The 72089-nt window shown below is 47.0% G+C and overlaps 1 long non-coding RNA gene and 1 pseudogene across 2 annotated transcripts; one reads left to right on the top strand and one right to left on the bottom strand.

Annotated features, from left to right (window-relative positions):
* Nucleotides 1-27947: 27947 nt before the first annotated feature.
* LOC147993266 (uncharacterized) lies at nt 27948-63624 on the bottom strand (annotated as a pseudogene).
* Nucleotides 63625-64048: 424 nt separating this feature from the next.
* LOC125540594 (uncharacterized) lies at nt 64049-67306 on the top strand. 2 transcript variants are annotated; one of them, XR_015615468.1, is made up of 5 exons: nt 64049-64364; nt 64571-64690; nt 65751-65816; nt 66161-66233; nt 67040-67306. It is a non-coding gene; the product is annotated as an uncharacterized LOC125540594 (long non-coding RNA). The 2 variants fall into 2 exon arrangements; XR_015615469.1 differs by lacking the exons at nt 64049-64364; nt 64571-64690 and adding an exon at nt 64872-65270.
* Nucleotides 67307-72089: the final 4783 nt, after the last annotated feature.

Here is a 72089-nt window from a genome sequence, read left to right as displayed (position 1 = left end):
GCATCTAGCTCCAGGGATCCATCGTCTGGTTGCATCGACCGGAAAGAAGAAGGAAGGGGGAAAAGGGGTAGCAAAGCAACCGTGAGTACTCATCCAAAATACTCGCAAGCATCAGGTCTACACTAAGTATGCATTGGTATCAAATGGAATGGTTGTATCTGTCGACTGAACTGCAGAATGCCAGAATAGAGAGGAAGGCCTAACCTATCGAAGACTAGCATCTTCAAGCAGCTCCAAGCATCTTGCAGCATGTAGAAGAGTAAAGAATAGCATTTTATCATTAACAAACATGTCGTAACATTAATGCCCAAAGATCCCTCCTCGACTACCTGCGAGAAAGCAATCCCGGAGCCACATATCCATCACATATCTCAAGTATCCATTTCTAGTTATATAAGATCGGGATACAAGTCTGAATGTCCATTACCGTGGACACCGTATTCGAATATATATCTTCCCTACAGGGGTGCACCACGTTACCCAACACGCTCGATCACTCTGGCCGGACACACCTTTCTGGGGTCAATGCCCGGCCTCGGAAGATCAACACGTCGCAGCCCTACCTAGGCTCAACAGAGAGTTCCCCGTTGGTCTACATCCTAAGCACTCCGGGGTCTGGGCCCATCGCCCGTTGCACTCCAGGTCGTTGTGTGCAGGGTGGATACCAGCACCACCCGTGTAGTGGATGGCACGATCCGACCGTGCCACAATGCTGAACTGGACATCTGACAAAGCTTCGGCTGATAGCACGACGTCGAGGCCCATAACTATTCTCGCGTGGTGGTTAGTGCGTAAAGGCCAAAGGCCAACTCAGAACAAATACCCAAACCTGTTAGTGCATTGGGGGGCTCGCGGAGACGAGCAGAGACTCACGATAATGTGACCCCGTCGCCCGTCTCATGGACTTATGGCAAGGGCCCAGACTGCCCGGTCGTGCCACGTAGAAAACTCACGGGTGCTCCACAGGCCCGCCCGACTTTCACATCAACTCGCGGGTACCCCTCAGGGCCGACCCGACTTCAACAATGGTCTCAAGTAAAGTCAAGGTAATCGTGTGTCCAAAACATCAAGGAAGAAAACCCGAGGAATCACCCCCGGTGGATTCCACTCAATGTAATTATCAAGGTGAACGTAAGAGGGACCACCCTCGAGGTTCACACTTGAGGTGTTGCACGACAGAGCCGTATCGGGAATGGTGAAAGAGGAAATCACCATCGATGACCACAACCGAATAGCTACACTACAAAATAATCATCAGGAGTGCGTTATGAGGGATCACCCTCGGCACTCGATAGTAGCTCTGTAGAGTCGAGCAACTAAAGGGCGTGATGTGATGTGAGGTGTCATGCTCTGGTCCTCGATCATGTTGATCGAGTCGTCGAAGATGAAGCAGGGGCAATAAGGACAAGGTGGGGGTCACTGATGGATCACTAACCAACCTATACTAAGCAGTTTAGGATAGGCAGGTAAGGTATAAAGAGCAGGTTACAAAAGCAGGGTATGCATCAGAATAGGAGCAAACAATAATAGTAGCAAAATCTAATGCAAGCATGAGAGAATGGAATGGGCGATATCGGGATGATCAAAGGGGGGGCTTGTTGGAAATATGCCCTAGAGGCAATAATAAATTGGTTATTATTATATTTCCTTGTTCATGATAATTGTTTATTATCCATGCTAGAATTGTATTGATAGGAAACTCAGATACATGTGTGGATACATAGACAACACCATGTCCCTAGTAAGCCTCTAGTTGACTAGCTCATTGATCAATAGATGGTTACGGTTTCCTGACCATGGAAATTGGATGTCATTGATAACGGGATCACATCATTAGGAGAATGATGTGATGGACAAGACCCAATCCTAAGCCTAGCACAAGATCATGTAGTTCGTATGCTAAAGCTTTTCTAATGTCAAGTATCATTTCCTTAGACCATGAGATTGTGCAACTCCCGGATACCGTAGGAGTGCTTTGGGTGTGCCAAACATCACAACGTAACTGGGTGGCTATAAAGGTACACTACAGGTATCTCCGAAAGTGTCTGTTGGGTTGGCACGAATCGAGACTGGGATTTGTCACTCCGTGTAAACGGAGAGGTATCTCTGGGCCCACTCGGTAGGACATCATCATAATGTGCACAATGTGATCAAGGAGTTGATCACGGGATGATGTGTTACGGAACGAGTAAAGAGACTTGCCGGTAACGAGATTGAACAAGGTATCGGGATACCGACGATCGAATCTCGGGCAAGTATCGTACCGATAGACAAAGGGAATTGTATACGGGATTGATTAAGTCCTTGACATCGTGGTTCATCCGATGAGATCATCGTGGAACATGTGGGAGCCAACATGGGTATCCAGATCCCGCTGTTGGTTATTGACCAGAGAGTTATCTCGGTCATGTCTGCATGTTTCCCGAACCCGTAGGGTCTACACACTTAAGGTTCGATGACGCTAGGGTTATAGGGAATAGATATACGTGGTTACCGAATATTGTTCGGAGTCCCAGATGAGATCCCGAACGTCACGAGGAGTTCCAGAATTGTCCGGAGGTAAAGATTTATATAAGGGAAGTCCTGTTTTGGTCGCCGGAAAAGTTTCGGGGTTTATCGGTAACGTACCGGACCACCGGGAGGGTCCCGGGGGTCCACCAAGTGGGGCCACAAGTCCCGGAGGGCTACATGGGCCAAGTGTGGGAGGGGACCAGCCCCAGGTGGCATGGTGCGCCCCCCCACAAGGGCCCAAGGCGCCTCCAAGAGGGAAAGGGGGGCAAACCCTAGGGCAGATGGGCCCTAAGGCCCACCCCAGGTGCGCCTCCCCCTCTCCCCCTTGTGGCCACCACCCAGATGGGATCTGGGGGCTGCTGCCACCCCTAGGGAGGGAACCCTAGGTGGGGGCACAACCCCTCCCCTTCCCCTATATATACTTGAGGTTTGGGCTGCCCAACACACATGAGTTCTTGACCTCTCCCTGGTGCAGCCCTACCTCTCTTTCTCCTCATATCTCGCGGTGCTTGGCGAAGCCCTGCTGGAGTACCACGCTCCTCCACCACCACCACACCGTCGTGCTGCTGCTGGATGGAGTCTTCCACAACCTCTCCTTCTCCCCTTGCTGGATCAAGGCGTAGGAGACGTCACCGGGCTGTACGTGTGTTGAACACGGAGGTGCCTCTGTTCGGCACTAGGATCATCGGTGATTTGAATCACGACGAGTACGACTCCATCAACCCCGTTCACTTGAACGCTTCCGCGTAGCGATCTACAAGGGTATGTAGATGCACTCTCCTTCCCCTCGTTGCTGGTTTCTCCATAGATAGATCTTGGTGACACGTAGGAAAATTTTGAATTTCTGCTACGTTCCCCGACAGTGGCATCATGAGCTAGGTCTATGCGTAGTTTCTATGCACGAGTAGAACACAAAGTAGTTGTGGGCTTTGATTTTGTTCAATATGCTTACCGTTACTAGTCCAATCTTGATTCGGCGGCATTCTGGGATGAAGCGGCCTGGACCGACCTTACACGTACTCTTACGTGAGACTGGTTCCACCGACTGACATGCACTAGTTGCATAAGGTGGTTAGCGGGTGTCTGTCTCTCCCACTTTAGTCGGATCGGATTCGATGAAAAGGGTCCTTATGAAGGGTAAATAGCAATTGGCATATCATGTTGTGGTTTTTGCATAGGTAAGAAACGTTCTTGCTAGAAACCCATAGCAGCCACGTAAAACATGCAAACAACAATTAGAGGACGTCTAACTTGTTTTTGTAGGGTATGCTATGTGATGTGATATGGCCAAGAAGAATGTGATGAATGATATGTGATGTATGAGATTGATCATGTTCTTGTAATAGGAATCACGACTTGCATGTCGATGAGTATGACAACCGGCAGGAGCCATAGGAGTTGTCTTTATTTATTATATGACCTGCATGTCATTGAACAACGCCATGTAATTACTTTACTTTATTGCTAACCGTTAGCTGTAGTAGTAGAAGTAATAGTTGGCGAGACAACTTCATGAAGACACGATGATGGAGATCATGGTGTCATGCCGGTGACGATGATGATCATGGAGCCCCGACGATGGAGATCAAAAGGAGCAAAGTGATGATGGCCATATCATGTCACCTTTTGATTGCATGTGATGTTTATCATGTTTTTGCATCTTATTTGCTTAGAACGACGGTAGTAAATAAGATGATCCCTCATTAAAATTTCAAGAAAGTGTTCCCCCTAACTGTGCACCGTTGCGAAAGTTCGTCGTTTCGAAGCACCACGTGATGATCGGGTGTGATAGATTCTTACGTTCACATACAACGGGTGTAAGCCAGATTTACACACGCGAAACACTTAGGTTGACTTGACGAGCCTAGCATGTACAGACATGGCCTCGGAACACAAGAGACCGAAAGGTCGAGCATGAGTCGTATAGAAGATACGATCAACATGAAGATGTTCACCGATGTTGACTAGTCCATCTCACGTGATGATCGGACACGGCCTAGTTGACTCGGATCATGTAATCACTTAGATGACTAGAGGGATGTCTGTCTGAGTGGGAGTTCATAAGATGAACTTGTTTATCCTGAACATAGTCAAAAGGATTTTGCAAATTATGTCGTAGCTCGCGCTTTAGTTCTACTGTTTAGATATGTTCCTAGAGAAAAATTAGTTGAAAGTTGATAGTAGCAATTATGCAGACAGTAAAAGGCTTATGTCCTTGATGCACCGCTCAGTTTGCTGAACCTCGAACGTCGTCTGTGGATGTTGCGAACATCTGACATACACATTTTGATAACTACGTGATAGTTCAGTTAAACGGTTTAGAGTTGAGGCACCGAAGACGTTTTAAAATGTCGCGAAACATATGAGATGTTTCGAGGGCTGAAATTGGGATTTCAGGCTAGTGCCCACATCAATAGGTATAAGACCTCCGATGATTTTCTTAGCCTGCAAACTAAGGGAGAAAAGCTCAAATTATTGAGCTTGTGCTCAGATTGTCTGAGTACAACAATCGCTTGAATCAAGTGGGAGTTGATCTTCAAGATAAAATAGTGATAGTTCTCCGAAGTCATTACCACCAAGCTGCTAGAGCTTCGTGATGAACTATAATATATCAGGGCCATATATGATGATCCTTGAGATATTCACGATGTTTGACACCACAAAATTAGAAATCAAGAAGGAGCATCAATTGTTGATGGTTGGTGAAACCACTAGTTTCAAGAAGGGCAAGGGCAAGAAGGGATACTTCATGAAACGGCAAATCAGCTGCTGTTCTAGTGAAGAAACCCAAAGTTGAACCCAAGCCCGAGACTAAATGCTTCTGTAATAAGGGGAACAGTCACTGAAGCAGAACCACCCTAGATACTTGGTAGATGAGAAGGCTGGCAAGGTCGACAGAAGTATATTGGATATGCATTACAATGTGTACTTTTACTAGTACTCCTGGTAGCACCAGGGTATTAGATACCGGTTCGGTTGCTAAGTGTTAGTAACTCAAAACAAAAGGCTACGGAATAAATGGAGACTAGCTAAAAGGTGAGATGACGATATGTGTTGGAAGTATTTCCAAGGTTGATCAAATATCGTACGCTCCCTCTACCATCGAGATTGGTATTAAAACCTAAATAATTGTTATTTGGTGTTTGCGTTGAGCATAGACATGATTGGATTACGTCTATCGCAATACGGTTATTCATTTAAGGAGAATAATGGTTACTCTGTTTATTTGAATAATACCTTCAATGGTCTTACACCTAAAATGAATGGTTTATTGAATCTCGATCGTAGTGATACACATGTTCATGCCAAAAGATATAAGATAGTAATGATAGTACCACCTACTTGTGGCACTGCCACTTAATTCATATCGGTATAAAACGCATGAAGAAGCTCCATGTTGATGGATCTTTGGACTCACTCATTTTTGAAAGGATTGAGACATGCGAACCATGTTTGTTGGTAGATATGCATGAAGAAACTCTATATAGATGGATCGTTTGGACTCACTTGATTTTGAATCACTTGAGACATGCAAATCATACCACATGGGCAAGATGACTGAAAGCCTCGTTTTCAGTAAAATGGAACAAGAAAGCAACTTGTTGGAAGTAATACATCTTGATGTGCGCAGTCCAATGAGTGCTGAGGCATGTAGTGGATATCGTTATGTTCTTACTTCACAGATGATTTGAGTAGATACTGAGTATATTTACTTGATGAAACATAAGTCTGAATTATTGAAAGGTTCAAGTAATTTCAGAGTGAAGTTGAACATCGTGTGACAAGAGGATAAAATGTCTATGATATGATCGTAGAGATGAATATCTGAATTACGAGTTTGGCACAGAATTAAGACATTGTGGAAATTGTTTCACAACCAATACAGCCAGGAACACCATGGTGTGATGGTGTGTCTGTACATCATAACTGCACCCTATTGGATATGATGCATACCATGATGTCTCTTATCGAATTACCACGATAGTTTATGGGTTAGGCATTAGAGAGAACCACATTCACTTTAAAAAGGGCACCACGTAATTCCGATGAGATGACACCGTATGAACTATGGTTTAGAGAAACCTAAGCTGTCATTTCTTAAAAGTTTGGGGCTGCGACGCTTATGTGAAAAAGTTTCAGGCTGATAAGCTCGAACCCAAAGCGGATAAATGCATCTTCATAGGACACCCAAAACAGTTGGGTACACCTCCTGTCTCAGATTCGAAAGCAATAAGGGATTGTTTCTAGAATCGGGTCCTTTCTCGAGGAAAAGTTTCTCTCGAAAGAATTGAGTGGGAGGATGGTGGAGACTTGATGAGGTTATTGAACCGTCTCTTCAACTAGTGTGTGGCAGGGCACAGGAAGTTGTTCCTGTGGCACCTACACCAATTGAAGTGGAAGCTTAGGATAGTGATCATGAAACTTCAGATCAGGTCACTACCAAACCTCGTAGGATGACAAGGATGTGTACTACTTCAGAGTGGTACGTAATCCTGTCTTGGAAGTCATGTTGCTGGATAACAATGAACCTACGAGCTATGGAGAAGCGATGGTGGGCCTGGATTCCAAAATGGCTCGAGGCCATATAATCCGAGAGAGGATCCATATATGAAAACAAAGTGTAGACTTTGGCGGAACGGCTCGATGGTCGTAAGGCTGTTGAGTACAGATGGATTTTTAAAAGTAAGACGGACAATGATGGCAAGTATCACCATTAAGAAATCTCGACTTGTCGTTAAGATGTTTTCCGACAAGTTCAAGGAGTTGACTACGATGAGACTTTCTCACTCGTAGCGATGCTAAGAGTCTGTTGGAATTATATTAGCAATTACTGCATTATTTATGAAATCTTGCAGATAGGATGTCAAAACATTGTTTCCTCGACGATTTTTGAGGAAAGGTTGTATGTGATACAACCGGAAGGTTTTGTCAATCCTGAAAGATGCTAACAAGTATGCAAAGCTCCAGCAATCCTTCTAAGGACTGGAGTAAGCATCTCAGAGTTGGAATGTGTGCTTTGATGAGATGATCAAAGTTTTGGGTGTATACAAAGTTTATGAGAAACTTGTATTTCCAAAGAAGTGAGTGGGAGCACTATAGAATTTCTGATGAGTATACGTTGTTAACATATTGTTGATCGGAAATGATGTAGAATTTCTAGAAAGCATGTAGAGTTATTTGAAAAGTGGTTTTTAATGGAAAGCCTGGATTAAGCTACTTGAACATTGAGCATCAAGATCTATAAGGATAGATCAAAATGCTTAATGGTACTTTCAAATGAGCACATACCTTGACATGATCTTGAAGGTGTTCAAGATGGATCAGTCAAAGAAGGAGTTCTTGCCTGAGTTGTAAGGTATGAAGTTAAGACTTAAAGCTCGACCACGGCAGAAGAAAGAGGAAGGACGAAGGTCGTCCCCTATGCTTTTGTCATAGGCTCTCTATAGTATGCTATGCTGTGTGCCGCACCTGAAGTGTGCCTTGCCATGAGTCAGTCAAGGGGTACAAGAGTGATCCAAGAATGGATCACAGGACAGTGCAAAGTTATCCTTAGTAACTAGTGGACTAAGGAATTTACTCGATTATGGAGGTGGTAAAAGAGTTCGTCGTAAAGGGTTACGCCGATGCAAACTTTGACACTAATCCAGATTATTCTGAGTAGTAAACTGGATTCGTATAGTAGAACAGTTATTTGGAATAGCTCCAAATAGCACGTGGTAGCTGCATCTAGAAGATGACATAGAAATTTGCGAAGTACATACGGATCTGAATGCTGCAGACCCATTGACTGAAACCTCTCTCACAAGCATAACATGATCAAACCCAGAACTCTTTGGGTGTTAGTCACATGGGGATGTGACCTTGAGTGTTAATCACATATCGATGTGAACTGGATTATTGACTCTAGTGCAAGTGGGAGACTGTTGGAAATATGCCCTAGAGGCAATAATAAATTGGTTATTATTATATTTCCTTATTCATGATAATCGTTTATTATCCATGCTAGAATTGTATTGATAGGAAACTCAGATACATGTGTGGATACATAGACAACACCATGTCCCTAGTAAGCCTCTAGTTGACTAGATCGTTGATCAATAGATGGTTACGGTTTCCTGACCATGGACATTGGATGTCATTGATAACGGGATCACATCATTAGGAGAATGATGTGATGGACAAGACCCAATCCTAAGCCTAGCACAAGATCATGTAGTTCGTATGCTAAAGCTTTTCTAATGTCAAGTATCATTGTCTTAGACCATGAGATTGTGCAACTCCCGGATACCGTAGGAGTGCTTTGGGTGTGCCAAACGTCACAACGTAACTGGGTGGCTATAAAGGTACACTACAGGTATCTCCGAAAGTGTCTGTTGGGTTGGCACGAATCGAGACTGGGATTTGTCACTCCGTGTAAACGGAGAGGTATCTCTGGGCCCACTCGGTAGGACATCATCATAATGTGCACAATGTGATCAAGGAGTTGATCACGGGATGATGTGTTACGGAACGAGTAAAGAGACTTGCCGGTAACGAGATTGAACAAGGTATCGGGATACCGACGATCGAATCTCGGGCAAGTATCGTACCGATAGACAAAGGGAATTGTATACGGGATTGATTAAGTCCTTGACATCGTGGTTCATCCGATGAGATCATCGTGTAACATGTGGGAGCCAACATGGGTATCCAGATCCCGCTGTTGGTTATTGACCAGAGAGTTATCTCGGTCATGTCTGCATGTTTCCCGAACCCGTAGGGTCTACACACTTAAGGTTCGATGACGCTAGGGTTATAGGGAATAGATATATGTGGTTACCGAATATTGTTCGGAGTCCCGGATGAGATCCCGGACGTCACGAGGAGTTCCGGGATGGTCCGGAGGTAAAGATTTATATATGGGAAGTCCTGTTTTGGTCGCCGGAAAAGTTTCGGGGTTTATCGGTAACGTACCGGGACCACCGGGAGGGTCCCGAGGGTCCACCGGGAGGGTCCCGGGGGTCCACCAAGTGGGGCCACAAGCCCCGGAGGGCTACATGGGCCAAGTGTGGTAGGGGACCAGCCCCAGGTGGGCTGGTGCGCCCCCCACAAGGGCCCAAGGCGCCTCCAAGAGGGAAAGGGGGGCAAACCCTAGGGCAGATGGGCCCTAAGGCCCACCCCAGGTGCGCCTCCCCCTCTCCCCCTTGTGGCCGCCACCCAGATGGGATCTGGGGGCTTCCTCCACCCCTAGGGAGGGAACCCTAGGTGGGGGCGCAGCCCCTCCCCTTCCCCTATATATACTTGAGGTTTGGGCTGCCCAATACACATGAGTTCTTGACCTCTCCCTGGCGCAGCCCTACCTCTCTTTCTCCTCATATCTCGCGGTGCTTGGTGAAGCCCTGCTGGAGTACCACGCTCCTCCACCACCACCACGCCGTCGTGCTGCTGCTGGATGGAGTCTTCCACAACCTCCCCTTCTCCCCTTGCTGGATCAAGGCGTAGGAGACGTCACTGGGCTGTACGTGTGTTGAACACGGAGGTGCCGTCCGTTCGGCACTAGGATCATCGGTGATTTGAATCACGACGAGTACGACTCCATCAACCCCGTTCACTTGAACGCTTCCGCGTAGCGATCTACAAGGGTATGTAGATGCACTCTCCTTCCCCTCGTTGCTGGTTTCTCCATAGATAGATCTTGGTGACACGTAGGAAAATTTTGAATTTCTGCTACGTTCCCCGACAGGGCTTGCCTGGAAGCTCTGCTGAAAGGGAACAAGGGGTCGTCAGTGACGTAGTCGATCACAGGGACATCAACATCGGTCTCGGGGTCTACTGGAGAGAAGAGGGGGAAGAAACAGTAAATACACACAAACATATGCATGACAAGACAATAAGTGGGGCTAGAAGTGTTCTAACGCAGCGCTAGGCGATACTTGCGAAGGGGGAAACATCTGGGAAAGTTTTCCCGGTTTTGGACGTCTGTCAGACAGATGAACCAGAGGGGAAAGTTCAACGTTTGCTATGCTAGTGACGTGTGGTGGGCGAACGGACCGCGTGTTCAGATTCGTCTCGTCGTTCTGAGCAACTTTCATGTAGAAAACTTTTCCATCTGAGCTATGGTTTATTTGCTATTATTTTTCAAAGTTTAAACAATATTCTGAAAAATATTATTAAATAAAAAGAAAATACTGCATTAGCATTACGTCAGCGGAAACAGGATGTTGACTGGTCAAAATTGACATGAGGGACCCACTGTCATAGACACAATTTTTATTAAAGAGACCTTAAATAACTAACCATGTGATTAGGGTAATTAAACAGAGTTAATTAAGTTAAATAATTAATTAATGATTAATTAATTAGTTAATTAATTAATTATTTTTACTAATAAATTTTTAAACCTTTTTTTACAGGGGCATGGGGCCCCAATGTCAGTGGCCCAGGGGGGTTAAGCGGGCGACGGGCGAGCGGGTTAACGGGCGAGCGCCGTGCGAGGGCACGGGGCATCAGGGGCACCAGCGAGGCCACGGCGCCGTCCGGGGAGGGGCGTGCCCGGGCCGAGGCAGCGACGGCCGAAGTGGGGAGCTACGGGATGAGGCCGCAGCGGGGGTAGGGCGATAGGGGCGCGCGTGGGGCAGCAAGGCGAGTGGCGGGAGCGAAGCAGCATGAGGCGTCCGAGAGCGCGGCCACGGGCGCAGGGAGTTAGCGCAGGGGAAGGAGGCGCGTTAGCACGGGCGGTCTCCGATGGGTGCGAGAGGACGATGCAAGGCAGTTGCGGGGATTGGCCGGCGCATCAGCGCGGCGTACGGCGAGGCGAGGCGGGACCGTGCGATCGTTGGCGGCGGAGGTTCGCGCGCGGCCGGTGGGTGACGAGCGCGAAGTCGGCCGCGGCGGCTACGGCATCTACGGCGATGGATTCGGTGGTGAGGGGATGGGGAAAACGAGCGGGGCCTCACATCGGTGTTGTAGGGGTCGGCAGCGGGCTCGGGGAGGGTCGAGGTGGCCGGAGACGACGACGAGGGCAGCGGCGTTCGAGAAGGGAGACGAGTTGGGGAGGCTTCGATCCGCTTGATGCGCCGACTCCGAGCTCCATCCGGGGCTTGTAGCCAACATGGAGGAGGCCAGTGGAGCCGTTGGACGCGTCGGCGTGGTGAGGGAGGGGTCGAGGCCGCGGCAACAGCGCCGACGGTGCTCCGGAAGAGAGAACCGAGAGGGAGGGAGCCGAGCGAGGGGGGGGGGGAATATCTGGGGTTGACGAGGACGAGGCCGAGGGGGAGACTTATCCCCTCGGCAGCGTGGGTGGTTCGAGTGGGCCGGCCTGGCCTACTAGCTGGATGGCCAGCTGGGCCACGAGGCCCACTAGGGGGTGGCCTTTTCTTTTCTTTTATTTTTTATTTTTTTGATTTGCCTCTATTTCCTATTTAAAAGAGCTACTGAATTATTTTTGTTAAATGTGGCACTTTGCACAAAAATAGATAGGAACAAAGTGAAGTTGCATAAAAAGTTTGGGGTCAGAAGGAGTTGGCTAACCATTTTTAGAAATTGGAAAGACCAATTTAATTATTGTTGGACCAGAAGATAAAATCCTAGGGGCATTTTTGGAACTCAAATGAGGTTGGTTCCAACATGACAAATATCCAGGGATTATTTGCCACACATTGAACATTTTAGTTTTCATGTTTGGCAATTTGAATTTTCGACTTTGATTTGAATTTGAAATTTGAACCGGTTTCGAACCAACGTGAGTTTAACAACAGTAATCATGATGATGTGCCATCATTAGGAGGGAATTACTGTAGCTTAATTATCCAGGTGTCACAATTCTCCTCCACTACAAAAATCTCGTCCCGAGATTTAAGGGGCAGTATGGAGGGAAAGACTCAGGAAGGACGGAGCTCAACACAAGGTAGGTACCAGGGGGCTATCTTAGTGAACGTGGCATAGAGGCATCTCTCGAGTTTGAAATTTAAGAAAGTCATCGAGAGCAAGGTAAGGAGGTGCAATAAGAAGTTTCAATCGGGTAGGCAATTGTTTGATGTCTGCAACAGAGTGTGAAAGAGGCTCAGAGCATCGAGAATAAGTATTGCATTTGATACCAGAACAGATCACAAGGAAGATGGCTCGCAAATTACATACGAAGCCAAGCCCGAGGGATAACTTAGAAAACAAGGATGTATAGGAGAGTCAGGTTTCGATCCTTTGGAACTGTGGGTTATGGGCCCACCATGTGGGTTAAAAGCAGGAAGGGTGTTAACATTTTGTACGGTTAAGGTAGCAAGGCATGTCAGAGGACAACCTATCAGTTATGTTCGCAACAACGTTGGTACCAAGGGCGAGGGACGAAGAGAACCATTTTCCTGCTCGTTAAGACGAGGCGGACCAATAGGCAAAGTTCTCGTCCATCGGTGGCTACCGGAATGTCATCAAAAGTAGTAACAAGGTCTTACAGACAGAGCTTGTACACAGAGGTGTTACATAAGCAGGGAATTATCACTGCTCAGGTATGTTAGGTTCCAAGAAAGGTTAAACAAAACAAGGGAAAGGGAAGTGTAGACTCGAATCAGTTAACGATGTCCTCGAGTGTCTAACAACTCAAAACCCGTGGAAAATCTGAATCGGCGAGAAATAATAGTTGTGGAAGAACTCATCAGAAGTTACGTAGTTCCGTGATATTCTCGAGATACCAGTGGGTAATACTCGAAGGTAGATCAAAGTAGAGGTTGGACTGGTGAAATGATCTGCAGAAGACAAGTACTTTAACTCGTCCGAGAAAAGCAATCGAAGGATAACAGTCATGGTCGGAACCATGGTTGCAAAGGACCAAACATAGATACAAGATGAACTTATCACAAGGAAATTATTATTATTCCAATAAGCTTCCATGATAAGTTCCACATCGTGTCCATGGGCATGAACACAAAGTTCAAGGTCGACTCCCACTTCTCCAATGCATAACCTTTCATTCACTTCTCGCTTTCGATGAAGTTGTAGTGTTGATATTTTATCTGGCAAAACACCAGAAGAGTAGGACTCACGAAGACTCTCGGGTTCAAACGGATTAGGGAAGGCGTAGGTTCAACCCATAGGGGCATCTTAGGAACCTATACCACAAACTTCACGAGTAAATAACTCAAGCCCAGAAGCAGAGTCTGGTTGACAAGAGCGGGGGATACAATTTACCAAAGGCATTGTGTATCCGAGGAAAGGCTCACAAGGTTACTGAATATGAAGGATGCTGTTGAATAAAACCCAACAAAGGACCTGGAGGTCCACAATGGATCTGATGTGAGTATTGGTACTCAACCAGAAGAAGAAAGAATTCAAGGAGGTCAGGTTATAGAAACAACTGACTAATTCAAAACTCAAATGCAAAGGAATTATGGTTTCCAAATCGGGGGATCAGAAGTAGAGGCTCTGATCAAAGACAAGTAAGTTGAATAGACATAGATCGACAATCAAGCAAGGCTTGTTTCACCGAACACCAGCTCATGTCCGGAGTGACGTCTCAACCAAGGGAAGTATTTTAAATAGGACTGGTGATCGCGAGCATTCACAAACAAATCGAATCAAATGCCCGAATTCACGATGACAAAGGATGTTAATGAGTATTGCTAGCCATATGGAAGTAACCATAATGCAAGCAGATAAGGAGGAACAAGAGCAATAGGCTACTGAGGATTTTTGAAAGATCGAATAGTATTCCAAAGAATTTTGTGAAACACATGGACAACTGTGGATGAACGGATACTCGGCAAGTGCGAGTAATTACCGTAGGGGTATTCATGTGGCAAAGGACTACAAGGTAGTAAGTATAAAGGATCCTCGGAACATTAGGTAGCTACTCATAAGGACTTATCGATGGTAGGGATCGCAAAGGCGAAGGGCACAAGGGTCTCGAGAAAACTTCGGAGAGTATCTTCAGAATCTTCTGATGCACCAAGTAATAATCTGGAGTGAGGGGTTCTCCGGGAGAAAGTATTTACGAGAACCTAGAGTTAGAGTCAGCAAAATCATTTACCCGAATAGAAGAGAGATAAGAGTCCCAGAGTATAGACGAGGAATAAAAGATCCTAATACCACCCAATGGCGACGTGGGCCCGTAAGCCACACAGCCATGTTAGTAAAACCATTTTTTCAAAGTCTAGACTCAACTTTGGCCAAGGAGTTGGAAAGGGGGATCCTACAGGCAGTCGGCGCTGATACCAACTTGTGACGCCCCTGATTCGACCGTACACTAATCATACACGCAAATGTGTACGATCAAATTCAGGGACTGACGGGAAGATATCACAACAGAACTCTAGACACAAATAAAAATAATACAAGCTTCATATTACAAGCCAGGGGCCTCGAGGGCTCGAATACAAGCTTGATACACAAGCGTCAGCGGAAGCAACAATATCTGAGTACAGACATAAGTTAAACAAGTATGCCTTAAGAAGGCTAGCACAAACATCAACGATCGAAGAGGCAAGGCCTCCTGCCTGGGACCTCCTAACTACTCCTGGTCGTTGGCGGTCTCCACATAGTAGCATCTGTCAGCGGTGGCATCTAGCTCCAGGGATCCACCATCTGGTTGCATCAACCGGAAAGAAGAAGTAAGGGGGAAAAGGGGTAGCAAAGCAACCGTGAGTACTCATCCAAAGTACTCTCAAGCATCAGATCTACACTAAGTGTGCATTGGTATCAAATGGAAGGGCTGTATCTGTGGACTGAACTGCAGAATGCCAGAATAGAGAGGAAGGCCTAACCTATCAAAGACTAGCATCTTCAAGCAGCTCCAAGCATCTTGCAGCATGTAGAAGAGTAAAGAATAGCAGTTTATAATTAGCAAACATGTTGTAACATTAATGCCCAAAGATCCCTCCTCGACTACCTGCGAGAAAGCAATCCTGGAGCCACATATCCATCACATATCTCAAGTATCCATTTCTAGTTATATAAGATCAGGATACAAGTATGAATGTCCATTACCGTGGACACGGTATTCGAATATATATCTTCCCTGCAAGGGTGCACCATGTTACCCAACGCGCTCGATCACTCCGGCCGGACACACCTTTCTGGGGTCAATACCCGGCCTTGGAAGATCAACACGTCGCAGCCCTACCTAGGCTCAGAAGAGAGGTCCTCGTTGGTCTACATCCTAAGCACTCCGGGGTCTGGGCCCATCGTTCGTTGCACTCCGGGTCGTTGTGTGCAGGGTGGATACCAGCACCACCCGTGTAGTGGATGGCACGATCCGACCGTGCCACAATGCTAAACTGGACATCTGACAAAGCTTCGGCTGATACCACGACGTCGAGGCCCATAACTATTCTCGCGTGGTGGTTAGTGCGTAAAGGCCAAAGGCCAACTCAGAACAAATACCCAAACCTGTTAGTGGATTGGGGGCTCGCGGAGACGAGCAGCAACTCACAATAATGTGACCCCGTCGCCTCGTCTCATGGACTTACGGCAAGGGCCCAGACTGCCCGGCCGTGCCACGTAGAAAACTCGTAGGTGCTCCACGGGCCCGCCCGACTTTCACATCAACTCGCGAGTACCCCTCAGGGCCGACCCGACTTCAACAATGGTCTCAAGTAAAGTCAAGGTAATCGTGTGTCCAAAACATCAAGGAAGAAAACCCGAGGAATCACCCCCGGTAGATTCCACTCAATGTAATCATCAAGGTGAACGTAAGAGGGACCACCCTCGAGGTTCACACTTGAGGTGTTGCACGACAGAGCCGTACCGGGAATGGTGAAATAGGAAATCACCCTCGATGACCACGACCGAATAGCTACACTACAAAATTATCATCGAGAGTGTGTTATGAGGGATCACCCTCGACACTCGATAGTAGCTCTGTAGAGTCGAGCAACTAAAGGGGCGTGATGTGATGTGAGGTGTCAGGCTCTGGTCCTCGATCATGTTGATCGAGTCGTCGAAGATGAAGCTGGGGCAACAAGGACAAGGTGGGGGTCACTAATGGATCACTAACCAACCTATACTAAGCAGTTTAGGATAAGCAGGTAAAGTACAAAGAGTAGGTTACAAAAGCAGGCTATGCATCAGAATAGGAGCAAACAATAACAGTAGCAAAATCTAATGCAAGCATGAGAGAATGGAATGGGCGATATCGGGATGATCAAAGAGGGGGCTTGCCTGGAAGCTCTGCTGAAAGGGAACTAGCGGTCGTCGGTGACGTAGTCGATCACGGGGACATCAACATCGGTCTCGGGGTCTACCGGATAGAAGAGGGGGAAGAAACAGTAAATACACGCAAACATATGCATAACAAGACAATAAGTGGGGCTAGAAGTGTTCTAACGCAGCGCTAGGCCGTACTGGCGAAGGGGGAAACATCCGGGAAAGTTTTCCCGGCTCCGGACGTCTGTCAGACAGATGAACCGGAGGGGAAAGTTCAACGTTTGCTATGCTAGTGACGTGTGGCGGGCGAACAGACTGCGTGTTCAGATTCATCTCGCCGTTCTGAGCAACTTTCATGTAGAAAACTTTTTCATCTGAGCTACGGTTTATTTGCTATTATTTTTCAAAGCTTAAACAATATTCTAAAAAATATTATTAAATAAAAAGAAAATACTGAATCAGCATGACGTCAGCGGTCAACAGGATGTTGACTGGTCAAAATTGACATGGGGGACCCACTGTCATAGACACAGTTTTATTAAACAGACCTTAAATAACTAACCATGTGATTAGGGTAATTGAACAGAGTTAATTAAGTTAAATAATTAATTAAATATTAATTAATTAATTAATTATTTTTACTAATAAATTTTTAAACCTTTTTTTACAGGGGCATGGTGAAGGAAATATGCCCTAGAGGCAATAATAAAGTTATTATTTATTTCCTTATAATCATGATAAATGTTTATTATTCATGCTAGAATTGTATTAACCAGAAACATAATACATGTGTGAATACATAGACAAACAAAGTGTCACTAGTATGCCTCTACTTGACTAGCTCGTTAATCAAAGATGGTTATGTTTCCTGACCATGAACAATGAGTTGTTATTTGATTAACGAGGTCACATCATTAGTTGAATGATCTGATTGACATGACCCATTCCATTAGCTTAGCACCCGATCGTTTAGTATGTTGCTATTGCTTTCTTCATGACTTATACATGTTCCTATGACTATGAGATTATGCAACTCCCGTTTACCGGAGGAACACTTTGGGTGCTACCAAACGTCACAACGTAACTGGGTGATTATAAAGGAGCATTACAGGTGTCTCCAAAGGTAGATGTTGGGTTGGCGTATTTTGAGATTAGGATTTGTCACTCCGATTGTCGGAGAGGTATCTCTGGGCCCTCTCGGTAATACACATCACATAAGCCTTGCAAGCATTAGAACTAATATGTTAGTTGTGAGATGATGTATTACAGAACGAGTAAAGAGACTTGCCGGTAACGAGATTGAACTAGGTATTGGATACCGACGATCAAATCTCGGGCAAGTAACATACCGATGACAAAGGGAACAACGTATGTTGTTATGCGGTCTGACCGATAAAGATCTTCGTAGAATATGTCGGAGCCAATATGGACATCCAGGTCCCGCTATTGGTTATTGACCGGAGACATGTCTCGGTCATGTCTACATTGTTCTCGAACCCGTAGGGTCCGCACGCTTAAGGTTACGATGATAGTTATATTATGAGTTTATGCATTTTGATGTACCGAAGGTTGTTCGGAGTCCCGGATGTGATCACGGACATGACGAGGAGTCTCGAAATGGTCGAGACGTAAAGATTGATATATTGGAAGCCTATATTTGGATATCGGAAGTGTTCCGGGTGAAATCAGGATTTTACCGGAGTACCGGGAGGGTTACCGGAACCCCCCGGGAGCTAAATGGGCCATAGTGGGCCTTAGTGGAAAAGAGAAGGGGCTGCCCTAGATGGGCTGCGCGCCTCCCCCCTTCCCCTAGTCCTATTAGGACTAGGAGAGGTGGCCGGCCCCCTCCTCCTCTTTTCCCCCTCCACGAATCCTATTTCAACTAGGATTGGGGGGGGGGGGGAGTCCTACTCCCAGAGGGAGTAGGACTCTCCTGGCGCACCAAGCTTGGCCGGCCAGCCTCCCCCCTCTACTCCTTTATATACGGAGGCAGGGGGCACCTCTAGGGACACAAGTTGATCCACGTGATCTATTCCTTAGCCGTGTGCGGTGCCCCCTGCCACCATATTCCTCGATAATACTGTAGCGGAGTTTAGGCGAAGCCCTGCTGCTGTAGTACATCAAGATCGTCACCACGCCGTCGTGCTGACGGAACTCTACCCCGACACTTTGCTGGATCGGAGTCCGGGGATCGTCATCGAGCTGAACGTGTGCTCGAACTCGGAGGTGCCGTAGTTTCGGTGCTTGATCGGTTGGATCGTGAAGACGTACGACTATTTCCTCTACGTCGTGTCATCGCTTCCGCAGTCGGTCTGCGTTGGGTACGTAGACAACACTCGCCCCCTCGTTGCTATGCATCACATGATCTTGTGTGAGCGTAGGAAATTTTTTGAAATTACTACGAAACCCATCACATGGGGCCCCAATGTCAGTGGCCCAGGGGGGTTAAGCGGGCGACGGGCGAGCGGGTTAACGGGCGAGCGCCCGTGCGAGGGCACGGGGCATCAGGGGCGCCGGCGAGGCCACGGCACCGTCCGGGGAGGGCGTGGCCAGGCTGAGGCGGCGACAGCCGGAGTTGGGAGCTGCGGGATGAGGCCGCGTCGGGGGTTGGGCGATAGGGGCGCGCGTGGGGCAGCAAGGCGAGTGGCGAGAGCGAAGCAGCAGGAGGCGGCCGAGGGTGCGGCCATGGGCGCAGGGAGTTAGCGCGGGGGAAGGAGGCGCGTGGGCACGGGCGGTCTCCGACGGGTGCGAGAGGACGACGCAAGGCAGTTGCGGGGATTGGCCGACGCATCAACGCGGCGTACGGCGAGGCGGGGCGGGACCGTGCGGTCGTTGGCGGCGAAGGTTCGCGCGCGGTCGGTGGGTGACGAGCGCGAAGTCGACCGCAGCGGCTACGGCATCTAGGACGATGGATTCAGCGGTGTGGGGATGGGGAAAACGAGCAGGGCCTCACATCGGTGTTGTAGGGGTCGGCAGCGGGCTTGGGGAGGGTCGAGGTGGCCGGAGACAACGACGAGGGTAGCGGCGTTCGAGAAGGGAGACGAGGCGGGGAGGCGTCGATCTGCTTGATGCCCCGACTCCGAGCTCCACCCGGGGCTTGTAGCCGACGTGGAGGAGGCCGGTGGAGCCGTTGGACGCGTCGGCGTGGTGAGGGAGGGGTCGAGGCCGCGGCAACGGCGCCGACGGCGCTCCGACAGAGAGAACCGAGAGGGAGAGAGCCGAGCGAGGGGGGCAAATATCTGGGGCTGACGAGGACGAGGCCGAGGGGGAGACTTATCCCCTCGGCGGCGTGGGTGGTTCGAGTGAGCCGGCCTGGCCGACCAGCTGGATGTCCAGCTGGGCCACGAGGCCCACTAGGGGGTGGCCTTTTCTTTCTTTTTTTGATTTGCCTTTGTTTCCTATTTAAAAGAGCTACTGAATTATTTTTGTTAAATGTGGCACTTTGCACGAAAATAGATAGGAACAAAGTGAAGTTGCATAAAAAGTTTGGGGTCAGAAGGAGTTGGCTAACCATTTTTAGAAATTGGAAAGGCCAATTTAATTATTGTTGGACCACAAGATAAAATCCTAGGGACATTTTGGGAACTCAAATGAGGTTGGTTCCAACATGACAAATATCCAGGGATTATTTGCCACACTTTGAACATTTTAGTTTTCATGTTTGGCAATTTGAATTTTGGACTTTGATTTGAATTTGAAATTTGAACCGGTTTCGAACCAACATGAGTTTAACAACAGTAATCATGATGATGTGGCATCACTAGGAGGGAATTACTGTAGCTTAATTATCCGAGCGTCACACGTACCAAATAAGCCAATGCCACCACACTATTTGAAAGAAATAGTGGTGGCGTTAGTTGTAAATGGCGCGCCACCAACGTAAGTTGTGGCTAGCACTATTTCCACTAGTGTGTCAGGCTAGCACTTGTAAGTCCTCTGAAGTTAATATTGGGCCAGTCGATTTTCACCCGAAGGAACAGCCTCTGGCTCGCCGGAGAAGCCCTCTCGGTCTATCTTAGGATGGCAGGCTACCATATGTCTATCTTAGGATGGCAAGCAACCTTGGTATCTATCTTTGGTGTGTTAGGGGGTGCAGGTTCGCCGGAAAAAAAAGGTTCATCGTCATGGTTAGAGGGATGGCACGGGGCGGAAGCAACTCGATGGTGGGCAGCGGTTGAGGGGAGGGCGGGGCGGCAAGGCTGGCGCGGGACCGCTGCCGACCGGCAGCGGCGTCATCTGGTGGTATGTGGGGCGGTTTCAGGGAAGAAAATGAACAGGTGGTTGGGTTGGAGGTTGAAGAAAGCGATTTGTGCATCTGATGGCTTAAAACAAAAGCTTGCGGGGCATGGTTAATTGGTTGCTAGCTACACGTAGCTAGCTACTGGTAGTATCAAAAAACGTCTTATATTAAGTTAAGGAGGAATTATGTTTTCCTTCTCTCCACTTGCTCTGTCCTTTCTCGCCCAAAAAACAAAAACAAAAAAACTAGTTATTCTCTCAATATGAATGCATTTTGATTGATTAATCGTTTCAGAGGGCGTCCCCAAGCTAGCTTAGCTTAGCTTAGTTAGTATGCTCGATCGATCTTTAGATAATTTTAAAAACATTAGTTAGCATTCTGCACTTGCCTTAATTGGGTCACCATGCATGCGTCAAGTGAGTACACATTACTGACACGTCATTGCTGGAAACCAAGCACTGAGGTAGTCCAGTGCTCGATTATCAGCACGTAATGATCAATCTTTCCAAATTAACGTGCACACACGTATATGTACACAAATATACATTTGAGTCTCTGCTTTGCACCAAGGTCGATCATACTTACGTGTTAAGAACCAATGCATCTAATAGTTGGTTAGCACAGGAGAGGAGATGCATGAACTTGACTAGTGTATGTATTTTTAAACAAAATGCACGTACGCATGGAAATTATTAAGTTTGGGTTTCCGGAGATGAATTTTGTTTCATTTTCTTCCTTTGATGTTGGTTTGTTTTTTAGAGTAAATAAATTAATAGCATGCATTTACTGTACAAACAAATCCATCACAAACAACCACACTTTTTGTTGCAAACATCACCAAGACAAATAGCTCAACAATGGATACATGACAGATCTGATCACACACACAAACAACACTGATACACATCACTGATCACAAGCTACTACGGACTGCTGGCCTAGCTTCTAGCTAGCTAGGGGGTCGCATGCATGCTTACTTTATTGGGCCAATGATGCTCAGAAGCTAGCTAGGACATAGCTAGCTAATTGGCCGACTGCTGAAGAATCCATCATATCCTGCTGCAAGCTCCTCTACGCACTCGTACAATACGCCCGCGGTACTTGTACGAACTACTACTAGAGAAACAAACGGATGGCTCTCAAACGGCGGCAGCAGGCAGACAGGTATGATGGATGGATGCACGATTTTTTTTCAAAACTATCATGTTTTTTGTAGCAATTTCGGAAACTATAGCGTAGAATGAAAAAAAACGCAAAACTAGTAGCCCATCGGCCAGGAGTGGGCCGAAAAGGGAGTTTTCGGCCAGGCCATGGCCGAAGTAGGCTTTTCAGCCGCGCTTGGGCCGAGAACTCGCTGTTGGCGGGGGCCCGGCCGAAAATAGTAGCTTCGGTTGCTAGGCGGCCGAACTGGGCCGTTTTCGGCCCACCGGTGACCGAAGCTGGCCTTTTCGGCCAGGCTTCGACCGAAGACCTTTTCGGCCAGGTCTAGGCCGAAAAGGTGCGGATAAGCACCCGTTCGCCCCTGCGCTGTGCTCTGTTCTTCGTTTCCCTTTCTCTCTCTCTCAGTTCTTCTCTGTAGAACTCCCCCCCGCGCCGATCTCCTCCATTTGCCACACATTTGCAAATCCAACCCACAGAATCGGTAGATCATAGCAATCCCCACCGGCCTACGGTGTTATTTTTTGCTATGGGATAGTTTTTGATGTGTTTGGGGAGGAGTAGCCATGGTTGGGAGGAGGAGCCATGGTGGAGAGGAGGACAGGTAGCAACAGCTGCAGAGGAGGAGGTGGTGAGGAGGAGGAGCAGGTTGGGGGCTGACCGGAGTTGAACCTCCGGTCGTCGGGGGCGGCGTTGTCGTTCTCCGGTGGTGCAAGCAAGAAGCGGACACACACTTCGAAGGTATAATCACGTCGTTACAAATATTATGTAAATATTAGCGCATAGTTCGTGTAGCGGATAATATTAGTGTTCGTTGTGAATTTCAGTGTAAATTTAATTTAGGAGGCATTTTAGCGCATAGTTCGTGTAGCGGATAATATTAGTGTATATCGTGAATTTTAGTGTTAATATATTTTTGGAGGCATTTTAGCGCATAGTTCGTGTAGCGGATAATATTAGTGTATATTGTGATTAATATAGTTTAGTTAGTGTATATAAGTCATATTGTGAATTTTAGTGTTAATATATTTTTGGAGGCATTTTAGCGCATAGTTCGTTGTGATTAATGAGAAGATGACAATGTCTGACAGGTGAAAATGTCTGAATCAGTAAATCTGAATGTTTACTACGGCGCTGGTAATGTTCGATATAATGAGTTGGGGGTTGATCTTAGTGAGTTTAAAAATGGCGTCATGACACTAGCAGACCCGGACAGACTGGACATTAGACAATTGAAGTACTGGTTGACAACTAGTTTCGGGCTGGATCCTAAAGTATGTTCCGTCAGTATTCATGCATTGTGGACCAAATCTTGTAAAAATGTCAAGTGGGAGTTGATGCCGGTAGATAGGAGCCAACATTGGTTGTCCCTGTTAAGACGCTGCCGAGACCGAAGAATCCACCCATATGCACTTGTGCAACCTGTGCCGAAGGAGGAGAATACCGTACAACTCCACAGGGGGTATGAACCCGGCCAAGGCAGTGAAGTGGCTAACGAGATTGTTTTATCCGGGTCACAGCCACAAGATGTGGATGGTAGCCAACCCGAGAAACAGTCAGACTACGTGCCACACAATGTTTGTGGTCCTGATACTGGGCAGAGTAGCCATTCGATAATATTAGCTGGTTCTGGTTTTGCTGATGGGGATGAGGAAGGGGATGAAATGCAGAGGGTGATGGAGGAAGAGGACGAGGACGGATTGGTGGAGGAACTGGATTCTGAAAATTCTGAGGATGAAGTTGAGGTACCGATTCCTTCTGCATGGGAGCAGGACATATCCACCGGCCTTATGGTGAACGATGGCCATGCGACTCCATGGCAGTATAATCTGAACCAAGTACAAATAGGGGCTATGTTTGATACAAAGAAAAAAATTGAAGTATGCTGTGATAAAGTGGGCTATGTCTACGCAGAGGGTTTTCAAGACACACATATCAAGTCCAACAAACTATACCGTGAAATGTGTTGTAACAGGTTGTCCTGGGAAGGTGCACGGGCACGTGCCGAAGTATGACATCCACTGGGTTGTCACCATTGTCGTCCCACATAATTGTGTGAGGACGAACCTGCTGGTCAAGCATCCGAACCTGACTTCAAGTCTCATTGCGCAACTCATGTATACTGAGATAGTAGAGAAGAAAGATATGGAAGCAAAACACATCCAGACAGCAGTGAAGGTCAGATGGAATTATGTCATTCCTTATGGGAAGGCTTGGAGGGCTAAGCAGAAGGCTATGGAGGAAAGGTTTGGGACGTTCTTCGACTCATATGATAATGTTGTCCGTCTCCTGGGCATACTGAAGGAGAGGAATCCCGGCACTTATGTGAACGTACAACACATGAGGTTGCTGAGTATACCAGATTTCAAGGTGTTGAAACGACTGTTCTTCTCTTTTGCTATGTGCATCGAAGCTTTCCGGCATTGTCCTCCTGTTATATTTGTGGATGGTACATTCCTGACCGGTCAGTATAGAGGGAAAATCCTGACTGCTATTGGTGTGGACGGGAACAATCAAATCATCCCACTTGCCATGGCATTTGTGGAGGGTGAGAACTTTCTCAGCTGGGTATGGTTCTTCCGCCAAGTGAAAATTGCCATCGTGAAGGACCGACCAAACGTGTGTGTCATTCATGACAGACATGCTGGTATATTGAAGGCCGTGAAGACACTTCGTAATCCAGCAGATGACGAACCAACACCTTGGAGGGACTTTGCAGAGCCGGTGGTGCGTGCGCCATCTTGGGGCTAATTTTTTCTCACAGTTCAAGAACAAGCGGTTGATGAACTTGTTCAAAAAATTATGCAAGTAGAGCCAGCAGCGGAAATACGAATTTATTTGGTCAAAACTAGATGAGTTTACTAAGAAGCAGGTCCATGCAAGGAAGAAAATGGAAGAAGATCAGGTTAAATTAGCAGCACTCATCGCGGAGCTAGAGGAGCCAGTTGGTCTTTGTGACTTGCCAGCAATTGACCCTCCTAATACTAAGAGAAAGAAGGGAAGGGCAATAAAGAATTTTTCTGAGTGGATAGAGAAAGAGCCTCCAATGAATTGGTCTTTGCTGCATGACACACATGGAGCTAGGTATGGCCACATGACAACCAATCTTGCAGAGGTGTATAACTTTGTGCTGAGAGGGAATAGAGCATTGCCACTCATAGCTATTGTGGAGGCTGTATTCCATGGCACTTTGAGATATTTCAGAGAAAGGCACGAGTTAGCAAAGAAGCATATTGAAGATAATCAGAACACACCTTATTGTAGCCGTGTCATGGAATACATGGCAAAGAAGATAGAGAAAGCAAAGAAGCACAGTGTCAGACTCATAGGGAATCAAGAAAGGAGGTATGAGGTTCAGCTTCCTACCGATGGTTTTGGTTTTGGAAATGAGGTGAAGACACACGAGGTAAAAATTGGAACGGAATTATATGCAACGTGTGAGTGTACATGCAACAAACCGAAGTTGTTGCACCTACCTTGCTCTCATGTGTTGGCTGCCTGTGGCCAGATTCAGTTGGATGCTATATCCTTCGTGTCCCCATACTATTTAAAAGAGGCAGTGCTCAACACCTGGACAGGCGAGATGACAGGGTTTAGAGTCGTCGGCAATTTCAACAAGGTAAACAACGGTGAGAGAGTATACATCCCGCATCCAGACCTTCGGCGAACAAGTAGGGGCAGACGAAAGACACGTCGCATCCGGAACGATATGGACCAGTCTGAAGCTGGTGGAGCAACCAGACAATGTTTGTTATGCGCGGCTTATGGGCATAGGATGAAATATTGTCCCGACCTGAACAAAGATGGTGCTTCCGCATCGACGAGTGCTTCCACATCGACGGCTATGACAACAGGAGCAAGAGGCGGACGTGGTCGTGGCAGTCGAGGCCGAAGGGGCGGACGAGGAAGAAATAACTCACAAGCTATATAATGTGCCGTAGTGGGTTTTAATATGTAATATGTCAGGACTATGTTTTAATTTTCAATATGTGAGGACTATGTTTTAATTTGTAATATGTTAGGACTATGTTTTAATATGTAATATGTCAGGACTATGTTTTAATTCGTAATATGTCAAGACTATGTTATAATTTGTAATATGTCGTACTATGTTTTATTTGCACCTGAGATTTGTTGTTTGAATTGCAGATATGTCTTCGTATCCGTTGCTTAATGGTAACATCGATAGAAAGCACTGGGGCGCCCTTACGGAAGCGGGCAACAACTTAGACGTGTTGGTCACTCGTACCCCAAAGACTAACTGGCTGATACACGATTCATGGGTTGATAGGTATGTGTGCATATAATGGAGACCATATAATGGCTGATACACGATGCAGACCCGTTTTTTGGCTGCAGTCCCGACTGCTAGGGCTATAGACAACGATCCTCATGGACCTCTTTTTAGATGGTTGAGCCAGTTTCAGGTAACCATCATGGCCACTTAAACAAATGTTGTTTTTTAGTTGCCCGATGTTCATACAATTATTACGTTTCTATGTAGATTGTCTCGTTAGGACATCCTGACGTTCAGTTGTCGGAGGCACAGATTGACCGGTCCCTAGAGGCATATATTCTTTGGCTGTTCGGCAAGACAATGTTTACGGAGAACCACGTGACCACTGTCGATGCACGACTCATCGGTATTGCACGAGAGATAGCTGAAGCACGTTGCCCTGCGGATATTCTACAGAGGAGTTTTGGTTCTGCTGTGTTAGCGGCTACGTACAGAGGCCTGTGCAAAGCTTGCTTGTTGAAGTCTAGAAAATCTAGTCTTGTTGGATGTCCATTATTGTTGTAGCTTTGGTCATATGAGAGGTTCCCTATTGGACGACCCTATGTCTACATTGATAAACCTTTTGGTTTGGAGGACTTAGCTGGGACTTATGTGCCTGCTATCGGCGACTTACCTACTATGGGATCTGTTTGGACACGGCGAGAGGTACTTTTATATTAAGTAACAATTAATTCAATTATTTCTCGCCATTCAATAGTATTACTAATGCTTATTTGTTGTCATGCACAGAGACAGTTTGCGCATACTTAGGTTAGGGGATGCTACCCGTCCTTCATGGCGCAGTTTGATAGTTTGCACGAGGATCAAGTTATTTGGGAGCCATACTCGCCTCAGGCTATATCATCGAGGTACCCAGTTGGGATTTCTGGATTGTGCACTAGAGATCGGCACTTTTGGATGACCAGGGCCAAGTTGGTGTTCGACATGACGGTTGAGGAGATGTCTCTTCATAGGGTGATGAGACAGTTCGGTCTATATCAACAGCCTGAGATTCCAGATATTCCACACTTGCCAGACCACATGCACAAGTAAGTACTAATACTATTTTAGTTGGCAGCTCTGCATTCATAATATACCTAATCATGTATCGCGCATGTCAATCTCAGGGACAGTCGCCTAGGAGGAAACAAGTCCATGGCTTATTGGATTCAGAGCATTACCCCTTACGTTGACGAATGGACTACCGCTGCGACAAATATCTGGGGTGAGGTTCGGCCCTTTAACTGGGAAATGTTCGGGTTGTATCTGCAGCGTTACCGGCATACAACGAGGATCTACTTGGTTCCATCAGCTGCTCCTGATCAGATCGAAGCCCCTCTCACCAGCGATATGTACCCAACTGCCTCTGTTGTGGGAACCAGACACCACGCGGTAAATGCCTTGGTTCTCATATGTTAAGTCTTTTGTTAATCTAGACATATTCGCTTGGTTGTCTATTCGTGGTGTCTATCATACAACAAGGATATAATTGGTTCACTCTTTGTGTACAGGGTGACTTGACACTACAGGCGCGAGAGGAGGTTTCCGCTTTAATGCGGCGCTTTCAGAGGGGAGAAACTATCCCACCGCGAGAGGGCGTCTCATGGTTGAGGCGTCTTGATGACAAGCTACGCGGGATTTACGCAACTGTTACGTGTAGACGGACTTCGGATGTTGCACTTCCTCCTCCAGCACATCGTCCGCCACGTCCCTCTGTACAGCATTCAGAACCACGACCCTCTGTGCACCGTGCAGAACCTCATCCTTCACAGCCAGGGAGATCTTCCTGGCATGAGCCACCTCCTTCACAGCCAGGGAGCTCTTCCTGGCATGAGCCACCTCCTTCATAGCCAGGGAGCTCTTCCTGGCATGAGCCACCTCCTTCACAGCCAGCGAGCTCTTCCTGGCATGAGCCACCTCCTTCACAGCCAGGGAGCTCTTCCTGGCATCAGCAGATGAATCTAGGTAACACTACTCACTACATTCTTTTGAACAATGTAGTAATCGTTCTTGCATTCTCAGCAGTCACTGATGCTTACTGGTGGTGCTTCGTTCATGCATTTGTATCAATTTTACTTTACCGCAGGCGGCAACCATTCGCAACCGTTCATGCATTCAGAGCAGTCACCGATCCTTAGTGGTGGTGCTTCGTACTTTGAGGGCGACCGCGAGGATGATGACCAAGCTACAAACATTTATGGCTTCTCGCAGACAGTGTTTCACACTCCACCACCACCACCGACGCAGGAGACACAGACCGTGATAGACGAGGTTAACTATGGTCGTGGTTATCGCGAGCTTCGTCCACCGCCTCAGCGCTTATCGCCTTCCGGTCCTCGCCCAAGGAAGACCCAGACTCGTCGTCGTCCCCCGCAGTGATATGCTTATCTATCTATGTATGACTCATTATCTATGTTAGTTTCAGACTATTCGCAGCTGTGTGTCAATATTTATGTATGAGACATGCTTCATGTATGTGTTACTATCGCACTTGCTTCTATGTGATCAGGAGACATATATTGTTTTATGTATGCGAGAGACATATTACTATTAATTCGCATTCTTATTTCAGTTACATTTCCAAATAGACTACAACCGATAATTAAGATACAAGTACAAAATGAAATTCAGATAGAACATAATGCCCTACAATAATACAATACAAACTAATAATGCAAATACATCTGAATGAAACGGTACAACTGGAATACATCTTACATACTACATGAAGTCATCATCGTCATCCTCCGTTGATGCATCCCTCTTGCCCTTCGACGATGCGCTCCTCTTGCCCTTCGTCGATGCAGAACTCTTGCCCTTGGTCTATACAGAACTCTTCCCCTTCGTGGATGCAGAACTCTTTCCTTTGGACGATGCAGAACTCTTGCCCTTCGACGATGCAGAACCCGGAAGCGGCGGCATGAAGATATCATCGTCGTCCTCGCTCTCCTCAGTCCATAAAAATGGATGCTTTTCTGCAGTCCTTCTGAAAGTTTCACTCTTCGGCTCCACCACCTTCTTCCACCTTTCATGCAACCTAAGAAGTTCTTGATGTACCTCCTCATAGGTCCTTTCAGGCCACCCAGACCTACATAATTGGTGAGCCAACTCATTCTTTATGGTGTCACTACCGGTGAGTTCGTCCCATGGAACTATCCTATTGTCCATCTTGAAATCGGTAGCTAGACTCAGCAGAGTGCTGCTCATCTCAGGGTGAAAACTACGATCGAATGGATAATGGGACATCTCGACTACACTACACTAGAATGCTTATCCACCTCCGCCTGAAGCGGGTTTTATAGATACAGAGGAGAAAATGGCGGGAAAGAATAACTGCGGTATGGCAGGAAAGGGTTGGCGGGAAGGGATTGGCGGGAAAATAAGGCGGGAAGGGATTGGCGGGAAAATAAGGCGGGAACGGATTGGCGGGAAAATAAGGCGGGAAGGGATTGGCGGGGAGGGGTTGGCGAGAGACAGGTGGCGGAAACATATGGCGGGAAGGGGTGGGCGGGAAACGGGTGGTGACAAAATACATTTCAGCATGAGCCATGCAACTTCGGCCTAGGGTTGACCAAAAAGTGACTTTTCAGCCTAGACTAGACCAAAAAGTCTATTTCGGCCTAGAGTTGACCAAAAAGTACCTTTTCGGCCAGGGGATGGCCGAAAAGTACTACTTCGGCCTACTTGTGGCCGAAAAGTACTACTTCGGCCTAACTGTGGCCGAAAAGTTCTACTTCGGCCAAAGAATGGCCGACGGGCTACTAGTTTTGGTTTTTTTGTATTACGTCCTATAGTTTCCGAAATTGCTACAAAAAATAACATAGTTTTGAAAAAAAATCCTACCTGACCCCGTGCGATGGTGATGCTTCTTCTTCGCAGCATTTTTCTTGTTTGTCGCCGATATCTTCTTACTCTTTTCCGATGTCTTGTTGGCCACAAATGCGGGCCAGTGATCTCTGATCTTCTCATATCTGCCCTTGAATTCTGGTGTCTCTTTTTTATCGACAAACCTGCTCAATTCTGCCAATTGCTTAACAGTAATTTGTCCACCCACCGTAGAATACTTATGCTCTCGAGAGAAGCCACTAGTGAAACCTATGGCCCCCGGGTCTATTCTCATCATATCAATCTCCATCACTTTTATTTTGCTTTGCTTTTTACTTTGCCTTTTACTTTTACTTTGTATCTCTATACCAAAAATACAAAAAATATTATCTATCAGATCTCACTCTCGTAAGTGACCGTGAAGGGATTGACAACCCCTAATCGCGTTGGTTGCGAGGAGCTCTTTGTGTTGTGTAGGTACGAGGGACTTGCGCATGGTCTCCTACTGGATTGATACCTTGGTTCTGAAAAACTGAGGGAAATACTTACGCTACTCTGCTGCATCATCCCTTCCTCTTCGGGGAATTCCAACGCAGGCTCAAGAGGTAGCAAGCATCTGCTCAGCCTATGGAAGAAAATGCCAGCACCGCTGATGATAATCAGGTTGCTGAAGAAAATGTGAGTTCTAGGGCTGATGACTGCATTCCAGCCGCTGAAGAAATTGCCAGGGCATCCACTAGTGGTGCGCCTAAAGAAAATGAAGAAGTCAGGGCAACTGCATCAGTTGTGCATGAAAAAATCAACCAGATTCCTCTGCTCCTCCTGTGCCTACCCCAACTCCAATCCTTCCATATGCATCAGATGTGAAGAAGACCAAGGCTGCAGAGCGTGGAGCTGTGAAGAAAAGGAAAGCATCAGCTCCATCAGATTCTTCAGCTTCGAAGAAGATGAAGCCCTTGACCAGCTCACTTGCAAATCCTATTGATGTTCTTCCTCTCACAACCATGCCACCAAAGGAAATTGTGCCTTTCGATGAAGAATATGTGATCCCCAGCGGATCTGATGAAGAAAATCCTTCTGCTACTTCATCAGAGCAGATGGATGAAGAAATTGAAGCGGATGCAATCCCTTCAACTCCAGCTGTCTCCTCACCCATGCCTCTGGTCACAGCTGAAGAGGCCGGCGTTGAAGAATTAGATGAACACAATTCTGACATGGACATTGGGAGTACTACTCCATAGATGAATGATGACTTTTGGGAAAGTCAGCATCCCAACTCTCCTCTATTTACACCACTACAAAAAATCCCTCAGTCCCCCGCACAAACTGTTCCATTGGGCTCTGAAGAAACTCACCCCACTTCGTTTGTACATGAAGATATTCCAGCCACTAGTACTGAAGAAACTGCTGCTGTTGAACATCTGAAGACGCAGACTACCACTGAAGAGGAACCAGAAATTCCTCAGCCTGAAGAACCTGAGATTGCGATTCCTGAGGTTGTGATGCAACTCACTAACACTCCTCTGCCCAAGCCAAGGGATCCATTTTCCAGGAAGCAAAAATTCAAAGCCGATGATTTCTTCAGTGAGCATGTATTCTTCACTGACTACAACCCCTATGACTCTGCTCGCATTAGGAAGAGGCGTTTCTGGACGGCCAGCCAGGCTAATTTCTATTCCTTAGTGCTGTTCAACAAAGACAAAGTCTTCGATCATGAGCACATTCCTCACGTGGATATGTAATCTCTGCCGTGCTTCGTGCCAGTCCTTAGTGTTCTTCATGATGCTGGACTGTTAAATTTCTGCACTGATATCTATGATTGGAATGAAGAACTTATTCTTCAATTTTATGCAACGCTGCACATCACCGGAGACTCTGAAGATGTGAATTCATGGGTGCTGGACTGGATGACTGAAAACACTCACTACAAGGCAGCAGCTTCTGAATTGCTTCGTGCTTTACCACTCAGTCCTCCCCTTGAAGCTGCTCGTTGCGTCTACAGTGAACCTGAGCTTACAGATCACTACATGCAAGTGCTGATGAAGCCATTGAAGCCAGGTCAGGCCCCACAAACCAAATTCCTCAAGAAGGAATTACTATATGTGCCTCGGACTGTCTATCGCATTCTGACAAAGACATTGAGTCCAATCAAGGGCCACGACTTGAATGACGAAGAAGTCGTTGGCATCATGAAGAATCTGCTTTTTAATATCATTCATGGCGTTCCCGTCAACTTCCATGATTTCTTCATGAGGACTCTGGCCAATGTCGCTATGTCACCGTTTGAGCTGAAGCTTTATGCACCTTGGATTATGAGATTCATCAGAACAAGGTCTTCACTCAACTATAAAGCTGATACATTGAATCATTGCAGCTACTTGCCTCTGATTGAAGTCTTCAAATGGACATTTTCCTTAGCTGATGACAAGGGCAAGGCCGCTGCTATTATAGATGAAGGCATTCGTCCATTGGATGGTCAATTTCGCAAGGCTGCATCCTACTCAACCAATGACGACTCTGCCACCCATGACTCTGCCGCCAACACAACCAAGCAAAATCCTCACGGCACGGCACCCAGGGTGATGACTGATCGAGAGCTTCTCCTCAGTCTTCATCAGAAGGTTGATCGCAATCATAAATGGGTCAAGCGTCAGTGTGGTTCAATTCTTCACAACATGACTGCTACCCACAATGCAGTGAAGAAAAACCACTACTACCTCCATGAAACTTTCAACCGTACCTGGGCTGTTGTGTCTCATGTTTACAGCGCAGATGATCTGAAGAAAATGGGTCTCAAGGAAGACTTTGATTGGTCTGCACCTCCTACGAAGAAATACAAGAAGGTCAAGTTTCCTTCCTTGGTGGCCAGCTCCTATTCATCATCGCGCGACACCGACGAGCATGAAGACTTGGACGACACTGCGGCAGGCCCTACATCAACAAACGACCCCAACAACACTGGCGCTCCTTCATCAACTTGATAATCTTCAGGGGCGTTAGTCCTCATTTTCGATCCTTTTGGTCATTCGATGACAAAGGGGGAGAAATTTGAGTTAGTCCTCAAGCGGGTATATCTTATATGGGCGTTTTTTTGCTAAGTTACAACTCTCGTTCTTCTGATGAATATGCTGGATCGAGTTGTAATCTTAAACTCTATGGTGACCTGATACTTTTGCTGTACTTTTTCTGCATGCTTATTCCTGATTAATGTTTATGCACGCATGCTGAATTACATCGGTCACCATATTTCATCATGCATTTCAAATTCTTCATATTATATATCTAATGCGTGTATGAATTACAAGATATAGGGGGAGATCTTCATGCAACTCTTCAAGTGTGCATTGCTTCAAAAGCAAATTCCTCAGTATGCACATCTTCAGGGGGAGTTCTTCTATATCTTGCAATCAAATTCCTCAATATTAGTATTTACACTTCATATGTTTATCCCCGTTGAAAACTTAACCTATATTGTCATCAATCACCAAAAAGGGGGAGATTGTAAGTGCACCTAGTGCCCCTTAGTGATTTTGGTGTATTGAAGACTTATAGGTTAAGGGACTAATGTGTTTATGAGTGTACACAGGTCTATAAGTCTATGAGGATTTTGATATTTATAGAGAAAGTCGACCCCTAAAAATGAAGTTCTTCGACTGAAGACTTTGGATTTCTGAAGACATTCTGAAGAATTTGAAAGTGAAGAAATTGGTGTGACGTTGAAGACTTGCTATTCATTCGAGGAACATGAAGCGTGAAGACTTTTGTTTTTGTAGTTTCATTTTCTCTTTCTTGAGTCAAAGGAAACACCGTACAGTTAAAGGGGGTCGAGGAAATACTAAGGAGAAATTTCCAAGTGATGCACAACTCAAAATCCTACACCTACCAATCCCTTCGAGTGAAGCCATTGGAAATCTCATACAGTTCAATCATATTCTTCAGTGACAGAGACGAAGTTCTTCTAGTCTCTGAGGAATTTGTTCTGACTGAGGAGTTAGGAATTCACCAGTGCGGATTGCCTACACAGTGAGGAACATGATAGCCCAGAGGAATTTGATACTCAAATTTCCGACCGTTGCTGTGCTATGCGCCAGCTGTCCCAAAATATCTACCCACCAAACGGTCATATCATTGAAGGGCATTTATGTCTTATCATGTCGGGCTGCTCCCTAGGCTATAAATAGCCGCCCCCTACAACCACTAGCTGGTTGGCTGCTCCGAGAGAAACTGACACTTGTCATTTGAGAGCATCCCATCCTCCGAGGACTTTGAGCGAAAATCATCGAGTGAGGAAAAAACCAAACCCAAAAACCTACAAACCAAAAGTGATTGAGCATCACTAAAGAGATTGATCATGTGTGGATCCAATGCTTGTTATCTCTGAAGACTGTGCTTCTTGCAGACGGTTAGGCGTCATGGTCTAGAGCATCCAAGAGGAATTGTGGATCGCCGAGTGGCCGAGTTTGTGAAGGTTCGGAAGTCACCTGAAGACTTACCATGAGTGATTGGGCGAGGTCTGTGTGACCTTAGTTCAAGGAGAATACGATGAGGACTGTGTGTCCGGGACTGTGTGTCCTCAGGTTTAAATACCTAGCCACTCCAACCAGATGTACAACTGAGACAGCAGTTGGAACTGGTATACCAAATCATTGTCTTCACCCAAGCCAACTCGTTCTATTTCCTCAACTCTTTCATTTCCTCATAACTGTGTTGTGCGCTTGTTCATCATCTATGTTTGAAGACTTTGACTGAAGACTTTCCCAATTTCCTCAGTTCAATTTCTTCAGTCTGTTTGTATTCATCATGTGTTATCCTGTGTTTACGCTTTCTGTACTCTGTGCTTGTCTTCATTTCATCATGATGACCATGCTTGTGTTCAGTTATGTTTACTTCTGAGTACTTATTCCGCTGGAAGTAGTTATTCTCTAAGGAATTTCCTCACCCGCAAATTCCTCAGTGAAGAATTCATAAAAATCGCCTATTCACCCCCCTATAGTCGATATAACGCACTTTCACATCGTTCACAAACTAACGCGCATTGAACTGAATATTCAAGGGAATCGTTTCGAAAACTATGCCTACGCATCCTCCTTATGTTGCACAATGTTATAAAGGGTTGGATATTGTACGGCCAGGGGCGTCTCTCTTAACCACGTATATATCCTCCCAAAATCTTGTTGACATCCCATTGCCCACCAAGAATTTGACCCTATGAAAGAACAAGTCCTTCTTCTCATAAGCCCTTTCCAAAATGGCGAGTCAATTGGTCTCATGGTAACCTGGGCGAGCGTTTTTGACTGCAAATATTTATTACGCAAGATATGTGCCCACACCCTCCGGCTCTGTCTCAAACCTGTAGAGCCATTTGCTCATAAGGCATGTATTCTTGATTTCTAAGTTCTCAATACCGAGACCCCCTGGTCTTTTGGTCGGCAAAGGATATCCCATCGCGCGAGTCAGTATTTCCTCTTGGCCTCATCTGACTGCCAGAAGAACCAAGATCTGAAGAAATAAAGTCGCTTCCTTACCCCTTTCGGAATTTCTAAGAATGATAGTAGGAACATCGGCATACTAGTCAGTACCGAATTAATTAGCACTACCTGACCTTCATAAGACATAAGCTTGCCCTTCCAGCAGCTCAGCTTTTTCTCAATTCGATCTTTGATACACTTCCATTCTTTATTAGATAACTTACGGTGATGAATCGGAATGCCCAAATAACTAAAAGGTAAAGAACCTAATTGACACCCGAATAGTTGTCTATAAGTGTCTTGCTCGTCTTTGGCCTTCCCAAAGCAGAACAATTCACTCTTGTGAAAGTTTATCTTTAAACCAGACAATTGTTTGAAGAGACATAATACAAGTTTCATATTGTGCGCTTTAACAATGTCATGTTCCATGAATAGGATAGTGTTGTCCACGTATTGTAAGATGGATACTCCTCCATCTACTAAATGAGGAACTAACCCCTCCACTTGACCATGTTGCTTGGCTCTACCAATAAGAATGGCCTACAATGATATTCTCTCTACACCATTTTATTTAATACTGCATTGGCAGGGTCTTGAACTCAATACCTCTAGGCTCTGATACCATATTGAATTCATGCTCCAGCCAACTCATCCAAAAGTCCGAACTGATGGAGGGAGGCGGGCAATATATTTCAACACTTAACTTTATCATATGCCTTATCAAAATCCACTTTGAAGATCACCCCATCTAGCTTCTTCGAATGGATTTCATGTAGCGTTTCATGCAAAACAACCACTCCTTCAAGTATGTGTCGCCCTGGCATGAACTCTGTCTGGCTCGGTTGTACCACTGAATGAGCAATCTGTGTCAATCTATTAGTACCCACCTTTGTGAAAATTTTGAAACTCACATTAAGAAGACATATGGGCCTGAATTGTTTGATCCGAACTGCTTCCTCTTTCATTGGCAACGGCGTAATCAGGCCAAAGTTAAGATGAAACAGCTGTAGATGACAGTTAAAGAAATCATGAAACATAGGCATAAGATCATCCTTAATAATATGCCAACATTTCTTATAGAATTCAGCTGTAAACCCATCTGGTCCTAGTGCTTTATTCGGTTTCATTTGCTAGATTGCATCCATAACCTTCTTCTCGGTAAATGGTGCAGAGAGAATATCATTCTCCTCTACTTGGAGATGAGGGATATCTCCACAAACAGATTCATCTAGGGCCACTGATACGTCTCCAACGTATCTATAATTTTTTATTGTTCCATGCTGTTATATTATCAATCTTGGACGTTTTATAATCATTTTATAGTCATTTTATATCATTTTTTGGTACTAACCTATTGATATAGTGCCAAGTGCTAGTTGCTGTTTTCTGCTTGTTTTTTACATCACATGAAATCAATATCGGACGGAGTCCAAATGCAATGAATAGAATATTCAAATCACTACCGCCATCCATCAATACTTTGGTCAGTCGAGTGCCTCCAACAACTGGGTCGACTATCAATGCTTGCCACCCTGGAGTGGCAACGCGTGCTGGGTGATCGGAATGGTCAAATGTGATTGCAGTTTGTGACCACTTCAAATATGTTGTTGTTACCGGAGCAACCATGTTCACTTCTCTGTTTATGACTTTCAGTCGACTTTTGCTCTCGATGTCAGCAAAAATCACTAAGGTAGAATTGACGTTGGGGAAACCATCATCCTCTTCTTTGTCTTCATCCTTATCAGATTTCTTCTCTTTCTCACTGGATTGCTTCTCTCGGAACTGCTGGATAAGGAGTCGACATTATCGAGTGGTATGCTTGGGATAAATCAGGTTTCCCTCTTCATCCTTCTTGGTGTGAATATGACACGGCAAATCTAGTACATCATTTCCTGCTTGATCTTTTTACCTTCTTGGGGGTCCAGGGCCCCTTAGGTTTTCCCTTAAATTTTCCTTGGACCACAGCTGCAGTTTCACCAGGTCCTGCGAGTTCAGCTTTGCATTTCTGCTTCCGACTGGAATTCCCTCCCCCGGTGTCCTGGCTGACTGGTTTGCTCTTGCCACTGGGGAGTTAGTCTTATTCTTTGCCATTAGCGTACCGAGTGGCTATTTACATCATTCGGGTTAGGGTCATATCTCCTGTCCGACCGAATTTCAGGTTAAGCTCTTTGTCCCGAACGCCCTCCTTGAAGGCGCAAACTGCTTGATGCTGAGACACATTCTCCACTGTGTGATGCAAAGTGGTCCACCTATGGATATAATCCCTCAAAGTTTCATTCGGTTTTCGCACGCAATGCTGAAGTTCTGCCAACCATGCAGGTCGTTTGTATGTGCCCTCAAATGTCCTGACAAACACTCGGGCCAACTCTTCCCAACTGAATATACTGCCTAGAGTCAACTGATTCAACCACGCTCTGGCCAAACCCTCCAACATCAGAGGAATATGCTTCATTATCACTTCATTGTCACTTAATCCTCCAACCACGTGTCAGGCTTTGATTCGCCGGTAAACTTGCTCACTCCTGTTGCCAACCTGAAGTTGGGGGGAATCTTAGCCGCTCTGGTGGCTCTGCTGAAACACTCTGGACCGGAAACATGAACTCTACTGCCAGTCGGACGATCTCTGTCAAGTCCTTCTCTCTGTGCTCTGTTCCTGTCGACCAGACCTTGAACGAGGATCTACCTCGCATCAAAACCTGGCTCTCTTGGGTCGACCGGTACCCACCGCTCACCGCTGCACGGGCACCTGTTACATATTGCCGAGGCACATATGATCCACTCCTCGGAGGAGGCGTAGGCACTCGACGGCGGTCATCACAGCCGAGTCGGTGATCATACTGCTCGTGGTTCCGACCCACGTACTGCTCTTGGTGATGCCCATGTCCCTCATGCCGCAGGGGCGATCTTGGGCTATGAGCCGACTGAACTGTGTCAGCCATCATAGATCTGCTGTCTATCCTATTGCGAGACTAAGAAACAACAGAGTTTTGCTCCCCTGCTGCCCGAAGCAGCGCCCTGATCTACATTAAACCTCTTCCAGCCTCTGACTGAAGGGCTGGATCGGCTCTGCTATACGGGCTGTAGTTGTAAGATTATGAATCGGAGTGCCATATACCTGAGGGTCGGACGGAAAAAATTGTTGTTGTCGCTGACTGGATTCTGGGATCTGCTGACGGGCGCGCTCGTCAAGTGCATGCTGATGGTTCTCCAGTCGAGTGTGCTCAGGCAATGTGGCCAGGCGCACCGCCTCCAAGGCCCGAGCCTCAGAGGTCTCTCCGCGATGGGCGTGTGGAGTTCCTCCATGTTGAGGCGGTGAAGTTCTTCCCTTTGTTGTGAAGTGAGGGCTTCGGGATAATATTCTTCATGAACACGTGATGGCTCGCCGCCACCATCGCCGTCGTCGCCGCGACAAAAACCAGGTGGGTTGTGCGGTGTGTTGACCACCAAGACTTCTACCGCAGGATCACTGCTGTCACACTCGGACAGGGTCTCGACGAAGCCACTCAACAGATCGAATAGCCCGTAAAGAGATTCGTCGGGCTCGATTGCCGTGACTTGAGGGGTGGCCGAATGGCGGGCCACCGCATGCTTCACCCACCGCTGGAGTCGCGATTGACCGGATCGCTTGCGGCGACGAACAGCGAGGAGCGAAGAAGCCACGGGAGCCGACCGATACTAGGTCGACGGCTGCCGTAGAAGGATGCCGCGGACGCACGCGTGAAAGTGTGTAGCCCCGCAGACGAGGAGCATCTCGACGTCGAGGGGGCCTCTTGGAGCCAAGCGGATTCGTCGTTGACGAAAACGAGCGCACCGAGATGGATCTCGCGGCCCTCAGCCAATCCGCCACCGGAAACAATGATGATGGGAATCGGAAAAATCGCAACCTCACCGGAAAGTCGCTAAGACACCTGCCCCACGGTGGGCGCCAACAGTCATGGGAGTAGGTCTGACAATAGAATAGGGGGTATGTATGGAGAGGCAAGGTTCTAGCTGCGATGAGGTTGTGCACACAAGGTTTACGAGTTCAGGCCCTTCGCGGAGGAAGTAACAACCCTACGTCTCGGTGCCCGGAGGCTTGGTCGATTGGATTATGTGTGAAGTTATAGGGGGTGCGAACCCTTGTCCCCGAGGAGGGGGTGGCTTATAAAGAGTGTGCCTGGACCCCGACCATCCCCCGTTACATAGGGTTCAATGTACATTAAGACAGGGCGTTACTGGTAACGCTAGCTATGAAGAGCTTTAAGTGATCTTAAAGACTGCAGAGTGAACACCTGACCGTTGCCATCCTGAGTGACTTTAGGTCTTCTGTACTCCGAGTGGTTTCTTGTTCGGTCGAGTGGAATTGGGATACCCGAGTGGAATTGTTGGTGAAGTGGGATGCACTCTGAGGTGATCTCAGTCGGTACGTGTTGTTATGCTTTGCATGCCTTTGACTCTCGGGCATAGTCCTTGGGAAGGGTGTCTAGGTCAAGCCTATTACCCTACCCTAGGTACATGTCAACGTCATTAGCCCCCGAATGGATCAGGGTCCGAGTGAGGAAGAGGTTGAAGATGATTCCGACCCGGTTTTTGTGCTTCGAGGCATTTTACCCAGGCTGACGAATTACACTGAAACTTCAACTTCGTTTATAGTCGCCTTGATCCATTCAGATTTGGTTGAATGAACTTATGCCGAACTTGTGCTGGAGAGGTATGAAATCATTGGCGCGATTGGTTGTACTATCGTCCCCGCATCTCATGGGATTCGAAATTTGGGGAAGCGCGCGAGGCGGAGGGCACCGCGGTAAGACGGGATGGATTAGGCAGGGGCGCCTCCATCTCCGTGCTGCCTTTTCCGCCACGTGCCCAGCGCGCGACTGTTGCGGGATTTGACATGATCATATGGGCCACGAGTCAAATACTCGGAAGCGTGCCTATATAAGTTGTTGCGGCCAATGTATTCTGCACAGTGCTCGCCATTCCCATTCTTCCTCCTCTGCTTCTCCACCGCATTCACCTCCACTCTCGACGTCGCCGCCCCGTTCGTGCGCAGCCCGCAATGATGGGTAAGGACAAGACGGCGGCCCTGCAGCGCGTGAAGAAGGCGACAGCGGCGGCGAAGGGCAAGAAGACGAGTCGGGGGATCGTCGTCGAGGGCCAGCCGGGCAATGAGACCACGCCGCAGCCGCAGCAGGGTGAGTGTGTTCTCCTTGCAACCCACATTGACCGCGGTTTCTCTTTCCCCCTCATCCATTTTTCTGAGGTTTCCTGAACTTTTTCGGAGCTCAACTTCATCACTTTTCCCCCAACACCATCGTATATCTCGCTGCATTTGTGTCTATGTGTGAGAATTTCCTGGATTGCCGACCGCATTCGGGTCTCTCCAAACACATCTTCACTTGCCGTTCTCAGTCTGTGAAAAAGGCTAATCCGAGTGATGAGAGGACGCACGTGATTCAGATGTGCAGAGGTCTAGGGATTCAGATGAGGGGCAGGAGTACCTTTTTGGCTATGACTCTTCCCGATTTGGTTAGAGGGTGGCAGTCGACCTAGTTTTACTGTAAGGACCAACCGACTCCTGGGCAGTCGACTGGTCTTCCTCCCTTTCCAATGGATCGGGTCTAGCAGCCCTCCTTGTTGAAAGTGACTTCAGCAAAGAAAACAGAGGAGAACATGTTGGTTGAACGAGTAGTCCAATTAGTCTACGACAGTGTGACCGGCATGGATTTGTTGGAGGTGTTTCTCAGTCGACGCATCTAGCCACTCCAGGCTCGCGATCATCCTATGTGGATGTACTCGGGCATTGAGGACACCACTCGGATTCACCCGGAGGAAGTCAACGAGGACACGGAGGAGCAGTGGTTGCAGGGCATCACTGGAAACAAAGACAACCCCAGGGGGTCCAGGAGAATTGAGGGAGTCCTGGATTAGGGGGTATCCGGACAGCTGGACTATATCCTTTGGCCGGACTGTTGGACTATGAAGATACAAGATTAAAGACTTCGTCCCGTGTCCAGATGGGACTCTCCTTGGCGTGGAAGGCAAGCCTGGCAACACGGATATGTAGATCTCCTTCTTTGTAACCGACTCTGTGTAACCCTAGCCCCCTCCGGTGTCTATATAAACCGGAGGGTTTAGTCCAAAGTACAAGATACAACAATCATACCATAGGCTAGCTTCTAGGGTTTAGCCTCCTCGATCTCTTGGTAGATCAACTCCTATAATACCCATATAATCAAAATCAATCAAGCAGGCATAGGGTTTTACCTCCATCGAGAGGGCCCGAACCTGGGTAAAAACATCGTGTCCCTTGTCTCCTGTTACCATCCGACGAGATGCACAGTTCGGGACCCCCTACCCGAGATCCACCGGTTTTGACACCGACATTGCTGCTTTCATTGAGAGTTCCTCTATGTCGTCATCGTCAGGCTTGATGGCTCCTTTGATCATCGATAGCGATGCAGTCCAAGGTGAGACTTTTCTCGCCGGACAGATCTTTGTATTCGGCCGCTACGCACTACGGGCCAACTCGCTCGGCCATCTGGAGCAGATCGAGAGTTACGCCCCTGGCCACTAGGTCAGATTTGGAAACTTAAACTACACGGCTGACATCCGCGGAGACTTGATCTTCGACGGATTCGAGCCCCTGCCGAGTGCGCCGCACGGTCACGATGAGCATGATTTAGCTCTGCCGTCGGAAAGTGTTCAGGAGATCGAACCTGCAGCCGCTTCGACCCTCAATTCGGAGCCTACCGCGCCATCCATGGACGGGCGGCTAGACCCCGCCACGGAGGCCGCAGTCTCAGTGGCGATCGAACCGAATACCAACTTTACCCTTCACGAGAGCCGTGACTCCAAGCTGCCGGATTCTTCTCCGCCCACGAACTCCGAACTGCCTGCACCCGTGCCTGTCGAATTCGACTGGGCGCCAATAATGGAGTTCACCTCCGCGGATATCTTGCAGCACTCACCCTTTGGCGACATACTGAACTCATTAATGACCCTCTCCTTGTCAGGAGAAACCTGGCCGAACTATGTCCGGCAGGATTGGGATGCGGATGACGAAGAAATTCGCCGTCCACCCACCACCCACTTAGTAGCCACTGTCGATGATTTAACCGACATGCTCGACTTCGACTCCGAAGACATCGACGGTATGGACGATGATGCAGAAGACGAACAAAAACAACCACCCACAGGGCAGTGGACAGCCACCTCATCATATGATATATATATGGTGGACACACCCAAAGAAGGCAATGGCGATGGGACAACAGGGGATGACCCCTCCAAGAAGCAACCCAAGCGCCGACATCAGCGGCGCCGCTATAAGTCTCGCCAAAGCAAAAGCGGTGATACCGGCACAGGAGATAATAACACTCCGGACAGTGCCGAAGATAACGACAATCCCCTCCAGCAAGATTCAGAGCAGGAGGATAGAGAAGCCAATCCTCCCGAGAGAGCAGCAGACGGAGAGGCGGAGGATGATAATTACATGCCTCCCTCCGAAGACGAGGCAAGCCTCGACGATGACGAATTTGTCGTGCCAGAGGATCCCGTCGAACAAGAGCGCTTCAAGCGCCGGCTTATAGCCATGGCAAATAGCCTTAAGAAAAAGCAACAGCAGCTTCGAGCTGATCAAGATTTGCTAGCTGACAGATGGACTGAAGTCCTGGCGGCCGAGGAATATGAACTCAAAAGCCCCTCCAAGAGTTACCCAAAACGCAGGTTGCTACCCCGGTTAGAGGAGGAAGCATTAAAACCTACATCCCCAGCGTATGATGCGGCTGATCGGCCACCTCGTGGCCGCGACAGAGCGGCATTTCTGCCGAAGGCCCAACCCGCACCTCAGCGCCACTCAAATAAAAAGGCACGAGGAAATACTCTAGACCTGCGAGATGTACTGGAGGACAAAGAAAAACATGCCAGATCAATCTACGGATCACGAGGGCGCGCCACTACGCGAGACGATAACCGTCATGCCGGATACAGTAAAATTAAATCCGGCCGGGCCGAACACAGCAGACAAGACACATATGAGTTGCGTCATGATATAGCCCAGTACAGAGGCGCCGCACACCCCCTATGCTTCACAGATGAAGTAATGGATCACCAAATCCCAGAGGGTTTCAAACCCGTAAACATTGAATCATATGATGGTATAACAGATCCTGCGGAATGTACCAAGGACTACCTCCTGCATTCCACATGGCCTGCGGTGATGATCTACACGCCATCAAATACCTTCCACTCAAACTCAAAGGACCGGCTCGGCATTGGCTGAATAGCTTGCCAGCTGAATCCATTGGCTGTTGGGAAGATCTAGAAGCTGCATTCCTCGATAACTACCAGGGCACTTATGTACGACCACCAGATGCCGATGACTTGAGCCACATAATTTAGCAGCCAGAGGAATCAGCCAGGCTATTCTGGACACGGTTCCTAACCAAGAAAAATCAAATTGTCGACTGTCCGGATGCCGAGGTCCTAGCAGGTTTTAAGCATAACATCCGCAACGAGTGGCTTGCTCGGCACCTTGGCCAGGAAAAGCCGAAATCTATGGCAGCCCTCATGACACTCATGACCCGCTTTTGCTCGGGGGAGGACAGCTGGCTGGCTCGCAGCAACAACATATCAAAGAACCCTGGCAGTTAGGATACCAAGGATAACAATGGCAGGTCACGTCGCAACAAACACAAGCGCCGCATCAATAGCGACAATACTGAGGATATGGCAGTCAATGCTGGCTTCAGAGGCTCCAAACCCGGTCAGCGGACAAAACCATTCAAAAGAAGCACTCCGGGCCCGTCCAGTTTGGACCGAATACTCGATCGCTCGTGTAAAATACACGACACCCCGACAAGCCAGCCAATCATACCAACAGAGATTGTTGGGTGTTCAAGAAGGCCGCCAAGTTAATTGCCGAAAACATGGACAAGGGGCTACACAACGATGACGAGGAACAGCCCCGGCCACCGAACACCGGAGGACAGAAGAGGTTCCCCACACAAGTGCGGACGGTGAACATGATATAGGCAGCCCACATCCCCAAGAGGGAGCGGAAGCGTGCGTTAAGGGACGTATATGCGTTGGAGCCAGTCGCCCCAAAGTTCAACCCATGCTCCTCTTGTCCATTCACATTTGATCACAGGGACCACCCCACTAGTATCCGTCACAGCGGATTCGCCGCATAGGTCCTAGACCCAATCATCGGGATTTCACCTCACTCGAGTCCTTATGGACGGTGGCAGCAGCCTGAACCTGCTTTATCAGGACACAGTGCGCAAAATGGGTATAGACCCCTCAAGGATCAAACCCACAAAAACAACCTTCAAAGGCGTCATACCAGGTGTACAGGCCCATTGTACAAGCTCAGTCACTCTGGAAGTGGTCTTCGGATCCTCGGATAACTTCCGAAGCGAGGAGTTAATCTTCGATATAGTCCCGTTCCGCAGTGGCTATCACGCACTGCTCGTGCAAACCGCATTTGCGAGATTCAATGCGGTACCGCATTAGGCATACCTCAAGCTCAAGATGCCAGGACCTCGGGGGGTCATCACAGTCAATGGAAACACAGAGCGCTCTCTCCGAATGGAGGAGCACACTGCGGCCCTCACAGCAGAAGCGCAAAGCAGCCTCTCAAGGCAATTCACCAGTTCGGCGATCGAACACCCGGACACCGTCAAGCGCGCCTGGAGTAATCTGCAGCAAGACCGCCTGGTACGTTCCGATCTCGCATAGCAATGCGGCCCCCACCTCAGTCCTATACAAACGGCAAAATCCATGCCACGCGTACATAAGTACGCATTAAAAATACCATGGACATAGGCGGGGAGGGGCACGACTATGGCACGCCCCAAAAACGTGGCTCAACCGCACTTGGGGCTTCCCGCTTTATTATTCTTTCTCTCTTTCAGGACTTTACTCTCTGGAATGCCAGTCTGGCAGTCTGATTACCGGACACACGGTACAAAAACCAAGAGGCAGAAAGCTACGTCGCACCATGGAACTTCCAGGTGGTCTCCGATAACGAGTGAAATACCTGCTTCAAAGTACCATTCCTCAGCTTGCCCTTGGTGGGGACATGTCAAATAGTCCTACTTTTTGCTTATTGCACTACTTTACCATTCTGCTTCGACGCACCTTTTTGAATAAACAATGCATAGCACTAGTCTATTACTGCATTCTCCATTCTTCATTTATTTATATATACATATGTTCATTCATAACATTCAGCACCCGTACACTCTGGTACGGCTAATATGCCAGGGGCTTAAGTACCCCATAATACGGCGTGAGAAGTCTGAACACTTTCGACAGTGCGGCACCCCGAACTTATAGCATTATATGCATCAGCTCCGAATCATGTCGTTGGTCAAATGTTGGGTTTGCCCGGCTCCCATGTTTTGGTACCTTATGTTCCGCGATATCGGCTAAGGTAGCACTGGGAGAACTACTGCGATTGTGTCCCGATTCATCTGGGCAAGCACCTCAGCAGAGAAAGCAAAAACTGACTGTCATGATAAGGCGAGAGCTGGTCGCTGTTCGAGAGGTCTCGAGTCCCTAAAGACGTATGCCGCTTCGAGCGAGGAGTCGGCTTTGTCCAGCTTAAGACGTGTATAGCGCCCCGAATTCGGCCTTCCGAACACTAGGGGCTTCGGCAAAATTTAAAATTGTAGACTTCTATGGCTAAGTGAAAGTGATAAAGCATTATAGTCCGATTGCCTTGTTCATCGTGCTGAGCACCTCCCTCGAAGGACCCAACAATGGGAAAAAGAGTGCTCAGATTTATCCCGAACACCCCAGCACTCGTGGCATGGGGGCAGAAGCCGACGACTGGCCATCTTTCAGATTTGATAAACAGCCGCATAGAAGGTAATATTTTAAATTCAAATAAGCGTTGCATAGCGCATATGAACAAGTTTTCATAACACAGGATCACACGAGCAAGTTCACTCAAATATTACATCTTTGGAACACTCATCCGCCATAAGGCGGGCACCCTTCAGGACACCCTCATAGTACATTTCGGGGCGGCCATGCTCCTTGCCCTGCGGCGGTCCCTCCTTCACCAGCTTCTCAGCGTCCATCTTGTCCAAGTGTACTTTAACACGAGCAAGCGTCCTGCGGGCGCCCTCGATGCAGACGGACTGCTTGACGATTTCAAGCCAGGGGCAGGCATCCACAAGCCGCCTCACCAGGCCGAAGTAGCTATTTGGAAGGGCGTCTCCAGGCCACAGCCGGACTATAAGACCCTTAATGGCCTATTCGGCCGCCTTATGGAGCTCGACCAATTGCTTCAGCTGGTCGCTTAAAGGCACCGGGTGATCGGCCTTAGTATACTGAGACCAGAACACCTTCTCCGTCGAGCTCCCTTCCTCGGCCTGGTAGAACTTTGCGGCATCCGACACGCTGCGGGGCAAATCTGTGAATGCTCCTGGAGAGCTCCGGACTCGGGTAAGTAACAAGTAATTTACTTTCACATGCTTGATTTGCATAATGAATGCCTTACCCGCCGCTATCTTCTTCATCACCTCAATTTTCTGGAGGGCTTTCTGGGCTTCGGCCTTGGCATGCTTTGTGCTCTTGAGGGCCGTGGCAAGCTCGGACTCTCGCGTCTTCGAGTAAAGATCCAAAGTCTCGTGCTTCTTCACGAGAGCCTGGAGCTCTTGCTGCACCTCGCCCACCCGTGCCTCTTGCTTCTCCCACTCAGTGCGCTCCACGGCCGCTTTGTTTTCGGCCTCGGACAGCGCTTGGTTCAGGCCCGCCACTTCGGTCGTGGCCCCTGGCACATTCATGATGATCCTATCATTTTGCAACCACATCTCTTTTTTATATATATAGACAAGGCATTACTTACCTTGGTTCTCCTTGAGCCGCTTCTTGGCAAGGCCGAGCTCTTTCTCGGACCGCTCGAGGCTCTGCTTCAGTGCAGCGACCTCCGCAGTCACTGCGACAGAGGTCAGCAGTGAAGCCCGCATACGCATATAGACATATTTGTATTAGACTCCTGCGAATGTTATTTTGATCCTCTATTCGGCTTTTCTTTATGAACGCCAAACAGAGCATCAGGGGCTACTGTCTATCCGGTAATATTTTCCTATATTTTAAATACTTACCTCAAAGCCTGTTAGAAGGCTGGCACAGGCTTCAGTCAGTCCGCTCTTGGCGGACTGAACCTTCTTGATCACCACACTCATAGTAGTGCGGTGCTCCTCATCAACGGAAGCGCCGCTAAGCGCTCCCAGCAGGTTGTCCAGTGCCTCTGGATGGGCAGAGGTCACTGGCATGGGCGGCTTGCCCCTCTTGGAAGGGGGTTGCCTGCCGGAGTCCGAAACCACTGGAGGTTCCGGTGCGGTGTTCGGCCTAGCGCCGAACTTGGAGCCCTGGGGAGCCTTGCACCCTTTGCGCTTGGAGTCTGGAAGGTCGCCTTGAGGCGCCTCCAGGACTACCTCCACTTGGCTTGGTGCCCTTTGAGACAACACCTCGGCGTTGTCCGTAGGGAGAGGGGTGGTGGCGGTCGGAAGTGATCCTCCGCTGCTCATAGCCGACGGATCCAAAGAACCGCTCGACGAGGATACGTTGATACGGGCCTGGGACGGACTGCATAACCATGTCCGGCGTTAGAACTGTGCCACGAGTTACTCTGGTATCCGAATACTTACCATCTCGCCAAGGGCTTGGCCCTGGGTGGCCACTCGTCTTCGCTGTTGGCGGCGGTGGCGGAGCAGTCCGGAGGAAGACTCCTTCCCTTCTTGGACCCTCTGGCCTCCCCAGTTGGGGCGACCTTCCTTTTCTTTCTTCCCCGGCTGGAGGGGAAGAATCTTTATCTGCCTCCTCCTCGTTCTCACGGGAGGAGTGCGTCTCGGAGTTATCGGACGATGAGTCCAATACCACCTGGCGCCGGGAACTCTTTCGGGTTCCCGTGGCCTTCTTCTTGATCTTTTTCTCCGGCACCTTGTAAGGCACCGGAGTCAGCATCTCCGTCAGGAGAGCATCTGCAGGGTCTTCGGGCAGAGGGGCCGGGCAGTTAATCTGCCCCGATGTCTCCACCCATTCCTGTCAAAGACATGGAAGCTCAGATCCCACACATAGTTAAACTATGAAAAATAAATACCCTATAAGAGATAAAAAGCTTATCGCACCGGCTTGGCGCTTCGCGCTGAGTCCACGATCCTCGGTGAGGGGAGGGGGAACCTCGGCGCTCTTAAACAGCACCTTCCAGGCGTCCTCGTGCGTCGTGTCGAAGAGCTCGCTCAGAGTCTGGTGCTGGGCCGGGTCGAACTCCCACAAATTAAACGCCCGTTGTTGACACGGGAGGATCCGGCGGATGAGCATGACCTGGACTATGTTGACAAGCTTGAGCTTCCTGTTTATCATGTTTTGGATACAGGTTTGGAGTCCGGTCAGCTCTACCGGACTATCCCAGGGCAGGTCCTTCTCTTTCCAGGAGGTGAGCCGTGTGGGGATTCCGGATCGGAACTCGGGGACCGCCGCCCATTTGGGGTCGCGCGGCTTGGTGATGTAGAACCACCCCGATTGCCACCCCTTTATGGTCTCCACATAGGAGCCCTCGAGCCATGTGATGTTTGGCATTTTGCCCACCATGGCGCCTCCGCACTCCACCTGCTGGCCACCCACCACCTCCAGTTTGACATTGAAGGTGTTCAGCTGATGTGGGGCTTGATGCGGAGGAAGGCCTCGCACACGACGATAAACGCCGAGATGTTGAGGATGAAGTTCGGGGCCAGATCGCGAAAATCCAGGCCGTAGTAGAACATGAGCCCACGGACGAACGGGTGGAGAGGAAACCCCAGTCCGCTGAGGAAATGGGTAAGGAATACTACCCTCTCATGGGGCCTGGGAGTGGGGATGAGCTGCCCAGCATTGGGGAGCCGGTGTGCGATATCGTCGGATAGGTATCCGGCCCCCCTCAGCTTTTCGATGTGTCCCTCTGCGACGGAGGAGACCATCCACTTGCCTCCCGCTCTGGACATTTTTGGAGGAGGTTGAGGAGAAGAATGTGGACTTGGGCGCTGGAGATCGAGTGCGCAGGAACGGATGAGCAATGAGGAAGAAGGCGTGGGTAGAAAAAGGTGAATCCTTATCCCTTTATAAGGGCGGACGAAACTATGCGCCCCCCACCAACCTAGTAGAACTCGCTTGTCCCCCAAGCACCGTAATTGATGGCGCGGTTGGGTTACCCACGTCCGTATTGATGAGAATCCCGTAATAAGGGGACACGATCTCTGCTTCGACAAGACATGCCAAGGAAACTGCCTCGCGAAACACGCTGAGGTTAGTTGTGAAAAAGAAAATGATTCGAATGGTGACCTGGCTGTGGTGTGATGACGCACTGTGAAAACGCCAGCGGATTAGATTTGTGGAAATATTATTCTCTCTGCGGTTGTATGTGGAACTTGTTTTGCAGAGCCGGACATGTTCCTCGTGTTCACAATCTTTTATGAAGTATTCGGAGGAGGAACCCGCCTTGCAATGCCGAAGACAAATCTGCGCGCCGGACTCATCGTCATTGAAGCCTGGTTCAGGGGCTACTGAGGGAGTCCTGGATTAGGGGGTATCCGGACAGCCGGACTATATCCTTTGGCCAGACTGTTGGACAATGAAGATACAAGATTGAAGACTCCGTCCCGTGTCCGGATGGGACTCTCCTTGGCGTGGAAGGCAAGCTTGGCAATACGGATATGTAGATCTCCTTCTTTGTAAATGACTCTGTGTAACCCTAGCCCCCTCCGGTGTCTATATAAACCGGAGGGTTTAGTCTGAAGGACAAGATACAACAATCATACCATAGGCTAGCTTCTAGGGTTTAGCCTCCTCGATCTCGTGGTAGATAAACTCTTGTAATACCCATATCATCAATATCAATCAAGCAGGAGTAGGGTTTTACCTCCATCGAGAGGGCCTGAACCTGGGTAAAAACATCGTGTCCCTTGTCTCCTGTTACCATCCGCCTAGACGCACAGTTCGGGACCCCCTACCCGAGATCCGCCGGTTTTGACACCGACAAGAATCCAACCATTCGACTCCTCCAATGAACCATACAAGGTCTGACTTTCACTATCGAGTGCCTTTTGTTCTGATTTGTAACTATCCTTGACCCTGACTTAAACTTGTCCAATTCTTTGCTTCGCAGATCTATACTGAGATGTACTCGATGCCCAATGGAGAGCAAGACCATGAAGGAGAAGCGAGCGGCAGTGACAACGCCGACTGGAAATCTGATGACGAGGACGCGTAAGAAATTGAAAACTCAAGCACTGGCGAAGAAGTCGACTCCCCACCTTGCTCCGAAGTACGTTCCAAGCAGAAGCATGACCCCGCAAGTGTTCGTGGCAAAGTGGTTGCGCCAAGTACGTAGTTTTCGAAGCGCACTCGGACTTCCTCCCCTGTTTCGACTGAAAAGGCCCCGAAGCAGCCCAAGGTGGCACCCGCAAAGCCTCGGAAAGCCTTGCCTAAGATCAAAGTGGACGTCCCCGTCACAGCCCTAGAATTTGCAAATAGCTGCACAAGCATCCGTGCATCATGTCTAAATTTCTTTGAAAGTTGAAATGGGGATTGTTGAAAGCCTAGCACCAAATGAAGCTCCTTCGTCGCGCACCTCGTCTCCACGTCGAAGGAAACGAGTCAAACCCCCTTTCCTTCTCCTCGAGGCCGAGCTCCGGCCGCCGCCTCGCTCGCCGCAGTTGCCGCTATCGGCCACCCCAGCCGCAGCCACAGCCATCGTTGGACGCGCCGCGTCGCGGCCGTTCCAACGAGACCAGCCGCGCGTCCTCCCGACGCCGGAGTTGGCCGGAGGGTGAACGCCGCCGTGCTCCGGTTATCGCTGGCGCTAACTTGCTGACGTGGCACTGTCATTAGTGCTAATCCCTGCCAGCTAGACGCCCCCACAGCCACTGCCAACGGGTCCCACAACAAGTCAAACCCCAGTGACACGGGATTAGACCTGGTTAATCCCAGTGTCACTGACGTGCTGACCCCACACGTTAGGTTTGACCGAAGTCAGCGCTGTTGACCTGCTAACGCAGCGCTAACGCAATTAATAGTTTTCTGGATTAAAAATAATCCAGGAAATTTCAGAAAACAGTTTAATCTTTTAAAATTCATAGAAAATCAAACGTAACTCCAAATGAAATAATTTATATATGAAAAATTATCAAAAAATTCAATCTATCCATCTGTACCTGTTTCATGCATGACCAACCGACCTAGACCTGCTGTATAGGTGAAAACACATGAATGGCATTTATAAATGTTTAATTTGGAGTTGCATTTGAACCCTTCATTCAAATGGACTTCATCCGAACAGGATGCTAGATGCATTAGCACAAACCACATCACATCTTCATGCCATGTTCATGCATCATATTGTTGCATTGCATTGATTGTTATTCCTTCTCTGTTGCCGGTATTTGTCCCCTCTTAGTAGACGTGGTTCCGACGATGAGATCGATGACACCGATGAAGAACTATACTATCTTCAGAAGTGCCAGGCAAGAAAAAACCCCCTTGTTCATTCCGATACAAACCCACTCTCTCGCTTCTTCTCTCTTTTACTGCATTAGGACAACAATGATTCAACTGTTACATGCTGCGGTAGTTGAACCCCTTTCCTCTGCATGACCTGTCATTGCCACAGTAAATAGATGAAACCCACTAGCATGAGTAGGAGTTGTTTGAGCCCTGATGTGCCTACTCATTCATGCTTGTATGTCATGCCTGCTACTGCTTAGAGTTAAGTCTGGTCTGATTCATCGGGGATGAATCGGAGGTGTGTGAATTGTCCTACCGTTGTGAGCTAAGTGTGTGAACACGATTTGGTAAAGGTAGCGGTGAGAGGCCATGTAGGAGTACATGGTGGGTTGTCTCATTGCAGCTGTCCTCGGGAACTGAGTTCTGTGTTTGTGATACATTAATAGCTACTACCACACATTGGGCTCCGGGCACTCCAAGCTCTCTCGACTTATTAATCAACCTGATATCTGTCCAGGAGTTGCAACTAGTTTCTAGGGTTTTAAGGTAGTGTTAGTAGTTTACCAAGTGGCACCAGGTATAGGTGGGCTTGGGACAGACTAGGCACCGTGGCCGGGTATGCCAAGTGTCGCCTGTTTGGTGGCCTTGGAACCCTGTACACATCGTTTGGGGCCGTGAGCGACACCCCGGCCATATCTCCTTGTAGATGGAACCCGAATGGGCGATAAACCTGGACTAGAGACTTGTGTGGTTAGTCAGGTCGTGGCCGACTCCCTCGCCAGGCTTCCGCTTGAAGGTTGCCGAGATACACGACGTGTACATGGTGGTAAGTGGCGAGAGCGTGTGTGAAGAAGTACACCCCTGCAAGGTTATAACATTGGTAGAAAAAGGGTCATCTGTCCCGGCTGGTAAGGGCCTTTTGTCCCGGTTGTTCAACCGGGACTAAAGGGTCGTTACTAATGCCCTAGCCCTTTAGTCCCGGTTCTTACACGAACCGGGACAGATGGGCCTCCATGTGGCCGGTGCGTCGAGCCCAGGCAGGAGGGCCTTTGATCCCGGTTGGTGGCACCAACCGAGACCAATAGGCATCCACTCGTCAGCATTTCAGGGGATGGGGTTTTTGATTTTTTTGAAGGGGGGGGGTGGGGGTTTTGGGGGGTTAATTTAGGTGTTTCATATATAGCTGGCTAATTAATAGAGAGAAGTGTCCTCTCTTGTCTCCATGCTTGGTCAACGCTACGTACTATATACATATAGAGAGGACTAGACACGCTAGCTAGTAAGCAAATGAAGGAAACAGAAGATTGTCATGAACATATGCATACAGAGAGAATTGATATCGACCACCTCTCCTTCTCCGAGAGATTGGTCGAACAACAAGTTCTCGTATATCTATCCGACACTACCGGCTCCATATATACAATAATTATCTCTTACAATATAATCTCCTAATTATATATGAACACAGGGTCCACATAGTATTCTCCGCCTTCAGCGATCACATGGTCAAGGAAGAATGCCGCCAATTCCTCTTGAATTGCTCGCATACGATCTGGTGGTAGGAGTTCATCCCGCATCCGAAAGATCTAATTTGAAGAAGGGGGTCCATATATATATATATATGAATAAATGAAACTCAACACAAATGATGGTAATAAAATAAAATTATGAATATTATTGCTGACGCACATCATATTGTTTGTCAGAGTAGCCCCGCTCACAGGTCGTGTGGCGGATGGACTCGCAAACATAGTTTCCACAGAAATCATTCCCTTGTTCCTGCCACAACCACTTTACGAGAAATAGAGGTCAATCAAACTAATAAGCAAGCATGCTAAATGGTATTGATGAAACTAGCGCTTGAATCACTAGGAGATGCGCGAAACATGCTACTATAGTACTTACTTTCGGGTCTCTAAATTGCAGCTTCTTCGGCAGTCCCAGAGCTTTTTTGGTGAATTTTCTCCCAACCCTGCTAGACAAAGAAAACAATTACTTGATATCAGGAAATGAACAAAGTTGTTGATATGCATGGTGGATACTGATCGATTTAACTTACTTCTCGAGCATTTGAGTCATGTCCGGATAGTCCTGGGGATCTTTAGGTCTCGAGTCTAAGACGGTTACTAGTCCCTGCTCAAGCTTAATCTCTAGGAGAATATAGTGGAAGCTACGCACGCATGCATAACTCATCAATTACATTACTATAACCTGGACTAATAAGGGAAACCGAATATGCACAAGACAGTAACACTCACTTGAAGTGTAAGGAAAGAGTATTATATCTTTGTTTTCATTTTTTACCAACGATCGTAGCAAGTTGGCCTCGGTATCTTCGGCATGAAATTCAACCTCATATGCATCTATGAGATTTGTGTTAATGAACCCAATATCACCGATTTGTCTTTTCTTCAATTCGGCGATCTTCAATCTGAATAATATAGTGAGGATAATTATAAATACATGCAATGAAAGAGCTGACCTATATAGAGAGACTTAATGACAGAAGTAGTACTACTTACAGACAGTAGCAAGTGACCGTTGATTTATCGAGGGCATTTTGATTGAAAAACTAGCAGAACTCCTCAAATGGAACATTCAACAGTTCAATTCCAACAAGGTCATGCTCCTCTTTAACTCTCAGCGTCAAAATATTCCTCCCCCAGACACTGTGCAGGTTTTCATGTACCAATCATGGAATCTTCTCCTCATCGTTGTTACAGATCTTTCATCTTTGACGAGAGGCTTCCCGTACTTGTATCTGTGTTCGTCCACCTCCAAGAAATCATAATGTACATCATCAGGAAGGTAATCTCCAAGATTGCTATAACTGGGCACCATTCTCGGATCTTTAGCAATGATGTCGCTAGACACCTTGAGCGGGGGGCACGATTGGTCCGCTTGTTCGCCGAGCTGGGCAATTTTTTTCCCAGCTCGTCGTTCTTTTAACCTTTGATCACTGACAGTACTTCCCGACCGCTCCGCTTCGACAAATGTCTTTGCAATAATGCGGTCATAGTTGACTTTCGGCGGAGATGAGGCGGAGAAGAAGGACTACAACGCGCCGGAGCAGCCAGAGCGGCGGCGGGTCTCTTCCGCCCTTGCTAACGAGGCGGAGAAGGAGGAGGCTGGCTGCTCGGGCGCGCCGGCGCAGGCGGAGAAGGAGGCGGAGTGCCGCCACGCGCCGGACAAGGAGGCTGAGTGCCCTAATCACTCGCCGGAGGAGGAAGCGGAGGAGGAGGCGGAGTGCCCTTACTCGCCGGAGGAGGAGGAGGAGGAGGCGGAGGCATCCAGTTCAGAAGGTTGATGAGCTCCTTCCGCCATAGGCATGGAGTCCTCAGACAAGAACCCACTCGAGTCTCCCCTTCACCGGTAGGGTGGTCAAGCTGGAGGTCCTCAAATCCCTCTGTTATTTCGTCCACCGTCACCCTAGCATATCCTTCTGGAATCGGACGACAATGAAAAGTTGCGTCGGGTTCAGGAGGTCGAACAGAGCCGACAGCCGCCTTGACTTTGAAGTTCTGCCATTGCATCATAAGGTGGCAATGTTGAGACTCCGTGATAACATACACGGGGTAGCTAGAAGGAGCCATCAAGACATGCTCCGGCTGAAGCAGCTCGGTGGAAGCCACGCTGTTTCTGCAGTGAGATGGCGGGTTAGCTTCGGGGGTAGTTTTGGTAGGTTGCTTGCTGCGAGCTACGTCTCGTTCCTCTAGCGCTTGAACCCTTTCGTGCAGCTTCTGAATTTGGGTCTGCTCCACTTTTTTCCTCCTCTCCTGGCATTTGTAACCGCCTCCGTCCGGAAAACAAGCCTTCCACGGAATGGAGCCTGGCGTGCCTTGTGTCCGTCCAGGGTGCTCAGGATTCCCGAGGGCCATTGTGAGCTCATCATTCTCTCTGTCTAGAACGAACATCCCTTCCTGGACTGCCTCGATATACTCCTGAATCCTCGTGACTGGTATTCTCAGTTGCTCGTCCGTCCAAACACACTTCCCTGATACAGGGTCCAACATTCCGCCAGCCCCGAAGAACCAAGTCCGGCAACGGTCTGGCCAGTTCATTGTCTCTGGGTCGACCCCTTTATCAAGCAGGTCATTCTCAGCCTTGTCCCACTTAGGCCGGGCTTTGAGGTAGCCACCTGACCCCGTGCGATGGTGAAGCTTCTTCTTCGCAGCATTTTTCTTGTTTGTCACTGACATCTTCTTACTCTTTTCTGATGTCGTGTGGGCCACAAATACGGGCCAGTGATCTCTGATCTTCTCATATTTGCCGATGAATTCTGGTGTCTCTTCTTTGTCGACAAAAATTTTCAGCTCATTATTCCTCCTCCTGAATAGGTCTGCCATCTTCTTAAGTGCATGAGACTTGATTAATTGCTCTTTAACTGGCTTCTCCGGATCCTCCTCTGGCGGTAGGGTGAAATTTTCCTTCAGCTCAGTCCAAAGATCATCTTTCTGCATATCATTGACATAAGACACCTCAGGGTCTTCCTTCTTAGACTTATACCATTGGTGGAAGCTGATCGGGATCTTGTCCCTAATAAGAACCCCGCACTGAGCAGCAAATGCTTCCTTTGTCCGGATGGCTTCAATCGGTTGGCCGTCGCGTGCGATAGCTGTGATCTCAAATCTTTCATCCGAGCGCAACTTTTTCTTCGGGCCTCGTCTCTTTACGGAAGTTGTGCTCGATTCGGAGGGCTAGAAAAAAGAAGAAAGACGAGAGTTAATTAATATGTGTACATACCAAAACAATGAATGCATCAATTAGTTAGTCAGCACAGGCTTAACTAATATATTTACCTGGCCGGACTCTGTTCGGTCACCGGAGCCGTCACCACGGGCTGCTTCTTGCAGTAGGGTCAGGTCACCGGAGCCATCATAATCATGTCTTTCCTCCTCCATTCTTCGATCACCGTAGCCTGCTTATGCTTCCTCGTCTCTTTCCTCCTCCAGACCATCATTGTCGTTAAGATACGACAAGACATCACCTCAGGCTAAGATTATGTCCCCCAACACCTCCTCTGCTTCCTCGTCTCGTCCGTGCTCCATTGTTTCTGCAAATATTACAACATGAAAATTATTACACAAACATGACAGTAGGTGGATATATTAGTGGCAAACGTAGACCTAGCTTATTCCGGGTTTGGGGTGGCCTCGGCAACGCTTCAAGGGTAGGGGCACGGCGGGAGGGGGTAAGAGACTGAGATCGTTTTTTTCTAGGGTTTGGGTGTCCTCGAGAGTTTTGGTCGAGCGAGAGGGCCGGGGGGTGCTCCAGTGGTATAAGTTATCACGGTCGAAGTTATCCGGGAGGGGGTTATATCGACAACGACGACATACATACATGGGAAAATAATGTTATCGGGGAGGGGGTAGGTCGAACCCCCCCCTCATGTTGAAGTTATCGGGACACGGGATATATCGACAACGACATATCCGATAAAATAAGAAGACAAAGAAGAAATAAAAAGAGGAGAATAAGAAAGGAATAGAGGAGAAGATTGAAGAAAAAAAAGAGGAGAAGAAGAAAGGAATAGAGGAGAAGAAGAGAAAATAGAATATTCTGTTTTCTCTTCTTCTCCTCTATTCCTTTCTTCTCCTCCTCTTCTTTTTCTTCTTTTTTCTTCTTCTTATTTATTTCTCCTCTTCTTCCTCTCCTCTTCTTCTCCTTTATCTTCCTCTTCTTATTTTCCTTTTTCCTCTCATTCTTTTTCTTCTTCTTCCTTCTTAATATCACTTAGCAACTTTCTGACAAAATACATGAAGTAGTATTGCTTGTTTTTTAATTGTTCAAATAGAAAATTTAGAAAAAAGTAAAGGTTTTGCCTAATGCATTGTTCATATGAATATACAAACATTTGCATATTCTACAATAATTAATATCACCAAAGAAATCTATGAACAAAAAAAATCCTAACTTTTCTAAAAATCAATCTTTTGCATACATGAACATATATATACACAGAGAACATACATACATATATACATTTTTATAAAAATGCAAAAAACAAAAAATCTAAAAAAAGGACATATACACGCTCCTTCTTTTCCTTCTTCTTCCTTCTTCCTCTTTTCTTCTCCAACACAAAACACATCTCATCTCTTCTCATTTCATCCAAAAATAGTTCTTTGCATATGAAAATAAATACATTTACTTTTTTTTCTTAAATGTTACATATGAACATATACAGAGCATTATACAGCATATACAGAGCATTATATATACAGTGAACATACATACATACATAGATCTTAACAAAAAAAATGAAAAATAGGCCGCGGTGGTCGGCGACGGCGACGATGGTTGGCGATGACGCTTACGGATGACGTGCGGGGACGGCAACGAGAATGAAAGGGGAGGAGGCAGGGGCTCACAATGCGGGGAGGGGTCGAGGTCGCCGGCCAGAATCTTTGCGGCGGCGGACGAATGACCTCGGGGATGAACGGGTCGCGGGAGCCGGCGTGGTGCTTCCCCAAAGCGACGGCGACAACGGGCGCGAGGAGGGGTCGGTGCCGGCCTGAGGCAGAGGCGGTGGCACGTGGGGCAGGGACGGCGTCGGGGCGTCGCGGGGCAGCGGTGGCGTCGAGGCGGCAAAGTCAGGGTAGCGGTGGAGCGGGGCGGCGACGGCGTCGGGGCGGCGCGGTGAGGTGGACGGCGGTGGCGCGAGGTGGCGCGTGGCGACGGGGGCGGCGACAATGGGCGGCGGCGACGACGACGGCGGCGACGGGCACGGGCGACGGGGCAGAGGGCGGCGAGAGAATGAGAAACTGAATGAAAATTTCACAAGTGTTTTCTTATATACTAAGAGCATTGGTCCCGGTTCGTGGAACCAACCGGGACCAATGCCCCCCTTTAGTCCCGGTTGGTGGCACCAACCGGGACCAAAGGTCTCTTTTCAGCAGCCCAAAGAGCGGGAAGCGGCGGCCTTTGGTCCCAGTTGGTGGCACCTACCGGGACTAAAGGGGGGCATTGGTCCCGGTTGGTGCCACGAACTGGGACCAAAGGGTGGCAGTGGTCCCGGTTCGTGCCACCAACCGGGACCAATGGCCTTGCACAATGGCGTGGTGGTTGGAGTTTAGTCCCACCTCGCTAGTTGAAAGCGCCCCGCACCTGTTTATAAGCACTGCTACCTCCTCTCTCTCAAACTCCTCTGAACTGCAGGCCTATGGTCCTAATTCGACGCTGCTTTGCCTGTGGGCCTGCTGGGCCTTCTGCGGGCCTGAATCCTAGCCCAACTAGCTGATTTTCTAGTCATATTCAGGCCGTGGTGGCCTAGGAGGTGGCATATTTTTATTTTTTTCCAGTTTTTTTGTTATCTTTGTTGCTTTATTTATTTATTTTGTTTCTACTTACAACAAAATACTTACTGTTGCTATTTTATTTATTTTGTTAAGGTTTATTTATTTTGTTTTATTATAGTTTATTTTGTTTCTACTTATTTATTTTATAAAAGTTTATTTTATTTATTTTATTTTGTTTCTACTTATTTATTTTATTTTGTTTCTACTTATTTATAAAATTTCATTTTGCTTATACTTATTTATTTTATTTTCTTTTTTGCTTTTTGTATTTATTTTCTGAAAATTCTTTTTGCTTTTAATGTTTTGAACAGAAAATACTTTGATAATTTTAGTTGCATAAATTCTATATAATTTTAGTTTCAATAATACTAGAGGTTTATAAAAGCTTTTTAGTTGATTCCTTTAGTACCCGTTCTTTCTGCACTTTCTGACTTCATTTGTTATTTTTCATGCATTTCGTGAACAAAATGGACAATCTCTTTCGAAGTATTAGGGTTTCGAACGAAAACTCATCTGTTACAAATTGATTTCATTTTCTTGAACTTATTTGAACTCCATACTTTTCGTGTGTTCAAAATGCACCATTCAAAGCCACATCATCAATTTTCAACCCTTTCTGACTTCATTTGTTATTTTCATGCAGTGACTGATTGTTTTGAGCTAAATGACCCTAAAATTGAAAAGCCCTACAAATGAGCTCTGGAAAGGTTGAAAGTTGGCATGGTATCATCATTTCACCCACATAGCATGTGCTAAAAAGTTGAGAGGGTTACGGCAAAAGCTGGATGCACTTCGTGAACAAAATGGACAATCTCTTCCGGAGTATCAGGGTTTCGGACGAAAACTCATCTGTTACAGAGGGATTTCATTTTCTTGAACTTATTTGAACTCCAGACTTTTTGTGTGTTCAAAATGAACCATTCAAAGCAGAGACTGATTTTGAATGGTGCATATTCAACACACAAAAAGTGTGTAAAGATCGCCAACCCCAAGATTAAAAAATGAGCATAGATGCGCCTATAGAGAGAATTCAACCTAAATTCATTTTCTATGAATTTCAGAGAAATTCACTCTGAATTTAGGTCAAATTCCCTGTATAAGGGCATCTATTTTCACTTTGAGAGGAGCTCAACAAGGTAGAGAGGGACGGGCTTATGAACCGGTGTGAACGCCCTTCGGTTGGCGAGGTGGGACTAAACTCTGAACGCAACGAGGACTAACCCTTTAGTCCCGGTTTGTGGAGGTCATGGGCCAGGGCCGAGGCGCATTGGTCCTGGTTCGTGCGTGGAACCGGGACCAAAAGGTTCAGACGAACCGGGACCAATGGCCCACGTGGCCCGGCCAGCCCCCTGGGCTCACAAACTGGGACAGTTGCCTCCTTTGGTCCCGGTTAGTGATTGAACCGGGATTAATGGTATTACGAGGGTATCATACTCGTCTGTTACAAAGTTGGCATGGTATCATCATAATAGTTGCGGGAGAAAGTCTTCACTTTTTCTTCGCTTGTTTCATTTGCTTATTGCACCGTAACCATGGATAATCTTCATCGTTTATCAGGATGCCTGGGTCAGCCTTGACTTTGAAGGGAGGAATTTCATGAAACTTTTCATAATATTCAGACATGTCTGTCTTTCCCTCCACTCCCACGATGTCCCTTTTTCCTGAAAGAACTATGTGGCGCCTTATCATTTTGTTTTCTTGGTTTGGTAGACATGTCCTTCACATAGATAACCTGTGCCACATCATTGGCTAGGACGGATGGTTTGTTAGTGTACCCAAGATTTTTCAGATCCACTATTGTCATTCCGTACTATGGGTCTACCTGTACCCCGCCTCCTGACAGATTGACCCATTTGCACTTAAACAAAGGGACCTTAAAATCATGTCTGTAGTAAAGTTCCCATATGTCCACTATGTAACCATAATATGTGTCCTTTCCCCTCTCGGTTGTTGCATCAAAGCGGACACCACTGTTTTGGTTGGTGCTATTTTGATCTTGGGCGATCGTGTAAAATGTATTCCTAGTTATCTCGTATCCTTTGTAAGTCAATACAGTCAAAGATGGTCCCCTGGACAACGAGTACAGCTCATCACAAACAGTGTTGTCACCTCTGGGGATGAGTTTCCAACCAACTGCTGAAAGTCCTGATGTGTTCACATGTAATCCAGTCATTGCACTGCTCCGGGTGTTTGGAGCGCGGACTGTTCTTGTGTTCATCGACATACGGGGTCACCAAGGTAGAGTTCTGTAGAACTGTGTAGTATGCTTGAGACCAAGAATATCCGTCCCTGCATATTATTGAGTCCCCTCCAAGCGGCACCTTTTCCAGTCAGTCTCCCCGCATACCGCGATTTAGGGAGTCCTATCTTCTTAAGGCCAGGAATGAAGTCAACACCAAACCCAATGACATCCTCTGTTTGATGGCCCATGGAGATGCTTCCTTCTGGCCTAGCGCGGTTACAGACATATTTCTTTAGGACTCCCATGAACCTCTCAAAGGGGAAGATATTGTGTAGAAATACAGGCCCCAGAAAGACAATCTCGTCGACTAGATGAACTAGGACGTGCGTCATGATATTGAAGAAGGATGGTGGGAACACCAGCTCGAAACTGACAAGACATTGCGCCACATCACTCCTTAGCCTTGGTATGATTACTGGATCGCTCACCTTCTGAGAGATTGCATTGAGGAATGCACACATAGCTTCACAATGGCTAATCGGACGTTTTCCGGTAGAAGCCCCCTCAATGCAACCGGAAGCAGTTGCGTGATAATCACGTGGCAGTCATGAGACTTTAGGTTCTGGAACTTTTTCTCTGGCATATTTATTATTCCCTTTATATTCGACGAGAAGCCAGTCGGGACCTTCATACTGAGCAGGCATTCGAAGAAGATTTCTTTCTCTTCTCCCGTGCCTCAGGTGTATCTTTTGTCTTCCCATACACGCCCAAGAAGCCTAACAGGTTCACGTAAAGGTTCTTCGTCACGTGCATCACATCGATTGAAGAGCGGACCTCTAGGTCTTTCCAGTAGGGTAGGTCCCAAAATATAGATTTCTGCTTCCACGTGGGTGCGTGTCCCTCAGCGTCATTCAGAACAGCTAGTCCGCTGGGACCCTTTCCAAAGATTACGTGTAAATCATTGACCATAGCAAGTACGTGATCATCGATACACATGGCGGGCTTCTTCTGGTGATCTGCCTCGCCTTTGAAATGCTTGCTTTCTTTCGACATTGATGGTTGTTTGGAAGAAATCGACGATGGACCAGGTACACATTCTTCCTGCATTTTTCCAGGTATATACTTTCAGTGTCATCTAAACAGTGCGTGCATGCGTGGTATCCCTTGTTTGTCTGTCCTGAAAGGTTACTGAGAGCGGGCCAATCATTGATGGTTACAAACAACAACGCGTGCTGGTTAAATTCCTCCTTTTTGTGCTCATCCCACGTATGTACACCGTTACCATTCCACAGCTGTAAAATTTCTTCAACTAATGGCCTTAGGTACACATCAATGTCGTTGCCGGGTTGCTTAGGGCCTTGGATGAGAACTGGCATCATAATTAACTTCCGCTTCATGCACATCCAAGGAGGAAGGTTATACATACATAGAGTCACGGGCCAGGTGCTGTGGTTGCTGCTCTGCTCCCCGAAAGGATTAATGTCATCCGCGCTTAAACCAAACCATACATTCCTTGGGTCACCTGCAAACTCAGCCCAGTACTTTCTCTCGATTTTTCTCCACTACGACCTGTCAGCGGGTGCTCTCAACTTCCCGTCTTTCTTACGGTCCTCACTTTGCCATCGCATCAACTTGGCATGCTCTTCGTTTCTGAACAGACGTTTCAACCATGGTATTATAGGAGCATACCACATCACCTTCGCAGGAACCCTCTTCCTGGGGGGCTCGCCGTCAACATCACTAGGGCCATCTCGTCTGATCTTATACCGCAATGCACCGCATATCGGGTATGCATTCAGATCCTTGTACGCACCACGGTAGAGGATGTAGTCATTAGGGCATGCATGTATCTTCTGCACCTCCAATCCTAGAGGGCATACGACCTTCTTTGTTGCGTATGTACTGTCGGGCAATTCTTTATCCTTTGGAAGCTTCTTCTTCAATATTTTCAGTAGCTTCTCAAATCCTTTGTCAGACATAGCATTCTCTGCCTTCCACTGCAGCAATTCCAGTACGGTACCGAGCTTTGTGTTGCCATCTTCGCAATTGGGGTACAACCCTTTTTTGTGATCCTCTAACATGCGATCGAACTTCAGCTTCTCCTTTTGACTTTCGCATTGCGTCCTTGCATCAACAATGACCCGGTGGAGATCATCATCAACGGGCACATCGTATGGTTCCTCTTGATCTTCAGCAGCTTTCCCTGTTGCAGCATCATTGGGCACATCGTCTGGTTCCTCTTGATCTTCAGTAGCTTCCCCCATTGCAGCATCACTACAAGGATACCCCCTATAAAGCAACACATATTGTACAACATTTTGATTATATGTTGTAAAATTCACAATAGATACAAATATAATAACCATTGTAGGATATGCATTGTAGACTTGTAGCTCGTGACCCACGTACTAAATTGCAACCGGCCACAACTAAGTAAAGCCCAAATGCACTAACCTAGCCCAGCCCAAGTTGGCTTTCACGATTAGGTCATTCCTTGTCCCCAGGGTCACCTATTCCTCTCGAGCCGCCCACGCCGGCCGCCGCACCTCGTCACCGCTCCCCTGTGACCAACTCCTTTGCACGGCTGCGACCTACCTGCATCCTGATGCGCCGCCCCTCACCACTGCCCTGCGATCCTCTGTCCTGGCGCGCCGCACCTCGCCACAACCCTGCGGTCCTCCGTCCTGGCGCGCCGCACCTCGCCACAACCCTGTGATCCTCCGTCCCGGCGCGCCGTCGCTCGTCACCACTCCCCTGCTGCCCTGCATACCGATGCGCCGCCCCTCGTCATGGCACTCCTGTGACCAACGGCGAATCTAAGGTACGGCCATGTACAGTCTCGGGCCTACCCACCAAGTTTTCCCTCAAACCCAAGCCAATCTCATGTACCAACGGCGCATGTTCTTAGCGCGCGATCCGTCCTTGCCGTTATCGAATTCGCAGCTGCTGCCGATGTAACCAGTGGGCCACGCCCAAAATATCTGCCTCACAAATCTACTTTGCTAAATTGACCATCTACCTCCACAGTACTATGCATGTAAACGCCGTCCGAATTGGCATGACGAGTCAGAGAGGAAGGCAGGGAAGGACCTGAGCACGCTTACTAATAGGACTGGATGGATACTCCTGCCACAGATTTCATTCTAGGTATGACTACATCTATTTTTTCTTTGTAAAAGAAAGAAGATAAGGCTCTTCAACTGTTCATTAACGCATGATTAAGCTCGCAAAGTAGCACCCAATCCCAATAGTGGCTCGTCCACTTATTAATATTACATGCAAGGTAATGATCGGGCCTCTCTATACTATGCAAATCGATATGCTTGAATAGCAACAAAGTGCAGCAATTAATTTAACATAACATATATTAACTACAAACATATAAGAGATTGTAAATCAAGTTGACTATCATGCACTATATACAAGACTTTTACTATTGTACGTCTTAACTTAGTCTGCATGGCTTGCAGTGCACTTGCTGCAACCAGAGTATGTATATGGTTTCTTCAATATTGCCATGTTGGCTTTGAAACTGAGCAGAATTATTTAATTTTCTTTTTAATATTAGTTATTTATTTATATTTTTCAGATTGGTGCTTCTTTTCCTCTTCTAAAATAAAAATTGATCTTTGAGTTATGTTAGTCAGATATGATTATTATGCCAGACTATATCATCAGCAAGGTGTTTTTAGTACCAAATGATGAATATTTCAACCACTATTTGGCGGTAAGTTAGATGCTTTACCTTACTTTCCAAAAATAATATAGGTGCTTCTGTTACAGTTGGGAGTTGATGTATTGTTATCTCAGTATGGTGGCCAATACAAATTATATTCTATATTCATATGCACTTTCAGACCAGATAAAGCGTAATTGTATTATCTTTTGACTCTCTTCATGGTAACATGGTATCTCGATGTATCCTCTTAAAAAAATCATGAGAAATATTTTAATATTAGAAGTTTGCCTTTTCATCTAAAAAAGGATATTAGTATTTGTGGGTATCATGAGTTCAGGACACGGTGCTCCTATAGACGCATTTTTGGGGGTACTATTCCGCATTAAAAGTCAGGAACGTGTTCTATTCTGCCTATTGTATGTATGAATGATGGAAAGACCAAACGGTTTTGTTTTGCAAATTCCATACGGGAAGGGAAAGAACAAACTATATAAAATGATTAACCTGTGATGTACTACTACTTTTCAGTACTATGTACTCATGAAATACACTCCAAGGAAACAAGCGCCTACAAGTTGTCCCTCTAAAATTAAGGTACTCCTGTAGCCATTCCATGATAAATTAGTTACTCTTTTAGCAATTTCAATATAAATTTGTTGGTTTTGCCCAATAAGATGTTCCTAGAAAGGTAGAACAGTACACACACTATCGATTTGCAACCATCCCTTTTTGGGTCTAGAGTTTCAACTCTCACTTTTGTTCGTTGCCCACAAAATATTTACTCATCATTATTTGTGCCATTTGTAATATCTATGTCACTATGCATCACAAAAAACATATGCTATATTGTATTTGCAGCACGCAAATTATCATGGTTTGTTTTCAGTTTAAAAGAAAACAAATGTTTACTTGAGCTAATTAGCACGTGTACCAGTTAGGTATGTGGCATGCAAGCAGAGGAGAGGATGAACTTGAGAATTACCAATTCTGCCTCATATTTGATCTGATAAGGTAAGTTTCTTCATAGCTTTTGTCGCTGGATGTGAAAATATATGTTCCATCAAGCATACTTTTATTTTCTATGGTCATATCGATACTTTAAATCTTAGGCCTAATATATTGCAAATTCCAAAGACATACGAATATTCTTGCGTATGGTCTGTAAATCTAAGAAATTTCGCACCAATCCTTTTTGGTGTCTTCTCCTAACCACATCAGACCAAGGCCACCATCACGAGAATAAGTGTGCATTGTACAAGGCTTTCGTTGAAGCTAACTAGTGATGTCATATTGAAGCTAACTATTTTAGATCACCATAGTAGTTATTCCCAGCCAACAATATGAAACACAAAATGTTAGTCTGTGCATGGGTTCATGACTAGTATGAAAAGTAGAATCACCTTACTAGCCCTTTTACGATCTTTGAAGAAAATTCTGCCTGCTATGTAGCAAAGTCTGGGAGTTTGGTCCTTGCATTGTCGAAGAACGATATAATTGTCAATTATATTGTACGACGATAGGGATTAAATCGCAAATCCGATATTCATATGCTAAGATTTTGCAATTCATTCATGGTTACAACGGCAATAATATTTGTTATTTTTATGAAGTGTGCAATGTATATAGAATTCAAAAAATTACTAATGTGATTTCCTAGAGAAAGTAAATAGTACTCAACTTTTGTGGATGAATTTCTGGATCGATTTTGCATACAGAGATATATCAGCATATACAATGACTAATATTTTGTCTCTACAACTACTTGCATATGTTAATGCACTGTGTGTTAACAGTTCATTTTGATTTTTTGTTTGTAGATGCAAAAAGTAAATGGATGATTATATGGGTGTGTGAAGATCATGATGCTCCTGTCCTTGATGATGAGGATGATGATGATGATGGATGCTTTTATTGTTCGTTAAGTTGTAGGGATGTTCATTTTGGGTGATGGGTGATGTTCCTCAATTAAGTTTTAGATAAGTTGTAGGGATGTTGATGGATGCTTTAGGTTGAACTTTCGATGTGTCGAAAATATTTAGATTATGCATCACATTCGGATGATGTTCCTCTTGTAATATCCAATATTGTAACCCACAATTTTATCAAATATATGATTTCTTCATTATATGTGAGTAATATCCTCTTAGTTTTTCATCACTTGAAATACACATCTATCGCCAATTACGTGGAGCATTAATTTAATTGCTGGCAATATATATAAAAATAATAATATAATTCACATTATATATGTACAACACTTGAACCGTTGCAATTTTTTTGTTGCCAAGCAATGGGATTTTGATGACTGTACATTAAACACCAACGTATAAAACTGTTGCACAATCTGTTTTATGTGTTGCATTTTTGCAACGGTTCTTTTTACCAACGCCGGTATAAGCGTTGCATTACGCACTAGCAACACTTGATAAGGCAACACACCCCAAACCGTTGGTAAATACACTAATAACGCATATATGGACTTCTAGATACGGAAAAAAGCGTTGCTATAGTGGGGGTCCTGTTGTAGTGCATCACCGTATTCAGGGGGCACATAGTTGTCATCGTCCTCTTCTTCTTCGCCGTCTTCCATCATAACCCCTATTTCTCCGTGCCTCGTCCAAACATTATAGTGTGTCATGAAACCCTTGTAAAGCAGCTGGGTGTGAAGGATTTTTCGGTCAGAGTAAGACTTTGTATTCCCACATTTAGGGCATGGACAACACATACGACCATTCTGCTTGTTTGCCTCAGCCACTTCGAGAAAATCATGCATGCCGTTAATGTACTCGGAGGTGTGTCTGTCACCGTACATCCATTGTCGGTTCATCTGCATGCATTATATATAATTAAGTGTGTCAAAAACCATTACAGAACATCATGAATAGATAATTAAGTGACCAAATTAATAGAAGTTCATCATCACATTAAAACCAAAGTACATACATAGTTCTCATCTAACAACATATAGCTCTCCAGAGCATCTAATTAATTAAACCATACATTGAAACTATGTAAAACATTTCAATGCAAAAACAAATGGGATCATAATTGCAACCAAGGTAACAATTGATCCAACGTCATAATGATACCAAGCCTCGGTATGAATGGCATATTTTCTAATCTTTCTAATCTTCAAGCGCATTGCATCCGTCTTGATCTTGTGATCATCGATGACATCTGCAACATGCAACTCCAATATCATCTTCTCCTCCTCCATTTTTTTATTTTTTCCTTCAAGAAATTGTTTGCTTCTTCAACTAAATTTAACCTCTCGACAATAGGGTCGGTTGGAATTTCTGGTTCACATACCTCCTAGATAAATAAAATCTATGTCACGTTGGTCGGCATAATTTTCATAAACAATAAATGGACCAATATTTATAAAGATAATATATACCACATCCGAATCATAGACAGGACAAGGGCCGATGGGGGTGGATACCAAAACCATCGCACTATATAATAACAAGCAATAAAATATTAAGAAAATAAACAAGTATCTATCTAAAGTAAGAATTGTTTTCTTTTAGAAAGAAGATAAGAACAATAGGCTCACCACGGTGGTGCCGGTGACAAGATCGGCGCCGGCGATCGACGGCGGTGAAGACGGGAATGGGACGTGAGAAGCCGCTAAACCTAGACAAATCTCGAGGAAAATGGAGCTTTGAGGTCGAGCTTCTAGGTCGAGCTTCGAGAGGAGAAAGCTTAACTAGTGTGGCTCGGGCATTTCATCGAACACCTCATGTGCATAGGAGGTGAGGTAGAGCACCACAAAGCCCTCCCCTCGCCGGCCAGAGAAAAATAGAGCATTGGAGTGCTCTGCTCGCGGGCGAGGGGTATATATAGGCACCTCATTGGTCCCGGTTCGTGGCCTGAACCGGGACAAAAGGGCAGCTTGTGGTCCCGGTTTAAGCCACCAACCGGGACCAATGGTGGTGGGCTAGGAGCGAGGCCCATTGGTCCCGGTTCGTCCCACCAACTGGGACCAAAGGGGCCAGACGAACCGGGACCAATGCCCCCATGAGGCCCGGCAGGCCCCTGGCCTCACGAACCGGGACCAGTGACCCCATGGGTCCCGGTTCTGGACTGAACCGGGACTAATGGGCTGACCCGGCCTAAACCAAAGCCCTCTTTTCTACTAGTGTAAATGATCTATTCGAATAGCCGTGTCCGCGATAAAGTACTTCTGGGTTGCCTGTGCAGTTCATAGACAAGTGAAAGTGGATACTCTAAAATGCGCAAGATAAGCGTGAGTGCTATGGATGGCCTTCTCGTGGGGAGACGGGAGCGGATCCATAGTGGTCTATTGATATGGTGAATATGTGGACTCGTGTGCGCCACCTCAAAAGAGTTACTTGCAGTCATAGTACAGGATAGCCACCGAGTCAAAGCTACCTTGCTTCAGTTAAACTCCACCACCCATTTGTTGATATTGATGCATATGTAGCTAGTTCTGATGTAAGTCTTGCTGGGTATATTTGTACTGACGTTTTCTTAATTTATGTTTTATAGAGAGACTTCAGTCTCACTAGTAGTTCCGCATGGACTTCGATGTTTAGCTTGTTACCTCAGCTTCGATCTCGTGCCCTTGGCCGGATCTTGTATATAGTCAGGCTTGTCAGCCCTTTTTCATTTGTAGTTGTCTATACTCAGACAAGTTAAGCTTCCGCATGTGCTTGTTGCTTATATGCTCTGTATGTGGGGTCATGAGACCCATGTTTGTAATACTTGGCTCCTCGGAGCCTAATGAATAAATACTTTGAGTTGTAGAGTTTTGTTGTGATGCCATGTTGTATTTGCACATATCGAGCATATTGTGTGTATGATTTGAAATGCTTGGTATGTGTGGGATCCGACAACCTAGTTGTCTATCCTTGGTAGCCTCTCTTATGGGGAAATGTAGTCTAGTGCTTCCACTGAGCCATGGTAGTCTGCTACAGCCCGGTTTACCGGAGTCCTGTTAGCCCAGTTGCTATTGCTCCAGAATGCTTAGACTGGCTGGCATGTGTCCTTCTTTGATCCTATGTCTGTCCCTTCGGGGAAATGTCACGCGGTGTCTTTCGGGGTCCTGTTAGCCTGCTATAGCCCGGAATCCCGGAGTCCTGCTAGCCCAGTTGCTACAGCCCGTATTCACTCACTGATGACCGACACGTTCGTTGCTAGGTCATGTATGTCTGTCCTTGTAAGTTAGTGCCACTTTGGGTTCACGACTAGTCATGTCGACCAAGTTCCCTATCATATGGATGCCAGCGACACTATCATATACGTGAGCCAAAAGGCGCAATGGTCCTGGGCCAGGTAAGGTGGAACCCGTGGGAATACCTTGCGTGAGGCCGCAAAGCGATATGATGTGTTACATGCTAGATCGATGTGGCTTAGGATCGGGGTCCTGACAGCTTTGGTATGAGAGCCTGACTGCCTGTAGGATTACCAAGCCAAACTGGTCGAAGTTGTGTCTAGAAATGCTTTAGTTATATAAGGGAATTGATTGTGGAAGGGAACGTAAGGCTCTTTTTACTCGTTGTACCTTATGCCCTTCTGATCCGAGTCATACTATCTTTCCTACGGGGTTAAGAAACTAGGCTTTCTCTTCTTTCTATCAGGATCACGTGCTACTAATCGATAGACTTATAGGATTGATGGATTCAAGTCTCAGTTCGGTTTCTATTACTTCTGTGTGTTAACAGTTGGTCTCGGGACCTTGATATTGTGATGTTGAGTGGTTATGCCACCATTTTGCAGGATGTCTCAAATATTTTTGAGCATTTACAGCCGTTATGCTGTCCGAGTCATCCCAGGTTTCTAACTAGTCTGATGCATTTGCAAATCCCTTCTTTCCATTCCCTATGTTTCTTTGGGCCAGTTTAACCACACTAATCGGTGAGTTGAGGTACTCTGTTGCCTCGACATATATGTTGGAGCTATTATTATGACCCTAGGTGTCTTAGAGGATCACCTAGTAATCTAGCCATGTTTTGTATTCCCAGTGTGATGATTCTAGCCATTATTCTTGAAAGCATCCCGTGATGCCATTTAGTTAGTAGGCATTCTATTCCTGGGTTTTTGAACCCGAGATTCACTCTACTTACCTCGTGTTGATAGTGTTGCTCATACCTTTAGGATATTGGTAACATTTGCGATAGTCCTTGAGGTCCGTGGTATTTCCTTCTTCCAAATACCATGAACTACTTATGGCAGAAGTTCTTTTGAACCAAAAGATCACAACCGGAGTGCTCTTGATGAGTTCTCCATTCTACATTGTGAATCTGCCAGTTCTACCTTTCTGCATGGGTTATTCGGAAGAAATATTGAGCTTTGCTCGACATACTAATCTATGCATCTACGACTCAGAAAGATATATGTTCCTTTTAGTTGTCCCTCTCTTTAGTTGTATCCTGATCTCCGCCTATCATTTGATAGTAAAGAGCATGTCTTGCATTCGTGTTCATCGATGCCTATTATTCTTGTGGTCCGTCAAGCCGTTCTATTTTAGAATGACTAGGAGAAACAAACTCTAGTACCTCATCCGTTTCTAGGATTGGGCCAAAGTAGTTGTATCCCGCAGATCAAAATGCCAATCCAGCTTTTGTTCTGTTCTACCCTGGAGCATTACCATCTTATGTCAAGAATGTCATGAGAATTGCACCACCTCTTTATGAATTGTTGATTTAGTAATACTTCTCGCCATCATTATCCATTCCTCGGTTCCGTGTTGTTGTGACTGGAATGCCGACAAGTGAAATGTGATGTGTGAAATAAATACTCTGAGCAACTCGTTGCTTGGTAGTAAATGGACAATATTCTCATTCTTAGCGTGTTGTTTATTGAATCATCATTCTAAGATAGATTGTGCTACCGAGTCCTTAT

Source organism: Triticum urartu, chromosome 1A (genome assembly GCF_056163025.1).
Source record: "Triticum urartu cultivar PI428250 chromosome 1A, HENAU_Tu73, whole genome shotgun sequence".
NCBI lineage: Eukaryota > Viridiplantae > Streptophyta > Magnoliopsida > Poales > Poaceae > Triticum > Triticum urartu.
This window is presented reverse-complemented; position numbering and strand designations above follow the sequence as displayed.